This window comes from Salvelinus alpinus, chromosome 14 (genome assembly GCF_045679555.1).
Source record: "Salvelinus alpinus chromosome 14, SLU_Salpinus.1, whole genome shotgun sequence".
In the NCBI taxonomy this organism is placed as follows: Eukaryota; Metazoa; Chordata; class Actinopteri; order Salmoniformes; family Salmonidae; genus Salvelinus; species Salvelinus alpinus.
Genome location: NC_092099.1, coordinates 32,060,058 through 32,132,146, shown reverse-complemented (window position 1 = coordinate 32,132,146; position 72,089 = coordinate 32,060,058). Strand labels below are relative to the sequence as shown.

At 42.7% G+C, this 72,089-nt stretch overlaps 2 protein-coding genes and 1 long non-coding RNA gene across 6 annotated transcripts; 2 read left to right on the top strand and 1 right to left on the bottom strand.

Annotated features, from left to right (window-relative positions):
- Nucleotides 1-7,918: 7,918 nt before the first annotated feature.
- Nucleotides 7,919-9,617, bottom strand: LOC139538799 (complement C1q-like protein 2). Its single transcript, XM_071341238.1, has 2 exons — nucleotides 8,881-9,617; nucleotides 7,919-8,378 (listed from the first exon to the last, which is right to left on the bottom strand). The coding sequence occupies exons 1-2, from the start codon at nucleotides 9,487-9,489 to the stop codon at nucleotides 8,199-8,201; spliced, it is 789 nt and encodes a 262-aa protein (XP_071197339.1). The 5' UTR covers nucleotides 9,490-9,617; the 3' UTR covers nucleotides 7,919-8,198.
- Nucleotides 9,618-31,462: 21,845 nt separating this feature from the next.
- Nucleotides 31,463-35,243, top strand: LOC139538798 (putative nuclease HARBI1). Of its 4 annotated transcripts, none has more exons than XM_071341235.1 (7): nucleotides 31,463-32,259; nucleotides 32,347-32,523; nucleotides 32,614-32,844; nucleotides 32,932-33,983; nucleotides 34,053-34,168; nucleotides 34,265-34,376; nucleotides 34,471-35,243. In XM_071341235.1, the coding sequence occupies exons 4-7, from the start codon at nucleotides 33,512-33,514 to the stop codon at nucleotides 34,839-34,841; spliced, it is 1,071 nt and encodes a 356-aa protein (XP_071197336.1). In that variant the 5' UTR covers nucleotides 31,463-32,259; nucleotides 32,347-32,523; nucleotides 32,614-32,844; nucleotides 32,932-33,511; the 3' UTR covers nucleotides 34,842-35,243. The 4 variants fall into 4 exon arrangements, with proteins under 4 accessions (XP_071197336.1, XP_071197337.1, XP_071197335.1 ...); XM_071341236.1 differs by having other exon boundaries at nucleotides 31,463-32,523; nucleotides 32,932-33,330; nucleotides 33,429-33,983; XM_071341234.1 differs by having other exon boundaries at nucleotides 31,463-32,523.
- Nucleotides 35,244-37,241: 1,998 nt separating this feature from the next.
- Nucleotides 37,242-51,149, top strand: LOC139538797 (uncharacterized). The gene is made up of 2 exons (XR_011667812.1): nucleotides 37,242-39,405; nucleotides 46,620-51,149. It is a non-coding gene; the product is annotated as an uncharacterized lncRNA (long non-coding RNA).
- Nucleotides 51,150-72,089: the final 20,940 nt, after the last annotated feature.

The following is a 72,089-nucleotide window of genomic DNA, read 5'->3' as shown; positions in this document are numbered from 1 at the left end:
TTACAACATAATAAACAAATGCACATCTTACTGTAGCCTACTCATGATATTGCCATTGTCCCTCTCCCTTATATCTCTCTCTCTCTCTTTCTAGAATATTAAGTGGCTGGAGGGATCATCTGTGTGACGCCACTAAAGTGGTGAATATCAAGGAGCAATGCTGACGTTAGCCCACTCCAGAGAGAATGATGGGAAACTACTGATAGCAGCAGCGCTTCCCATCGTCCACTCTGATGCCCTGGGGGTGGCCATGTTGGGTGATGGATTCTCTGCCCTGTGTAGCTTCTGCATTAATCATACGATCCATGAATAGAGATGTGACACATCTAAGAAACATGCCTGTTTCACAGGATCCTGAGTTTAAAGATATCGGAGCTGAGAGGAGAGAAGAGACATAACTCAGCCACTATGGCTCTGTCTCAGTGATGGACACTGCCAGGACACAGTGCATACATCGGTGGATACATCTTACACGCAAAGCAAACCTTTTTGTGTGAGATTAAAAGAGCGTAATCGTCTTTTTGTAGAGTTTGGAATATGGGCTCTGTGGCTACTGTATCAATCCCAGCTGAAGGTTTTTAAGGAGATATTTCAGTAAGGTTGGAGATTATAGGACAGTGTGATTTTCATCTCCTTTGCTCACTCCACAGTCCCACATAAATGTCAGAAACTCCTACTCGTGTTCTTTTTCCTCTAGGGATTTTACACCCAGGCTTTTCAATGCTGGGTCTGTGTATAGTATCACTCACCACTGAGCTAAATAGAGGACATTTTACAGTGAGGTTGGAGAATATAGGACATGCTGACTCCTATCTCCTATCTCTTCTGCTCCTCTACAGACCCACATTTTAATTTCAAAGTCCAGGGACTTGAGCCTGTCTCTAGCCGTCACAGCTGATCGTTCCCACAGCGCTTCATTGAGACGACACTGAATCAAAACTGTACAAACTCAAAATAGAGTCTCACAGGAGTGGACAAGCTGCCTCAGCACTCCTAGTTTCAAAACCAAACATGCACTGAGGCAGAATGCCCTGTGATGAACTATTACAGGTTGTCCAAATATTTGCTGTGAAAGCATGTAAAGGTGGAAATATTGCATTTTTGGAACTGGGAAGGCATTTCAGCCACTGTTTTGATGCTGTAGGTTTCAAACATTCAGTACGGCCTTATGTCTTTACATTTAGGTAGAATTTGTCAAATTCATTAGAAGACTAAAAAACAAATTCTAATTGCCTGTATAAGCTGGTGTCTTTGGGGATTGGTCCTTTGAAAGGGGCTTAAAGCAGGGACATCAAAGTCCAGTGAGCCACAAAGAACCTGACAGTCACAGGACGAGGACAGTTACTGATTCAGACGATGTCTACTCTGGAATCGAGAGCAATGACTGCTGGCTTTGTTGTACCATTAGAGACTACTCCCAACCTCCCTCCCAGAAAGAGAGGTGAAAGGTAGATAGAGAACACTCAGGAGGCCAGAGCAACAATAGTTGATAAAACTTACATGAGCTGAATAGTAATAAATGTCACAGACACAAAAGATACAGTACCCACTACCGTTAGTGGTTAGCCTACTTGTCTTTTTTTGGAGAAGGAAGGATGTGACAGTGGTTGGATCTGAAATTCTGACATTTGTGGTGAGGGGGAAATGAAATAATAAATGTATCTCCCATAAAATCTGTGATCTTCTGCTTTTTGTAGAATGGGACTTTTAGCAGCCTTTGAAATAAACATGGTAAACAGATAAGGGTTAAACGTTTGTTTGCTCGGATCTTATCACTCAAGTCGGTTGAGAATGTCAAGTCAGTCACTATGCACTTAATAAAATGCAAATAGATAAAAGTGTAAGGCATTAAATAGAGATGTCATTGTTTCCAATAGCAACATGCATCATGTTCCAGTTACTCTTTGTAGATCAGAAAACAAATATGACAGTTCATCTCTTTTCGGGATTGTTTCCTGTTATATTGGTGGTAGTAACCCACAAAAACTACAGTACATTTGTTACATCTGCATGATGTAGTGTTAGGTGCTCAGTGTGTCCCTCTCAGTAGGAGGAATGGTCACAGTGACGGTCCGGGGACCTCGCTCAGGACAGCGATGGCACGTTTGTTGCATCAAATGGCCAACAATGTGTACAGAACATCCAGGCCATTGTCAGGGTGATGACACATCCCCACGTTGTTGTCGTGACGACACAGTCACATGATGTATTCACCCATCACTCTGTTTCGAGCACTCTCAGTGAAGGTTGTGGATATTATAGGATGTGAGGTGGTAAATGGTATGGGTTGTTCAACCTTGACGCTTGGAGACATCTGGGCTTTAAGCTTCATACTGTGCTACATATGTACCCGTAGAGCCTGCTCAGAACTTTATTCACTCTGTTTCTTCTCTGTCGGAGATGAGGGGAAGGGATGAGAGAAGATAGAGAGCTGTCATTAGTATGCATGGACAGGAAACCCAGCAGAGCTGACCTTTGACCTCAGAGCCACACAGAGAATGCGGAAATAGGACAGATATGAGGAAAGAAGACCAGGGAGAGGAAGGATACAGGGGAAGAAGAGGAGAAGATATGAGGACAGAAGAAGAGGGAGAGGAAGGATACAGGGGAAGAAGAGGCGAAGATATGAGGACAGAAGAAGAGGGAGAGGAAGGATACAGGGGAAGAAGAGGAGAAGATATGAGGACAGAAGAAGAGGGAGAGGAAGGATACAGGGGAGGAAGAGGAGAAGATAGAATAAAGGACTGTCCAATAGGAGGAAGGGAAAGAGTGAAAAAATCTGTTTTCATTCAGGGGGTTTTGTCTATAAGTACAGAGCAATTAGCTAATTAGTTAGTCTGCTAATCATACACACTTGTGATAATTGGAAAAATACAATAAGCAGTTTAAGGCATTCAAGCAGATAGATGGTCAGTGTGTAAACTCCCCAGGTATGGAGAAAATAATTTATCCCGGATTATAATCAGTTTATTTGGGATAACCTGATATCACCCTCAAGAGACAACATAAAGTGTAAACATGATTAAATAGATAAGCATTGGGAAGGAGAGAAGAGGAGAGAATCTGAATACGTGTTATAGGTGAGGAAACTATTTTGAGGTCAGACAATTCCAGTACACACCTTTCTCTGTTTTTAGCATTTTCTGTAAAATGATTTTCAAGATGTCATGAGTCCCCTTTTCCACTTTCGCCTACTGTTATTCCCAGAACGAGGACATTTCAGAGGGTGTTTGTGAGTGGCTATATCTGCCTTGCCGGCAGATTTTTTAATATAATTGGGTTAAAAAAAAGTTCATTAGAAGCGGCTCGGAGACAGATGAGACCATGATAAAAAGAGAAGGGGCTCACAGAAGGGACAATAGTTGAAGGGAAGGACATCTGTTCATTGGCATAGAAAACTAAAAGAGGCATTCTCTGCACTTTCCCTCAGAAAATTATGCTTTTGCATCACACTGGAATGCACTGTGTGACCAATAAGGTAATCAGGCAAACTCTGAATGATTCTGATGAGTCAGACAGTAAGAGGAAATAACTCACTCACAACCCACTGGGCATAGATGTCAATTCAACGTCTATTCCACGTTGGTTCAACGTAATTTCATTGAGATGATGTGGAAACAACGTTGATTCAACCAGTGTGTGCCCAGTGGGAAATCATTCATTGAGGTTCAGCGCCTAACTTTTACTTTTACTAGAAATGTAACAGTTTTGCATAATCAGATTTATGGCTTCTGAATAATCTGAACACAGTTGAAAAAGCATTTATTGCAGGTAGGCTTCTCAATCATCATGCTGCTAATTCTTGCTCTTGTCTAGCTCTGAGAATCAGTATGGCCACTACTACCTTGAACCACATCAACATGCAGGACTGAGACTGAGATGTAGGTTTTTAATCAGTCAAAGTGACTGGGAAGCATCAGTGGCACGCTTGATGAGAGGGAACACATTCTGTTCTTTTTAGAGGGAAAACGGAGAGCAGTGTCACACCAACTTGTTGTAAAGGGACAGTTTTTTCACTTCAGTTAACATCCCCCTCCTTTTACCTCTCTCTCTCTCTCCCATTCCCTCTGTCCCTCCCATTCCCTCTCTCCCTATATACAGTATCTCTCTCTCTCTTTCTTTGCCTCTCTCTTTCTCTCTCTCGCTCTCTCGCTCTTTCTCTTTGATTCTGTGATAATATCTCCCCACTTCTACCTCGCCCTATAGTCAAACAGCCAACGTTTCATGCTATCTGACGCATCGCCTTGTGGAGAAACATGTTTCCCAAGAACAAATATAAGCCATGCCCATTACATCAGACTAACAATGATTTAACAGCTAATGCATCAACAAGTCAACCATGGACACAGAACGGGGAGCGGTGTAAAGCATATTGTCTGTGTGAAGCAGTCACATACTACAGAATATAACAGAATATATTGTATAGCAGTAATGTTTTGGTATTGTGTCAGTATTGCGTCAGCATTGTGGCATTGTGGCAGTATTGAGCAGTACTAATAGAAACCATGTAGTTCTCTGTAGCTCAGTTAGTAGAGCATGGTGTTTGCAATGCCAGAGTAGTGGGTTCAATTCCTGGGATTGCTCATCTGTATAATGTATGCATGCGTGACTCTAAGTCACTTTGGATAAAAGTGTCTGCTTAATGGCATTTACTGTTATTATATTACTATGGTGTCATTGTGCAGACAACATTGAGTCTTGTTAGTATCTGTGGTTTAGGTGCTGTGTGTTTAAATATAAACACCTCCTCAGGCCTACAGACAATCACTGTGGTCTCAGCTGCAGAGCTTTAGGGGCAGTCATATCACACACACAGCCAAGCAGCAGCAGACTCCATTCTTCTTTCCCTCTCATTAGCACAAAACATCCACTCTAATGGCTGCTTCTAAACACATCAACAAGACACTCAGACACGAGTCAATAGGCATTGGATCTTTACCTTTAGGAGTTGAGTTCTTATTTACAGTCCCAAATTAAAGCTGACATTATTCTACAAAGTATAAATGTGTTGTATTTAAATGTAGCCCTGCATAAGGTAATGTCTAATGAATTCTAAATGAACTCAGAGCTGAGCCCTGAAGAATTAAGTATGATATGGCACTCCCAGAATCCCATAGTGGAGTCCCCTGATAGAGTGTGTGAGTCATGGGTAAAGGCCCGTCTCTGAGTGTTTAGTACCCTCCTGACCCTTCCACAGAGGGGGCTGAGGCCGCCCACAGATATGCCAATCAAACGACTCATTATGCTAATTGTTCACTAGGGAAAACAAGTTTAATGCTTGCACAGATACACAGTGTACTATGAGATATTCTCTCAGACGAAACAAATGAATGCAAACGGATCAATTGAAATGTCCTAATCTACTATACCATGCATGCATTTCACGCACATGCAAAACTATACACACACACACACTCACAAACACAGATAGACATTCACGAACCTACCTTCCACCTCACCCATTTTTGCATTTAAACTGCCTTGTTGAAGCTGCACACCTTGACTACGTCCCCTTGAGCCCATTCTTTCCATTATTTATCAGCTCTCTGACAAGTGGAGGGAGGCTGATTTCGGTTGTGTTTTAAGATGATGCGCATATGAGAAGAGCCTGTTGCCTGACAAGGTCAGACAAGGAAATAGGAAACTTGACTCGCCTAAATGTAAAGAGACCGACTCCCACCGTTTACTGTTCAGCTGTAACTTTTCCTCTGGGATTTGGATCTTGGCTAAGTGCCGCAGGACTTATGAGGTCTATATCCTCTGAGCTGACGTGTCAATATGGATGTCTTCCATTTTCTGTAATGCCCTAAGGGGCCCAGGGATTGAGACACAGAGATTTCTGTTCAATGAAAGCATGATGAGGTCACATTCTAAGAGCAGTAGGTATTTGGATCTCATACAGCATACATTACCATCCTATGGGGGGGGGGGGGGGTCTTACTGTGATCTGCTATCTTTTAGAGGGGACAACCTCATCTCTAGGTTATTATCTAAATTACATCCCAAATTTCCTCCAGCATTTTCCAGATGTTCTCTGTTCCTTGAAAAATGATGTTGATGATTTCAGAACAGTAACCAGCACATTTCAGTATCTCACACAGACCCTGTCCCATCCCATACAACACCTCCAAATGCCAGCCCCTTGCCCCAGCCTGATTGTGTGTCATGGCTCCTCATCGGACTGCTTCACCGCCCAGATGGTGAAGGTTCTCTCTCAGCTCAGAGATCCCCCCAATCTATAACCACAGATTTAGCATATTAGCTGTGTCAAACCAGTTAATGTAATCCTGTATGCTGACATTTACAGTAATTAGTACAATATGTCCTGTGAAAGAACACACTGAATCTGTGACAATTGGACTACTCTGCAATTTAACACTCTCAGTTCCTATATTAACTCCCCTAACTTCTCTTTATCCAACTGTTCTCCAACATCGAAACAAGAAAACCAAAATTGCGTTGTTGTTTTTTGTTTAAGCTTTTCCTGGAATATATTACTCTAGTTTTCTTCTGCAATTATCTCACAGTTCAGAGACAAGGCCACATTGCGCCCCCTAGTGGTAAAGAGGAAAATATATTTGCCTTTGCCTAACCCACGCTGTCCATGGTGCTGAACAGACTGGCGCTGTGGTGGTTGCTGTCCTAAGTGCTGAAGCCCTCTAACGCAGCAACTTGAATAAACAAATGCACCAGCTTGACTTCGGAAATCAGTAGGCCTATAAAATGATTTTTAGCAGCTTATATATTATTTAAACGAAAAAAATGGGCTCCCAAGCGGTCTAAGGCACTGCATCTCAGTGCTAGAGGCGTCACTACAGACACCCTGGTTCGAATCCAGGATGTATCACAACCGGCCGTGATTGGGAATCCCATAGGGCGGCGCACAATTGGCCCAGCGTCGTCTGGATTTGACCGGTGTAGGCCGTCATTGTAAATAAGAATTTGTTCTTAACTGACTTGCCTAGTTTAAAAAAAGGTTTTAAAAAATGTACACAACGTTAACATTAGCCAGTGGATCTTAATCCTTAACAATGTCTAATCAGCCTTCTACTAAGACGCATGAAGAACACACATAAACATATTAAAAAGTGTTTGCGCAAACAACAACGACATTAAATGCCAAGTGTAAGCACAGAATAAAACAAGATGCTTGATTCAATGACAAATGTTTACCCAGTGGGTGTGAGGAGGCATGCTATAAATATCTTAATATAGGCTTAACATGCAGGTGGCGTCCCTTGAGCATCAGGTCTTTTGTGATATCTGTTTAGCATGGACGGGTATCATAATGGAGTTTAATTTCTAAGCTGTTGACTTATTTAATGGGACATCTTCGTAGAACATGAGGTGCTTACACCAACGTCCAGCCAATATTGCCGGGGCGTGGATAGATCAATGTCGAGGTAATGCAGGCCGCTGCAGGCCGCAATGGGACATCCATCTCCAACCGTCCCCGCCACAAACACCGGCAGTGACACCGGCAGTGACACCCCTAAATGGAGAATGAAGGAGGAGTGAGACAAGAATACAGATTCCACTGGCTGGAACAGCCTATTAGTTCTAATGTGAGGTGGAGCACAGTAACAAACAAAGAACAGCGCTCTGCACCACACAGTCAGACAAATGCAGCACAATGGCATTCTGAGGTCCTTTAAAAACATGTAGGCCTATTAGGCCATCAATTCTAGGATAAATCTATTTGAAGGGTTAATGTATGGTTAAAATTATATATCTAATCCACAATCTATTTGAAGAATGAATGTGATCTTAAACATGCCAAAAAATGTCACAAATAAACGGACATAATAGAAAACATAATTTATTGAAATACTTACTGTAATGGAATAAGCTACTAAGACAAAACATGTTGTAACATTCGGTCCTTGGTGGACCAATAAATATGACATCTTACTCCTTATTTAGATTTTTGTTGCTTATTTTTTTATACATAAATATCTTAGAAGGCTATATCTTGAGTGGAAACACAGACAGACGTTCAAGCAAAAAATATCACATCACACGGAAATGTCGTCTGTATATGGGCGGTTGGCATGTCTTGGCGCCCCAAACCCCCCAAATACAAACAGATGACACACAGCCGCTTACAGTGGCGCCCGGACAATGGGCAACTTGCTCTAGGTATGATAGAGTCTAATAATGATAGTAGAGTTCACATCCCTGCATGTCTGGGAAGCGGTTTAGTCCGGATACAAAATGAAACCGGAAAAAGTGCTGTACTTGTTGTTGTTTCCCCCATGCGCCTTTCCTCCGTCCAGCTTGATGTAGATCTCGTCCCCGGAGTCTAGGTGAAGCACTACACTGTTGCTGGCATAGTCATAGTTCTGGTCTGCGTCCTGGGCTATCGCACTGGCGCGGACCTGCGGATAGGACAAATGATTAAAGTAGTGAAGGACTTTGCATCATTACTTAATAGGCTATCGAACAACTCGTCCCCACCCTGACCCAATGCTAAAACATTATAGATTCACCACTTTGAACCTACCAAACGAATAAAGGATGTCTTGTTTGTTTATGTTGGCAATGTGTAGACACTGACACAGCTCTAACCGCTCCAGGTAGTTGACCAGTTTAGGGCTGACCGCTACAGTAAACAACAAAGCCCTTCTTAAACCCACCTAACGATTAGTTTGTCTTTGCTGACAAATAAAGTGGCCCAAGCATATTAATTAATTCACTGAGCTCACAGTGTGAGATTAAGCGCATAGAGCAGATGCCGTTTAGGAGAGATAAGCGCTTAATACATCCAATACTGATCTGTGGCAATGCACACTGAATGTGGCCGCTCTCCCTCAACTTCAGAAGTGTACAGTAGCATAATAACTTTTAAAATATCATTGCGTAATATAAGGTATAGCCTACCTGTCCGTTCCTGCACAAATCTGCCCACATGCTTGTCCCGTCGCCTCCGCGCATTAATACATGGTATGTAAAGTAGTATATCCCGGACACTTGGCACGTGAACTTGCCGGTAGACGGGTCGTAATGGTTCCCTAGATTTGTTACCACGTCGTCGAACCTTAGCACCTCGTATCCCTCGTGGGGATTTTTAAGACCCACGTAAAAAGCGATTTTTGTGCCGCCAATTGCGGACTCTAGGCCCTCGGCATTTTCGGTCCTGCCACTGCTCACAGTCCCCTCCGCCGTCTCTCCAGTGGTATGCCCGGGATAGCCCGGTTTCCCCGAGTCCCCCCTATCCCCCGGCGGTCCTCTTGGACCTGGTGGACCCGGTTCGCCGGGCGGACCTCTCGGTCCGGGTTTCCCCGGCCGACCCGGCTCGCCTTTAGTCCCATGCGAGAACGCCGGGGGTGGTATGACGCTCAGGTCCTGCATGACTTCCAGAGCATTGGCGCTGGGTTTGGGGTTGTATGGATCACATATCATCCGACAGGTGCCCATCATCTCGTAGTGCGCGTCTGTCTTGGACGCTTGGACCAGCAGCGGTATCGCTATGATAAGAGCTAACACCATGACGATGCCAACCACAGGAGCAACGACACGCTTCCTCTGGAGAGTCCGAGAAACAAGCGCTAAAAAGTCAGTTTTCCTTTGGGAAGCAATGGTGAAAGGTTGCTAGTGCGCTAAAATTCTCTGCAGAAAAAGTGAGTGCACCAAAAAGGAATCACTTTATTCCAGGGTTAGAATTTTTTTAAAACAACAAATGTGTTGTAACCTTAAGCGTAGTTCACCTTGGGGCGGTGTGCCAGTATCACTAAGATTCACAAAATTGACAGGGGAAGTATTCGTTTTGGCATGGCTGGACACGCGCTGGATCTCCGAGCTGAACAGAGAAAGCTTCGAGCGATTTCTGTCCGTCTGCAACAACCAAGGGGACTAGAGCGTCGCTGACGTAACAAGTGAGGGCAAAGCCTGTTGCAATTTGGATTAATACTGCGACAATAATCATGCCATCTTTATGTATGAATTATAAATCCCCTGCACCTACGAGGAGAATATTGGATCAGAGAGCATCACTAACACTTAAACCCCATTATGGAAATGTTGACAGCGAGTTGTCTCACCTATATTTCGGCTTATTTGAGAGAACAAATCTAAGTGCACGTTTTTGTTATAAATGTGTCCTGTGAAATTACATTATTCTGTTAAAAATTCCCGAAATGGTCCCCTACATTCAACGTGAGGAAGATACACATTCCAAAGAACAATCAAAGATCATTGGAGAAAATAATCCACATCAAGAGCCATATAGGATGTCTGGAATCCACAATGGCATCTTCACCAGCAATGTAGCCTAATCTTTACCATGAAGCCAAGGCTGAAACAATTCAGTGCCCTGTGCTGATTTTTGCATGTAATGTTGAGTCTTAGTTTATCCACAACAGGGGTTTTGGTGAAAAAAAGCTGAGTTAGGTCTGAGATAGGAGTACTCTCTGGGCAGACTGGTCAAAAGTCAAAGACATCAACTTTGGGGTTACTTTGAGACTAATATTCTGGGTCCGAACCCTGGTCTCTTGCAGGTGTTATTACACTGTCATTGTGATAACCCGCTGAGCTAAAGCCCAAAAATTAGCTTGGGGGGCTAACTGAAGTCTTTAGGTGTCGGTCTATGTTACAGTACTCATCACAAGAGCATTGCAACAGTGTAAAAGAACCACCTCCATTACACTTGCAGACACAAAGTATACCACTAAATACAAGTGGGCCTGCATGCCATCTGTAGCCTGAAGCTCATACCTGAGGGCTGCAAAGTGGCACCCCCCTGCTGCTGGCTGGCACTCTCCACTGTAATCTGGTGCAGAGCTCCGGCTTCCCTTCTGTTGTTGGGCTCAGCTAATCCTTATCTCCTAGATCTGGGGTTTAACTTCTCACACCCCTGTCTCAGCAGGCTAAGCTAGCGGCTAACAAGGCGCCAGTGTTTATTCCCCCTCATCCTCGCTGATGAGTTTCTCACAAACACAGGAAGGAACAGGAAGCGGCAGGGAACCTGCCGTGTCACACCCTCCCCCCAAGTGACGCTCCCTGGGGGAGGTAATGAAGTCATTACACTTTGTGATTAGCATCCTTCATCCTTCTCCTGGATTTTGAGAAAGTTTCTCTGCACAAACTCTGAGCTCTTCACTAGTTTTATCAGTGTGATGTAATACACAGTCATTAGAGTATTGTCAGGGTGTGCTTGTCGGTTACTTGGCACATTCTAACATTACCAGGCCTATCAGGCTTTTCATCAGTAGTGCCTTTGATGGCCTGGTTTGAATCTACATGCATTTTCAAAAGGTCCCAGTTTATATCATAGACAGTTTGGTACAACCTGCTTTTCTCTCTATTGGGGTTATAAGGCAAGGCTAATGGGACGTGGAAGCAGCAGCACCAGTGTCTTTTAACCTCACCTCTACTGTAGAAGAGAGGAGAGACTCCTAAGACAGGGAACATAAATCATCAGATACTGTAGAAGTCATTGTGCATGAACAGGAGGATGAAGGGGGACTGTTCAAAGGAAGTATGGAGGTCCAATTACTGCATGAAGGCTTTCATTACTGCATGTGTTATTTGTGGATCTCTCTCTCTCTCTCTCTCTCTCTCTCTCTCTCTCTCTCTCTCTCTCTCTCTCTCTCTCTCTCTCTCTCTCTCTCTCTCTCTCTCTCTCTCTCTCTCTCTCTCTCTCTCTCTCTCTCTCTCTCTCTCTCTCTCTCTCTCTCTCTCTCTCTCTCTCTCTCTCTCTCTCTCTCTCTCTCTCTCTCTCTCTCTCTCTCTCTGTGTATGTGTGTGTCTGTCATTGCTCATGTGGATGTGTGTTACTCACCGCCAGTGAGGTCCTAAATATAGTTCACTATGCCTGCAGTCTGAGAGGCAGCTACACTTGGGCTCTATAACGAGACTGTTTACCAAGTGGTTCATATTGAATTGGTATCTAGCTACATACAGTACTACTGTATACACTGACTGAGGCCTACAGTTATTGGCCAACACCAACATGCATCCTGACATTAGATACCGTGATATACTTGTCAAATCCTATTTAATATCTTGTAATATCTCTCCAGGTCTCACGTGCTATGGATACATGAGCTTTATTTGCAGTGGTCGCTGTCCATTGTCCTGTGGTGCTGAACGATAGAGTTCTGATTATGTCGCTATCTGCTCCAATGGTGATTGTCGCTATTAGGTTGTTTTAACTCTACCAACATTTGACCTTTTACTCCTATGAATATGTCACCACTGTGTACTACATATGTGATACAAAGAGAGCACTGAAACTTTTTAAGCTGTCTGATAGTGGGAGTAGATCTTTCTCTCTCTTTCTTCTTGTCATGTCTACAATCTTTCACAACAGACTAAATTAACCCCCTACACAACAGACTTCCTGTTAGATTGGGAGACACTCAAACTGTTTTGTTCCAATGAGCTCGTAGCGCTGGGGAAAGATAACCACGCAACACAGCACTGAACCGGGCCGTCTTCATGCCACAAGAGTGTTAGCCCAGAGCCTTGGCATTCACTTAGGGGCGCTAATACAAGTCACATTAACATAGACACACACAGTGTAAACAGAAATCACCATTGCTCTCTCTAGACTTTGCAATGATTCACGTCTGTATCATGACTCATTTTCTGCAGTAAAAATATGAGTGGCCAATTCCTACATGTAAACAGTCTCTTACGCCACTCTAGTGTCAGTCTGCCATTTATAGCACACAACGTGTCACAGTGCAGCACAGGTCTCCAGGCAGGGGCTGCCCTACACCACTACACTAAGCCACTTGGCAACCTCCTTGAATTCAACAGACCTCCAGGTCACGAGAGAACAAGTTGCCAGCTCTGTGTCACACTAACACCACGCCACTGCCTGTGACATCTCCACACACTGCTGTGGGCATAGCCCAGTCAAACTGTCTCCACCTATCACACTGCTCTCTTGAAGCTGCTCTGAGGGGTGATTGGTCGAAGCAGACGTGGACTGTGTGCTTGATGTACTGGTCAAATCTTCAGTTGTAGCATTTGCTAATAAAGTTCATAAGGTTGTTAGAGGCACTAGAGCTGGGCAATATGAACAGAAATCCATATCACGCGAAATTGACTGAATTTTACGATAATGATAAATAGAACGATAAGATTATAACTGTTATTTTTTTATATTGCCCTTCAAACTACTACTACTACTTTGAATGTTGTAGCATTCCATGACAAGTAGACGGTTTGGATATTTTTAGGTTTATCATCCCAGTTCTAAAAGGCACAACCCATTTCATAATAATATATAAAAAGGAAGAAACTCCCAGCACACTGGTGATCTGTGTAATTAATGGATCTTAAGAACAACGTTTCTATTTTAATTAAATCGTTTGTGGAGCATCTAAGATTCTCATTAATAAATACAGGGCAGGCTTGCATACAGCCAGGACCATGGGGCTCTGCTGTTCTCAATCTGTGTGCTCAGCTGTAACCCTGGCCAGAGAGCCACAACCACAGGTTCTCCCCAAACATCTCCCTGATGATGCACAGCACAATCAGCCACTAACACAGGGCCCATTACAGTTCACTCAAAGGCACTCCATAGTGTTTTTCCATAGACAATTCTTATGTAATTAAATATACTTTACATGAACGTCTCAAAGCATGACCAGTGTGAGACTGATGAAGCTTCGTTTCAATTAACCTTTTTCTGAACAAATATTTTGTATACCCAGTGTCCTGCTAAATACACTGGATGTGCTTGTATGTAATCCTTTCTAACACATCAACCTGGCATGTTACACTGTGTATCATCACCAGAGGCAGACATGTTTGGCATGTCACTCTGAACTGCCACTACCCAGGGTCAACATGGAACCTGCTACCAGCCAACATCTCTGTTCCATATTATTCAGCCTACAAGTGAACGGTGTTTGTCCCCTTTAGCTGAAGAGAAATTCATGTATTTCCATGTTCCAGTTTCATGTTCAAGCAACTGACTTTAAAACACACCAATAACACCAATTCAATACACCAATATATTGCCATTATAAATGTGTGCAGGGTCACAAGAGGAGAAAGTGAGTGAATAAGCTCAGTTAATGTTGAGTATTGAGACTATAAGACATGGGGACATGGCGAAAAACACAGACCAGTCTGTGAGCTGCCGCATAAAACAAGACAAAGGAAAATACATTTAAAAACAAGCCTCCTCAAACAATCTTCTCTGTTCGGCTCTCGATAGCTTTACAACCTTCCCAGAGAAAAGGGGATTTGCAATTGTACCCTTTAACCCGGTTCCTCCCCCTCCCATTGGAGGATAAGATCAAGAGAAATCCCTCTGCCATGTAAATATGAAATGGAAACAACGATCATAAATTCATGAGCTTGGCGGTTGAGAAGCTCAGTTACGTCAAACATGAAGCCTATTTTTATTCCATCATGATAGAAGAGTTTTCAAGGTCAATGTGAGATGAGGGGTTATTTATATTGGATACAATACAATTATAAATGTATTTATGCACTGGATGTTCTTCTCTACCTTGAAAAATAAACGAAAGCTGTAGTTCATCCCAGTCTAATCTGGTTTCAGATCATTCTTATTTCACCCTAAACCATGTTCAGGTATCAGGTATATCGTTTGTAAAGTTTGAAGAAAAATGTTGTCTTTCCATTGCTTTGAGCTGATGTTTTTCCTGGTACATATTTGTTTTGTTCTGGGTCAGTATATGCCGTCTCTTCATGCCTGTATGTTTTTTGTTCCTGTAATTGTTCTACTGCATCAGCATTTCATTGTTTGGAGTTCTCTTTGTGTCAGCTCTTGTCAGAGTTGTACTCCAATCCTCTTCAGGCAAGGTTTTGCATTATTCTATTCTGCTCCAGTCTCCCAGCATGGATTTGTCTGTAGTAGTTAACATTGGAGATAACTGAGGAAGATCGATTGACAGAAATGTAAATAAAATCCACCTGAATCACATCTGCCTCTCCTCAAGTCAGCACTACATCATACTGGAAACATCTAGGCGGGACAGACAAAAAAAGACAGACATGGAAAAGGAGAGTTTTAAAAGAGAGAGTGAGAGAGAAAAAAGAGAGAGAGAAAGAAAGATATAGAAATACGAGAGAGCATTGGACATGCACATGCCTCTAGTTCAGGGATGGGCAACTTTAATAGGGGTGGGGGCCACAAAAAACAGAACAGAACTCATCCTGAGGAGCCACAGTTGCTTCCCCCCTCGCAGCAGTAAGTTGAGGCCCGAACTGAGTTCCAAAACTTTTGCAGGGAAATTGATCCAAGGGCCTTGGGCCGCCAGTTGCCCATCCCTGCTCTAGCTTAAAGACCAGTTTAATCTCTCTGGTTTGAGACCCAGGGTTGGTTGTCTGCTGTGGTAATATAATACGTCTCTGTTGTTCTGTCTGGCTATAACAGAGTCATGGCCAAATTACAGACGCTATTGGTCTGATATTGGTCTGTTTCCTGATTCGTCATTGTAGAGTTCTTATTAAAGACAGTCAGTGTTGTATGACTGTTGTTTTGTCCAGTTTGACCCACAGAGTGTATGACTCTGACTATAGGTGTGTCACATTATCGCTTGGTCCATTGTCAGCCCTGGAGCCTGTATTGTGATTCTGACCCAGTTCCAGGGTTCTGTTGTGGCTCTCCACAGTAGTGGAGAGGGTAGTAAGTTTTAAGTTCCTCGGCATACACATCACAGACAAACTGAAATGGTCCACCCACACAGACAGCGTTGTGAAGTAGGCGCAGCAGCGCCTCTTCAACCTCAGGAGGCTGAAGAAATTCGGCTTGTCACCAAAAGCACTCACAAACTTTTACAGATGCACAATCGAGAGCATCCTGTCGGGCTGTATCACCGCCTGGTACGGCAACTGCTCCGCCCACAACCGTAAGGCTCTCCAGAGGGTAGTGAGGTCTGCACAACGTATCACCGGGGGCAAACTACCTGCCCTCCAGGACACCTACACCACCCGATGTCACAGGAAGGGCATAAAGATCATCAAGGACAACAACCACCCGAGCCACTGCCTGTTCACCCCGCTATCATCCAGAAGGCGAGTTCAGTACAGGTGCATCAAAGCAGGGACCGAGAGACTGAAAAACAGCTTCTATCTCAAGGCCATCAGACTGTTTAACAGCCACCACTAACATTGAGTGGCTGCTGCCAACATACTAACTCAACTCCAGCCACTTTAATAATGGAAATTTATGTAAAAAATGTATCACTAGCCACTTTAAACAATGCAACTTAATATAATATTTACATACCCTACATTACTCATCTCATATGTATATACTGTACTCTATACCATCTACTGCATCTTGCCATCTTTATGTAATACATGTATCACTAGCCACTTTAAACTATGCCACTTTTATGTTTACATACCCTACATTACTCATCTCATATGTATATACTGTACTCGATACCATCTACTGCATCTTGCCTATGCCGTTCTGTACCATTACTCATTCATATATCTTTATGTACATATTCTTTATCCCTTTACACTTGTGTGTATAAGGTAGTTGTTGTGGAATTGTTAGGTTAGATTACTCGTTGGTTATTACTGTATTGTCGGAACTAGAAGCACAAGCATTTCGCAACACTCGCATTAACATCTACTAACCATGTGTATTTGACAAATACAATTTGTTTTGATTTGATTTGATTTGATTTGAGAGGCTGACTCAGAGACATGTGGGATAATGTTGCATGCTCAGGTCTCACAATAGATACCCAGTCCAAGTCATGAGGACCTAGTCACAGGGGTAACACACAGAAAGAGAAAATACACTTGTTTCAAAGCAAGTCCTTAGATGTAGGTTAGTGTAGGTTTGAACTGTGGGGTCATCACTTGAGTAAGTACATACTATTCTATTCTGTTTTATTTTATTGAACCTTAATTTGAATATGCATTGCTAGGAATGGTTCCCTGTTAGTCCACTGGAAAATGTAACTTTCTATTGAACTATGAGGCAACAACTTTGATATGTTCAGGCTTGGTTGTGTCATTCACAGAGATGTCACTCAACAGGTGCTCCCCCCTATCATCGTCCACCACCCTGGCACATCCCCCCTCTCAGTACTGCCTTTAGGGGTAGCAGCAGAGTTCATGTTCAACACACACACACCAAGCCGTGGACATTCTGCTGTGACATTCATGGCCCCATCGCTCAGGGTCCTACAGACACCAGCTGTATGTAAGAAAGAGACTGCTGCCTGTGAGGTCTTTTAAAGAAGTCTGTGACATTTAGAAAGGAGAGGGAGCCTGCTAGTCAAGGTACTACTCCGGAGAGAATAATATCTGATCAAGCCCAACAAGTGGTGGAAAAAGAACCCAATTGTTATACTTGAGTAAAAGTAAAAATACCTTAATAGAAAATGTGAAAGTGAAAGTCACCCATTAAAATACTACTTGAGTAAAAGTCTAAAAGTATTTGGTTTTAAATATACTTTAGTATCAAAAGTAAAAGTATAAGTCTAGGAAAATGGATTATTTTAAATATGCTATTTGACCAAAAACAGATCTGGCTAATTAATCTATATGGGCCAAATAATGATGATGTACACTTTTTCGAAAATATATATAATAATCTATTGAGCTCACAAGCAACAAAATAATCTATTGTTATTGTGGAAGATTATAATACGGTTTTAAGTACCTCAAAGGATCGTAAAGGAAATCATTCTACAATCTATCACCCTCAAGCACTTAAGGAGCTTACAAAGATCATGGATACATTAGAACTAGTGGATATATGGAGGTTAAAAACCCCTGACCTAGAGAGGTATACATGGAGGAGGCTTTATCAAGCTATCCGTCTTGATTACTCCCTGGTCTCATTCTTGCTGGCATCAAAGGTAAAAAAAAGTATTAATAGCAGACCGAATGCGATCGGACCACCATCTAACTGGCCTCCATGTTACTCTTACAGAATTTCCACGTGGACGGGGATATTGGAAATTGAATCAAAGCCTATTGGATGACAAATTATTCTTAACTAAGATAAAATAATTCATAATTGACTTTTTTTTGTACAACATAGGTACAGCAGATCCCCTTATTGCATGGGACACTTTCAAGTGTACTTTTAGAGGCCATACAATATAATACTCATCATTAAAACTAAAGCAGTTTAGGTCAAAAGAGATGAGACTAATAAAGGAAATAGATGAAGTAACAGCGCAGGTAGATGGTAATGGAAACTGTACTATAGAGACACAAAATTGGTTAGAGGAAAAACAAAATAAATGTAATAAGATGGAAAATGGGGACTCATCTATTCAACACAGAAATTCTACCAAAAATAATTTACAGAAACTTGTACCAAATGATGGAGTTATCCATGATTCAACAAATTATATGTTGAAAAGGGAAACAAAATATTTTAACTATATGTTGTCACGTTGGTATAAAGGGTCGGGAGACAGGTGCAGGAATGCGTAATAGGGGGTTTTATTTCCCAAATTACAGCATGGCGTGTAAATGCACAGGGACGAAGACCAACATATACAAAACACAAGGTTGAAACCCAAACAAAAGATAATAAATAACACAAGCGCACAATGATACCACACGGGACGAGACACGTAATCTTCTGCGCAATACACGTGGCATGAAAGCCAAATGAACACAGCACAGGTACTCACACGACCAACGTACAGGACAATGGTAAACAAAGGGCACACTTATACAATTACTAATCAACGGGAATAGGGACCAGGTGTGCGTAATGACAGTTCCAGAGGGATCCATGATACAGTATATGGTTTCTTTTCAGTCTCCTCTATTTCCACTGAAATATGTTTTTATTTTTTATTTTAACTATTTATTTTAACTTATTTACAATGACAGCCTAGGAACAGTGGGTTAACTGCATTGTTCAGGGGCAGAAAGACTGAATTTTACCTTGTCAGCTCAAGGATTCGATCTTGCAACCTTTCAGTTACTGGCCCAATGCTCTAACCACTAGGCTACCTGCCGCCCTATGTTAACTGTAAGGATTTCTTTCCTAATAATAATAATAATGTAAAATTAACAAATTTACAGAAAGACCGGTGTGAAGGCCAACTTATTTGTGGCAATAAAATCTTTTCAGTCTGGAAAAACACCAGGGCTTGATGGTATACCAGTAAAGGTATATCAGACCCATTTTGATGTACTCAAAGATCCATTATTAGCATGTTTTAATTACTCGTATACAAATGGTAGAATTTCAGGTACTCAACAAGAAGGTCTGATTTCATTAATACTAAAACAGGACCCAGGTGGTAAGTATAAAGATCCAGTCCATTTAAAAAAACTGGAGGCCTCTAAAACGTCAATGATGTGATGCAAAAATCCTGGCGAAATGCATAGCACATAGAATAAAAAAGGTTATACCAGATATTGTTCATCCTGATCAGACAGGGTTTTTACATGGACAATATATTGGAGATAATATACGACAATTACTTGAAACAATTGAACATTATGAAACATTGAAGATACCAGGTCTGGTCTTCATAGCAGATTTTGAAAAGGCGTTTGATAAAGTACGATTATAATTTATATATAAATGCCTGGAATACTTTAATTTTAGTGAATCTCTCGCCAACAGCCAATGAAATTGCAGGGCGCCAAATTCAATCAACAGAAATCTCAAAATTAATTTTCTCAAACATACATGTATTAGGCACCATTTTAAAGATACAATTCTCGTTAATCCAACCACAGTGTCCGATTTCAAAAAAGCTTTTAGGCGAAGCAGAACATATCATTATGTTAGGTCAGCAACTAGTCACAGAAAGCATACAGTGATTTCCCAACCAAAGAGAGGAGTCACAAAAAGCAGAAATATTGATCAAATTAATCACTAACCTTTGATATTCTTCATCAGATGACACTCCCGGAACAACATGTTACACAATACATGTATATTTTGTTCGATCAAGTTCATATTTATATCCAAAAACCTCAGTTTACATTTGGCTTTGCCTCCAAAACATCCCGTGGATTTGCACAGAGCCACATCAAATCACAGAAATACTCATAATAAACATTATTAAAAGATACAAGTGTTGTTCACAGATTTAAAAATATACTTCTCCTTAATGCAACCGCTGTGTCAGATTTCAAAAAAACTTTACGGAAAAAGCAAAGCATGCAATAATCTGAGTACGGCGCCCAGAGACATTCACAACCCAAGAAGATATCCGTCATGTTGGAGTCAACATAAGTCAGAAATAGCATTATAAATATTCACTTACCTTTGATGATCTTCGTCAGAATGCACTCCCAGGAATCCCAGTTCCACAATAAATGTTTGATTTGTTCCATAAAGTCCATCATTTATGTCCAAATTCCTCCTTTTGTTAGGGCGTTTAGTAAAAAAATCGAAACTCACGAGGCGCGGGCAAGTCCATTGGAAATGTCGGACGAAAATTCTAAAAAGTTATATTACTGGTCGTAGAAACATATCAAACGATGTATATAATCAATCTTTAGGATGTTTTTATCATAAATGTTCAATAATGTCCCAACTGGAGAATTCCTTTGTCTGTAGAAAAGCCATGGAATGAGAGCTATTTCTCACATGAACGAGCGTCAGAGTTTGTGGCACTCTGCCAGACCACTGACTCAAAGAGCCCTTATGAGCCCCTCCTTTACAGTAGAAGCCTCAAACAAGTTTCTAAAGACGGTTGACATCTAGTGGAAGCCTTAGGAAGTGCAAAATGACCCCATAGACACTGTTTATTCGATAGGCCAAGCTTTGAAAAACTACAAACCTCAGATTTCCCACTTCCTGGTTGGATATTTCTCAGGTTTTCGCCTGCCATATGAGTTCTGTTATACTCACAGACATCATTCAAACAGTTTTGGAAACTTCAGACTGTGTTCTATCCAAATACTAATACTATGCATATATTAGCAACTGGGACTGAGTAGCAAGCCGTTTACTCTGGGCACGCTTTTCATCCATACGTGAAAATGCTGCCCCCTATACATAAGAAGATTTATACAATGGGTGTCACGATCGTTACAAGGAATGGACCAGGGCGCAGCGTGCGTAGAGTTCCACATATTTTAATAAATCGGAACTCACCAAACAAAACAAACAAGCACAAACGAAACGTGACGTTCTGGGCTGCTCACAGGCAGCTACACAAACACAAGATCCCACAAAGGGGAATGGCTGCCTAAATATGATCCCCAATCAGAGACAACGATAAACAGCTGCGTCTGATTGGGAACCATAACATGCAAACGTTGGAGAAAAAAAACGCCTAGATGACCCACCCTAAATCACACCCCGACGTAACCAACATAGAGAATAAAAGCTCTCTATGGTCAGGGTGTGACAATGGGTTAAAGTTATGTACAGCAACCCCAGATATAAAATAGTAAACAATGGTTACTTCTCAGAAAGTATTGAGCTTTTAAGAGGAGTAAAACAAGGCTGTTCATTATCTCCATATCTATTTATTATGGCCATTGAAATGCTAGCTATTAAAAATAGATCCCAACAAGACCATCAAGAGGTTAGAAATCCAGCGGATAAAAACAAAAGTGTCAATGTATAGGGATGACTCTAGTTTTTTCTTAATTAAGTCTGCAATCTTATTGAAGATCTTGATCACTTTTCTAGCCTCTCTGGATTAAACCTAATTATGACAAGTGTACCATATTAAGTATTGGATCGTTAAAAAATATAGTGTTTACACTACCTTGTAGTTTACCAATAAAATGGGCAGATAGTGAAGTAGACATACTTGGTATTCACATCTCAAAAAATATAAATGAACTTACCACAATTAATTTTGATAGAAAGTTAGCAAAAATAGATAAGATTTTGTAACCATGGAGAGGTAAATACTTGTCTATTTATGGAAATATTACATTGATTAACTCTTTGGTCCTATCACAGTTTACTTACTTACTAATGCCATTGCCCACTCCAGATGATTGGTTTTTTAAATCATATGAGCAAAAAATATTAAATTTTATTTGGAATGCTAATGCAGACAAAATTAAATGTGCCTATCTATGTAATGAATATGAGTTTGGGTGGCTAAAACTATTAAATATTAAAGCTTTAAACCTCTCACTAAAAGCTTCACTCATACATAAGTTATACTTAAACCCAAAATGGTTCTCCAGTAGATTATTAAGAAAAGCTCATCCTTTGTTCAAAAATTGCTTTTTTGCCTCCATACAGACTACCACTTCTCATTTCCGACTAATTGAAAATGAAATTTTGTTTAAAGTATCGCCCTTTCTTAAACAAGCCAAACAAAGCTGGTTACAATTTCAGTTTTATCCTCCAGAAAAGATAGAACAAATACTACAGCAAATGCTATGGTTAAACTCAAATATATTGAGTATATATATAAAAAATATATTGATTAATAAAAAAAATCTTTATGGATTTAAAAAGAATTGTGTTATATTTATTAATGATATTATGAACAGAAATGGAGGAGCTATGTCACATATGCAGTTATCGAAAATATATGGGAATATCTGCTCAATCCAAATTTACAACCAACTGATTGCAGCACTACCACAAAAAATGGAGGAGGCAAGTGGAAAAGGGAGAAGGTAGGGAACTTGTTTGCCTGCCATATATTAAAGATACAAATTGGCTGAAAGGAACTGACATAATTACAAAAATATACCAGTTTCATCTGAGGATAAAAATGTTGACAGATGCACCATACAGGTTGCAAAATAAATGGGAGGAGATGTTCGATGTACCAATTCCATGGCACATGGTTTATGAACTGGTACAAAAAACTACACTTGACTCAACACTTAGAGTTTTTCAATGTAAATTATATAAAATTCTTGCCACCAACATATGCCCCATATATATGGGGCATACAACAATTTCAGCTCTGTAGATTTTGTTGCGAAGAGACTGAATCAATAGTTCACTTACTCTGGTATTGCCCCTATGGAGCTTGTTTCTCGTCACAGGTTCAGGAATGGTTAAAAATCACAACATGCACTTAAAATTACCCTTACAAATAGCAGAGTTGGGCGATCTGGAAAGCCACAGCCAATCAATAAATAATATAATTCTAGTAGGAACGTTTTTCATCTTTAGCTCACAATCTGTGGATAATATACGATTAGAAAGATTTAAACATTTTGTAAAACATCACAGCACAATTGATAAATATATGGCACATGGAAACCAAACAAGGGCGGTCTATGGTGATAGGTGGGATGGGCTGAGAGTGGCTGAGGGATGGGATTAAAGAGTTTGTTTGGTAATGTATTGTTGTCATATATAAAAGTACCATGTATGTAAAATGTATATGTAAAATGTGTATGTAAAACGTATAGGTAAAATGTATGTATATGTTGCAAAAAAAGCTGTTAAAAAAACGAAGATACGTATTTGTCCTCCGAAGAAGGGGAGGGGGGGTGGAGGGGTTAAAAAATAAATTTAAAAATAAAGTATAAGTCTATCACAACATAGGATATGACCCAGATGCAGACACAGGAGGCGGATAGTACAGTTTTCATAATATTTATTATTTAAGGGGACAGGCCAGGGCAGGTCGAGGGCAGGCATAAATCAGTAATCCAGAGTCAATGAGGTACAGAATGGTAGGCAGGCTCAGGCTCAGGGTCAGGGCAGGCAGAATGGTCAGAACGGGAAAGACTAGAAAACAGCAACTAGACCGACTCAAAACCGTGAAAACACACTGGTAAGACTTGATTGGACAAGACGAACTGATAACAGACAAAACGAAAACACTGGTATAAATACACAGGGGATAATGGGGATAATAGGAGACACCTGGTGGGGGGTGGAGACAAGCACAAGACAGGTGAAACAGATCAGGGAGTGACCAAGTAATTTCAAATGAATATATTAAGCAAACCAGACAGCTCCATTTTAATTTTTTATTAACAGATACATTTACATTACATTTTAGTCATTTAGCAGACGCTCTTATCCAGAGCGACTTACAGTAGAGTGCATACATTTTATTACATTTTTACATACTGAGACAAGGATATCCCTACCGGCCAAACCCTCCCTACCGGCCAAACCCTCCCTAACCCAGACGACGCTATGCCAATTGTGCGTCGCCCCACGGATCTCCCGGTTGCGACAGAGCCTGGGCGCGAACCCAGCCCAGCCTGGGCGTGAACCCAGAGACTCTGGTGGCGCAGCTAGCACTGCGATGCAGTGCCCTAGACCACTGCGCCACCCGGGAGGGTGGAAGGGGCATGCTCCAATGCTCAGACATCATTTTCAGACGAAGCATGTGTTTAGTGAGTCTGCCACTTCAGAGGCAATTGTGATGACCAGGGATTTTCTCTTAATAAGCATGTCAATTAGACCTGAATTTTCCTGTCCTGCTAAGCATTCAAAATGTGTCAGAGAAAATGTATGGAGTAAAAAGTACATAATTTTCATTAGGAATGTATTGAAGTAAAGGTAAAAGTTGTCAAAAATATAAATAATAAAGTAAAGTACGGATACCCCAAGAAACGACTTAAAATTTTATTTGATTTAAAAGTACTACTTTTACACATATTTAGCAGATGTTATTGCGGGTGTACGGAAACGCTTGTGTTCTTAGCTCCAACCGTGCAGTAGTATCTAACAATTCACAACAATACGCACATCTAAAAGTTAATTAATGGAATTTAGAAATATATAAATATTAGGATGAGCAATGTCTGAGTGGCATTGACTAAAATATTTTTGTTGTTGTTGTATTATTACTTATTATTATAATTTTTTTCAAGTATTTTTACTTAAGTACTTTACACCACTGAGCCCAACACATACAAATTAATAAAGGGGGGGGGGGATGATGGCTGGGTGTGGTTGGGGGAAGGGAGATTAGGGATGGAGACCCACTTCTTTTTTTCTTTTCTTTTTCTGTTTATACTGAATGTATTATCACTTAAATGTAAAAATATTATCAAAATAATCAATATTTTGTAGTTAAATACACTACATGACCTGGTCGTCGAATATCTCATTCCAAAATCATGAGCATTAAAATGGAGTTAGTCCCCCTTTGCGGCTTTAACAGCCTCCACTCTTCTGCGAAGGCATTCCACTAGATGTTGGAACATTGTTGCAGGGACTTCCATTCAGCCACAAGAGCATTAGTAAGGTCAGGCACTGATGTTGGGTGATTAGGCCTGGCTCGCAGTCGGTGTTCCAATTCATCCCAAAGGTGTTCGATGGGGTTGAGGTCAGGGCTCTGTGCAGGCCAGTCAAGTTCTTCCACATCGATCTCGATAAACTATTTCTGTATGGTCCTCACTTTGTGCATGGGGGCATTGTCATGCTAAAACAGGAAAGGGCCTTCCCCAAACTGTTGCCACAAAGTTGAAAGCATAGAATCCTCTAGAATGTCATTGTATGTTGTTGCATTAAGATGTCCCTTCATTGGAACTAAGGGGCCTAGCCCGAACCATGAAAAACAGCACCAGACCATTATTCCTCCATTAAAGTTTACAGTTGACACTATGCATTAGGGCAGGTAGCGTTCTCCAGGCATCCGCTAAACCCAGATGAATCTGTTGGACTGCCAGATGGTGAAGTGTGATTCATCACTCCAGAGATTCATTGCTCCAGAGTCCAATGGTGGCGAGCTTCCAGCCAACCCTTGGCACTGCGCATGGTGATCTTGGCTTGTGTGCGGCTTGTGTGCGGCTGCTCGGCCATGGAAACCCATTTCATGAAGCTCCCAATGAACAGTTATTGTGCTGACGTTGCTTCCAGAGGCAGTTTGGAACTCGAGGACAGACATTTATTTTTACGCGTTACGCGGTTCAGTACTCGGCGATCCCATTCTGTGAGCTTGTGTGGCCTATCACATCGAGGCTGAGCCGTTGTTGCTCCTAGACATTTCCACTTCACAATAACAGCCCTTAGAGCCCTTGATCGGGGCAGCTCTAGCAGGACAGAAATTTGACGAACTGACTTGTTAGAAAGATGGCATCCTATGAGGGTTCAACATTGAAAGTCACTGAGCTCTTCAGTTATGCCATTCTACTGACAATGTTTGTCTATAGAGATTGTGTCACACCCTGATCTGTTTCACCTGTCTTTGTGATTGTCTCCACCCCCCTCCAGGTGTTGCCCATCTTCCCCATTATTCCATGTGTATTTATACCTGTGTTCTGTTTGTATGTTGCCAGTTTGTCTTGTTTTTCATGCCAACCAGCATTCGTTCTGTCAGCTCCTGTCTTTTCCCAGCCTCTCTTTTTCTTATCCTCCTGGTTTTTGACCCTTGTCTGTCCTGACCCTGTACCTGACAACTCTGCCTGAGCCTGCCTGCCATCCTGTACCTTTGCTTCTACTCTGGATTATCAACCCCTGCCTGCCTTGACCAGTTGTTTGCCTGCCACTGTTACAATAAACATTGTTACTTCACACAGTCTGCACTTGGGTCTTACCTGAAACGTTATAGATTGCCTGGCTGTGTGCTCGATTTTATACACCTGTCAGCAACAGGTGTGGCTGAACTAGCCGACTCCACTAATTTGAAGGGATGGCCATGTCAGTGGCAACCCGTCATTTAGGGCAGGTGGGGTAGGTCCATACCTGTTTTGAGCTCCACATTTTTAGAAAAAAATAACATAAAAAAATTCCCATGTAAAATTGGTGGCTTGCCTGTTTTGCGTTTTATTTTGGCATTAATACATGTCACAACATTTGCAAATAATGTAAACAAATATATTGAGTTAAAGCCGCTTACAAATCTTTGCTTTGTTTTGAGTAAAGCAGCTCCAAAATGAAGGTGTTTCAGCCTTGCTCAGTGCTTTCTGTGGTGGTGGGGCAAGCCAGCAGAAAATACAGAGGGTTGGAGTTGTGACTGGCCATGCAGTCGTGGGTGAACAGGGAGTTCAGGAGGGGACTGATCACGCACCCCTGGGGGGCTCCAGTGTTGAGGATCAGCGTGGCAGATGTGTTGCTACCTACCCTCACCACCTGGGGGCGGCCCGTCAGGAAGTCCAGGATCCAGTTGCAGAGGGAGGTGTTTAATCCCAGGATCCTTAGCTTAGTGATGAGCTTTGATGGTACTATGGTGTTGAACGCTGAGCTGTAGTCAATGAATAGCATTCTCACATGTGTATTAATCAGTAGGTACAGTAGGTACATTTTCTGACATGTAAATGTATTTTTTATGAACACATTATGGCACCGTTGAGTGTGAAGAAAATAGTTGCTATGCATCTGTAGACTCTTGAGTGCAAACATAGAAAACTACAGACTTTACAGTTAAGAGACGTGAGAGACAAGTGACTTCACACACTGACAAGTGTGAAGTCGGTTCTCATTTCCACCTTCCATGTATTTAGTTATGGATCTAAGTTATGAATACTGTTTGTTGTTTTACATTCTCTCCCTTACTGAAGAACATCCTTAAACTGCAGAGTGATAATGTAGATGCTGCCTTATTCGATCGTTAGGTGTCAGAGCTGAAGTCTGAGTTCTGAGAGGAAGACTTTTCTGCCCTCCTGGGGGCGACTCTGACACCTCTACTCCACATAGCCCACAACACTCAGCAGAGTGACAGGTGGGCAGCCTGACCCCCCCCCCCCCCCCCTCCCCCCAACACACACACACCAGGGTTGGGCTCAATTTTAATTGAAGGCAGTCAATTCAGGAATTGATTTGAATGTAAAATTCGGAAATGTAAAAACTTATGAAATAAATAGCTTGAGCTTTACAGTTTATTGAGAAGTCATTGAAAATAAATCCCCTTTTTTCCATTATTAAATTGTAATTTTAGGTTACTTCCTGAATTGACTGCCTTAAATTCTAATTGAGCCCAACCCTGACACACACACTCACACAGCAGGACAGAAACCAGTGTCAGTCATGCGGGAGTCATCTCCTTCCAGTCCCCAACATATACACTATACTGTGTATACAAAAGTATGTGGATTCGGCTATTTCAGCCACACCCGTTGCTGACAGGTGTATAAAATCGAGCACACAGCCATGCAATCTCTATAGACAAACATTGGCAGTAGAATGGCCTCACTGAAGAGCTCAGTAACTGTCAACATGGCACCGTCATAGGATGCCACCTTTACAACAAGTCAGTTCGTAAAATCTCTGCCCTGCTAGAGCTGCCCCAGTCAACTGTACTGTAAGTGCTGTTATTGTGAAATGGAAACGTCTAGGAGCAACAACAAAGTGGTAGGCCACACAAGCTCACAGAACAGGACCGCCGAGTGCTGAAGCGCGTAGCCCGTAAAAATCGTCTGTCCTCGGTTGCAACACTCACTACCAAGTTTCAAACTGCCTCTGGAAGCAATGTCAGCACAATAACTGTTCGTCGGGAGCTTCATGAAATGGGTTTCCATAATTGAGCAGCCGCACACAAGCCTAAGATCACCAATGCGCAACGCCAAGTGTCGACTGGAGTGGTGTAAAGCTTGATACCATTGGACTCTGGAGCAGTGGAAAGCGTTCTCTTGAGTGATGAATCACGCCTCACCATCTGCCACACCGCCGAATTAATCTCAGTTTGGCGGATGCCAGAACGCTACCTGCCCGAATGCATAGTGGAGGAGGAATAATGGTGGAGGAGGAATAATGGTGGTGGAGGAATAATGGTGGAGGAGAAATAACGGTCTTGGGCTGTTTTTAGTAGTTTGGGCTAGGCCCCTTAGTTACAGTGAAGGGAAATCTTAATCTTCTAAACGATTCTGTGCTTCCAACTTTGTGGCAACAGTTTGAGCAAGGCCCTTTACTGTTTCAGCATGACAATGCCCCCATGCACAAAGCGAGGTGCATACAGAAATGGTTTGTCGAGAACGGTGTGGAACAACTTGACTGGCCTGCACAGAGCCCTGACCTCAACTCCATCAAGCACCTTTGTGATGAATTGGAACGTTGACTGCGAGCCAGGCCTAATCGCACAACATCAGTTGCCGACCTCACTAATGCTCTTGTGGCTGAATGGAAGCAAGTCCCTGCAGCAATGTTCTCTGAAATAAAAATGGATGGCCTTCCCTTCAGTAAAATCATTTTTTACCCAACCCTCTGTGAACGCTTGAAAAAAAACGTGACCCTCCCCTATACCCAAAATGTCAATCATTATTTGAATATGTTGGTAACCCGTTGTATAAAAGTGATAATGCCCTTGAAGCCCGTGTTTGGAGGATATATTGGCACGGTTTAACCAGCCCGAGACGAACTAACACCCGTGCCAATATACAGTGCATTCGGAAAGTTTTCAGACCCCTTGACTTTTTCCACATTTTGTTATGTTATAGCCTTATTCTTAATGTAATTAAATGTTTTTTTCCTCATCAATCTACACACAATACGCCATAATGACAAATGAAAACAGGTTTGTAGAAAAGTTGCACGTTTATTAAAAAATAAAAACGGAAAAATCACATTTACGTAAGTATTCAGACCCTTTACTCAGTACTTTGTTGAAGCACCTTTGGCAGTGATTACAGCCATGAGTCTTCTTGGGTGTGACGCTACAAGCTTGGCACACCTGTATTTGGGGAGTTTCTCCCATTCTTCTCTACAGATCCTCTCAAGCTCTGTCAGGTTGGGGAGCGTCGCTGCACTGCTATTATCAGGTCTCTCCAGAGATGTTCGATCGAGTTCAAGTCCGGGCTTTGGCTGGGTCACTCATGGACATTCAGAGACTTGTCCCGAAGCCACTCCTGCATTGTCTTGGCTATGTGCTTATAGTCGTTGTTCTGTTGGAAGGTGAGCCTTCGTCCCAGTCTGAGGTCCTGAGAGCTCTGGAGCAGGTTTTCATAACGGATTTCTCTGTACTTTGCTCCGTTCATCTTTCCCTTGATCCTGACTAATCTTCCAGTCCCTGCCGCTGAAAAACACCCCCACAGCATGATTCTGCCACCACCATGCTTCACCATAGAGATGGTGCCAGGTTTCCTCCAGATGTGACATTTGGCATTCAGGCCAAAGAGTTCTATCTTGGTTTCATCAGACCAGTGAATCTTGTTTCTCATGGTCTGAGAGTCTGAGAGTCTTCAGGTGCCCTTTGGGAAACTCCAAGCAGGCTGTCATGTGCCTTTTACTGAGGAGTGGCTTCCGTCTGGCCACTTTACCATAAAGCCTGATTGGTGGAGTGCTGCAGAGATGGTTGTCCTTCTGGGACAACCAAGGTTCTCCCATCTCCACAGAGGAACTCTAGAGCTCTGTCAGAGTGGCCATCGGGTTCTTGGTCACCTCCCTGACCAAGGCCCTTCTTCCCTGATTGCTTAGTTTGGCCGGGCGGCCAGCTCTAGGAAGATTTGTGGTGGTTCCAAACTTCTTCAATTTAAGAATGATGGAAGCCACTGTGTTCAATGCTGCAGAAATGTTTTGGTACCCTTCCCCAGATCTGTGCCTTGACACAATCCTGTCTCGGCGCTCTACGGACAATTCCTTCAACCTCATGGCTTGTTTTTTTGCTCTGACATCCACTGTCAACTGTGGGACATTATATAGACAGGTGTGTGCCTTCCAAATTATGTCCAATCAATTGAATTGACCACAGGTTGACTCCAATCAAGTTGTAGAAACATCTCAAGGATGATCAATGGAAACAGGATGCAGCTGAGCTCCATTTCGAGTCTCATAACAATGGGTCTGAATACTTATGTAAATAAGTGAGTTCTGTTTTTTTATTTTAATACATTTGCAAAAATGTCGAAAAACCTGTTTTCACTTTGTCATTATTGGGTACTGTGTATAGATTGATGAGGAAAACAAATAATGTAATACATTTTAGTTTAAGGCTGAAACGTCACAAAATGTGGAAAATGCCAAGGGGTCTGAATACTTTCCGAATGCACTTTATCCTCCAAGCACTTTATCCTTCTCTGGCATTATCTCTTAAATGCACCATCTCAGCAGCGCACAATCTCGGGAAGGAAGTACATTTTCTTAGAAATATAACTTTGCCCTGTGCTTCTGCGAGCGTGCTCTTCATATAGCCTAGGCCTATAACCTATAGTATAGGCAAGCCTTTCTCAAACTTTTTTGTGCCAGGGACACCCCAGAGGTGTCAAGGTGTTTTCAACTGCAATATTTTGATTTTGTTGCACCAAAAGAGGAGAATCTGGTCTCAATGCCATCTCGCAGAGTTGGGGGTATTCTCCACTACTGAACAGCCAGAGACGCATCTAATTAAAACGAGTGCGCAGGCCTTGGTCACAGGACAGGCTGAATCACATCTGGCCGTGATTGGGAGTCCCATCGGGCGGCGCACAATTGGCCCAGTGTCGTCCGGGTTTGGCCCGGGGGGCCGTCATTGGAAATAAGAATTTGTTCTTAACTGACTTGCCTAGTTAAATAATGGTTAAATAAAACATTTAATAAAAAAACTGGTAATAGTTTATTATCAAGAACCGGTGACAAACTATGAGTTTCTTCAGTGCTGGTGAACTAATTAAGCATCCACTGCTTTCCCGGGCGTGGATCAGATTGTGAGGGGAAGTAATCCTCGAAAATTAGCAGTTTTGCTCAGATGTTACCCAATCAATTTATGCATGTGATCAACCTGGGGCCTGTTGCACAAAAGTAGAATTAAGACATCCGGGATAAATGACTCAGCTGAGCTCAATGAAGCCAAAACATGTGCGTCCAGGCTTAATTGGTTGCACAAAGACCAAGCCAGGATGAGCAGACACGGATTCATTAAGCCAGGTGAAACCAATCCTGGATAGGTGCGCGCTCACGGCTCACTCAAATAGACCCCGCCACAGATCACAGATTAACTGATTTACCATGGCAACTAGAGCCGCGTACTTTTCCCCGTCGGAAGCACAAATCCTCATGGAGGCATACGAGGAGGTAAAAGATATAATTAAGAAGAAAGGCAACACCGCCACAGTGATAAAGCAAAGAGAAAAAGCGTGGCAAAGTATTGCAGACCGCCTGAATGCGTAAGTAGTGCACAATTACACACTCACCGCTCCGCTGAAACATCACAATTACAATTCAAATATTTAATTCACATCTCCAAAAATGCAGTTGTACTGTAATTATGAAACGGTTACATTTTTAATTGAAATGCACTGCAGATATGAGTGAAATTGTGTAAAGTAACTCCATCACACTGTATAAAGCTATGATAAATTTTTTGATATTTTTACTGAAAACAAGACAAAAATACCAAGTAATTTTTTGCAGTGTGACTCCATTAAATGTGTGTGTGTGTGTGTGTGTGTGTGTGTGTGTGTGTGTGTGTGTGTGTGTGTGTGTGTGTGTGTGTGTGTGTGTGTGTAGATTAAACATGAACGGGCCAAAACGGACATGGCAGCAGGTCAAAATCAAATACAAGAACATTCTGCAGAATGGTATGGTCCCTGACTAATATTTAACAAAGCACAAGCATATATTGTACCCAGAAGGTGCCTGCTCACACATTGTCTGTACTGTTTTAGCAGTGAAAAAGAATACCCACAGACAAGGCACGGGTGGTGGGTCACCAAAGGCTGACCTTACCCCAGCAGAGGACATGGCCTTGGAGCTAAATAAAGGCAGGCCCGTCTTAGAGGGGATCCCTGGGGGGAAAGAGACGAGCATAGGTTCCTCCCAAGATGCCACCCGCTTCATTCAAGGTATGTCCTTCCATCTCTACATGGGATACAACCACATTCATATTGAATCAATTTGGACTGTCTGACTTTGGTTTACCTATTGCCTTGCAGTGTCTGGCAGCACTGTGTTCCTGTTAGAGCCACCAGCACAAGCACCAGACGATGCTGATCCAGTGAGTACTCCATCAAAGGCATACTGTAGGCCTGGCATGTCTTGTCTACTAGCTTCAATATGAATCCGATTAAATGTGATAGGGTGAAGGCCCCAGTGCAGCAGCAACAGCACATGATGGAGACGATGATGAGGAGGAGACCATCTCTCTGGATTCCAGAAGGCATGAGGTATCATGTTAAGACTGTGAAAGTACTATTTACTCTACAATGGTGAGGAGTCCTCATCAAAATCAAAAAATCTAATTTCTTTTACAGGACCCAGATGCTATACAGTGGGAAAACCAGCCTGGCAACATAGTGCGTATTAATAAAAGGACACCACATCCTGCCAAATTCCAGCTGCGCTAATTGTATTGTGTTCACAGAGCTCACAAGCTATCAGAAAGTTGTATGGCAACCACCTCCGGCGCCAAATAGAACTGGCAGACATAGACATTCAGTACAAGAAGAAAAAGATGGAAAATCTTGCACTGGAGTCCGAAATAAAAAAGAGGACAATTAGGAAACTGGACCTTGAAATAAAAAAACTTGAGAGGGAGGTGAGATATGCCTTCAATGTACACTGTATGCTAACTGTAACACAAATGTATTAATCATTATTTTTCTTTCCTCCCCCAGCTCCAAGAAGATGACACAGCTCAAAATAAAAATTAGGTATATTCTCGTAAAGTCAAGTGAGCCATGACATATGAGCTCTTATTGTGAGCACACAGGACGGTGGCATCTTTCTAAGGTTTTTTTTATTTTCCCAGCAATCAGTACAACCAAGTCATCGTTATAAGGCATCGCCCTCTTTTGCCCACCCCCCCAGCACCAGGTGTGGCCACTAGCCTATATGAAGGCCCAAAATTGTGTGTTCCTTTCTGCTCTGACAATGGCATGCCCATTCGTGCGAGATGTGGTGGATGAAGAAGCACTTGTGCTGAGGAGAGCCTTCAGGCGAGAAAGGGTCTTCAGGGACCGGTTGGACCCACTGGCCTTCCCTGATGACCATCTATATGAAAGATACAGGTTTTCTGCAGATGGCATCAGGTATCTATGCAGACTACTGGGTCCCAGGATTAAGCACCGCACTGCACGGAGCCATGCACTGAGTGTGGAGCAAATGGTTTGTGTGGCCTTGCGCTTTTTTGCTAGTGGAGCCTTCCTGTACTCAGTGGGGGATGCAGAACAGCTGAACAAGGCCACAATTTGCCGCACAATAAGGAGTGTGTGTCTGGCTATCAAAGCATTAGCAGATGTCTTCATCTCCTTCCCTGGCCACAGAAGACTCTGTGACATCAAAGAGGAGTTCTATAGGATTGCAGGTAAGAGGATCTACAAATTACAGGACAACTGTTAACACATAGTAGGATACTCATTACTTTGTGTGACAGGTTTCCCCAATGTCATTGGTGCAGTGGACTGCACACACATAAGGATAAAAGCCCCCTCAGGTGCCCATGAGGCCGATTTTGTGAATAGGAAATCCTTTCACAGCATTAATGTTCAGGTGAACATAACTTTTTGATATTGTCCATTGACGAACACTCTGCATTGCCAGTGATGTGCATTGATTGGTGTAATATTCCTCATCTTATGATTTCAGATGGTCTGCAATGCTGACTGTGTGATCAGCAATGTTGTGGCAAAATGGCCTGGCTCAGTCCATGACTCCAGAATCTTTCGGGCCTCTGAAATCTATCAGTGCCTATCACAAGGTAAGCCACACAACCCCTATTTATAACCATCATGGCTGTGTCAAGAATATCACTGTGTTTATGAGGTAGTAATGATGAGATTTTGTGTTGACAGGTGAATTCTCTGGTGTGTTGCTGGGAGACAGGGGGTATGGCTGCCAGCCTTTTCTCCTGACACCTTTCACAGACCCCCAGGAAGCACAGCAGGCCTACAACCATGCCCATGCCAGGACCAGGGCCAGAGTTGAAATGACCTTTGGCCTCCTGAAGGCACGCTTTCACTGCCTTCACAAATTAAGGGTCAGCCCTGTTAGGGCATGTGATATTACTGTGGCTTGTGCTGTCCTCCACAATGTGGCCTGCCTGAGGAAGGAGAGGGCCCCCAGAGTGCCACCAGCCATGGACTGGGACAATCCGGCAATCTTCCCTGATGACGACAGTGGTCGGCTGCTGAGGGACCAATTTGTGTTGAATTATTTTAGTTAGTATGTGTGCTTTCAATTTTGGTTAAATATGTCCTGCGGTGGCAGAGGAATTTGGGTTTTTTTGGGTTCGTTTTTTGACGAATTTGGCCTCTTATGATGTTTGTGCGGTATACTGTGTGTAATACAAGGCTGCAGGGAGGCTACTGCATCCATTCATTTGTCTGTTCAGTTGATGTGTATGGATTTGTCCTGCATTTATTTTAGTGTGCAGACATGCAGGGTGTGTTATATACAGACCTTTGAATGTGTATGTATCATTTTGTATAATATGCTTGGATTCTGTGCTTTCCATCTTGTAGAGTCACTGTGACTTCAGTTTCGAAAGGAGCTGATGGTTTACCTGCTTTGTTTTGTCCTTATTCAATAAAGGAACATAATGTTACACATTGTGTTTTTATATTCATATGGAATGTGTATTTGTTTATATGACAGAGTACTAGGGCCACACTGAAGAAAAAGGATAAAGTCATAAATTTATGAGGCTGGTTCTTTCTGCAGAAAAGCTACATATTGTTTTGATACTTATGACAATGTGATACTTAATATTCTGGCACATCAGCATGTCTTTGTTTATGAAACCATACTGAAGTACAATTTCACGAAATGCCCCACATCTGTCATTTTAACAACTGTCCTCCTTTAAAACAACTGGTTACAATATTATGACTTGTGTTTTTTTCCCCTCTGTGGCCCTAATATTCTATCATTTTATATATAGCCTTATAGTCTATGGGAAACTGTAAATTATCTAATGATAGCAACATCATCTAAAAATCATTTTTTATCCAAAATCATTGAAATTAATGATCACAAACGTTTAAATAATAACAGTGGGTCTAGTTATATGTGATAACAATGTATAGTGAGCAGTGAAATAACTATTGGTTTCCATTTGTGGTGACTGCTGACTGACATTAGGGATGAGATTAAATAGATCCTGGAATTTAGCCTGGTCTGGAGCAGGCTAGCTCCACAGAATAAATCTCCATGGTAATTTATACCATAACATATCCTCCTGCCCCCTATCCATAGCGTGCAGGCTGCGCAGCAGGGCTAGCTAGCTTGTGTGTGTGTGTGTGTGTGTGTGTGTGTGTTTGTGTCCATGGCAACACAATTTGTTTACTGCGGCATGCATAGTCCAGCGCATGCCAAAGTTGGCTTATGACAAGTATTTATTTTAGGCAAATATGGCGCAGAACACACAAAAAAAACAATCATAATCAAGACAAACAGGCAAGACCAGGGTTTGAGAAAGGCTGGTATAGGCTTTGGATCATTTTATTGAGACCACACTAAGCGCACTTGATATTGCGCGCCCAGCAGAGAACCAGGGAGGAGGGGCATCATCAGGCACACATGAGATTTCTAACTATTGTGTAAATTTCGGCCTCTCCCTAAGTAAATCACATGTAAAAGAACTTGTGGAGGACTCTGTTTGGGTCCATTTTATGGAAATAAATATCCCAGAGTGATGAAGTAACGTGTGAAGGATGGATAAGGATGTTTGGATGAGTGAGTGAGTGGGGACAGGGGTAAGGACAAGAGTTAATAAAACCTTTTATGAACTAATAAAGGGACAGTTCACCGGATGTTTTTTTTTTACATTAAAATCTAATGTTGTGGTGGATCCACATCCCATGTCATTGGCATGTCTGGTTAAACCTCAAATGAATAGAAAAGATAAGCGCAGAATAAAATACAGAATTTGCATGGTGCTTATATTTACCATTAATTTTGAATTGAGGCAAATAGATCTACATAACAAGTGCCCCGAGAGATTGTCTTATCTCATAAGACCACTCCAGTTGTGAGGTTGAAAACATGTAAGAGTGAGCACCTCCAATTTGTATTTGGCAAAGCTCCTCAATCACGTCTCTTTGACTCTCCAAGCACAGTGCAACAGTGACATCTGCCTGTAAAAGTCTGCAATAATGTTCCACAGAAATTATAGAGTTTTTTTGTACTTTTCTGCATTACATTTAAGTCATTTAGCAGACGCTCTTATCCAGAGCGACTTACAAATTGGAAAGTTCATACATATTCATCCTGGTCCCCCCGTGGGGAATGAACCCACAACCCTGGCGTTGCAAGCGCCATGCTCTACCAACTGAGCCACACGAGACCTTAGTAGTATGTACGCATAACTGTTCAAACCTCATATGTAACCGCTTTAAGCCAAACGTTTTTATTTAAACTGCTATATAACACAAAAAAAACGAATGATGCGACTGAAAGTCTTTCAATAACAATGCAGCAACATTTCATATCAGACTCATACACACCAGTCAGTGTGTTTTACAAGTCTCATTTTATTATACTGCATATTATGAAACAGCTGTGTTATTATTATCTGTGTAGTCGGATCGCAAGGACCTGCAAGTGTAGGAGTAGGTGACATATGTGGGTAGATATCACACGGTTGGACAGTAGACAGGAGTATACTGGAAGGTAGTATAAGAGAGCAGATGTGAGTGTATTTGCCATTCTGGTAAATACAGGAAACCAAAGATTAGCAGATGGTGTAGTAGTGTAGTGGTAACATAAGATACATGGATAACATATGAATATAAATGATAGCTGAACATTAAAGTAACGAACCACATGTTAACATGGGTCATGGGACCGTGGTGATGGAGGTCTACTAAGGGACGTTCTGACCCTCTGACCCTTGTAGATTCTCCATTGTGCTGACATACATGTCAGACAGAGTGGCGCCTAAAAGCAATTGGACACTAGACATATGGTCTGACAATTCTATTACAAACATACATGTCAGACAGAGTGGCGCCTAGAGGTAATTGGACACACTGGGATAAAGGGTCCAGCCACTATTATAAACAAATTGAAAGCAGATGGTGGTGAATGACTTCATAGGGGAGGGACAATACTATGTGTGTATAAATAGAGTAGCTGGAGTTCTGAGAAAGGGTGTGTTCCGCGGGGTGTGTTCCGCGGGGACATGCCAGTGGGCTGTACAGTTGTAATAAAGAGCATGTTTGATTTTAAAAGTTCTGGTAAGCGTTGTATTTGAAAATGATTTTCCACGACATATTTGGCGAGCTAGCCAGGAGGGACAGGGACTGAGGAATGGCGTTCAGGGCTGGAGATAGTTTCTTTGGACAATCTGGCAAACAAGGGTGGCCGCCCAACTAGACGGTAAGCAAGTTCTTACAATAGTTGAAATGTTTGTGTAAAGATTGCTTCAGAGATACTGTCTCAGCGAGAGGAGCGCCACGTAAGTCTCTCTTTCAAATTTCCTAAAATGAAACCAGTAAATACAAAAGAACTTTTAAATTCAATGAATTTGCATGTATGTGTAATTTGGGGAATTGTATTAAATATAAATGTATGCGCATGTATAGAGACTGAGTGAATAGGTGCTGTGAACTTTGCTTGTGTTAGATGTAGAGTGAGCATGCATGCGCTCGTTCAGATCAGACCGTTCGAATGTGTAGCTTAAATGATGCGCTTGTTTGCGCCATCTGGCTGAGATGGCTGGCTATAATGTGGGACAGCCCATACGGTAAAAACAGATAATGTAGGTAGAAAATCCTGTAATACCTCTTCAATAAAATTAGTAGAAGGAACGCTTGGACAGGTTACTTATGGATGCGGCTCTAAAAAGAGAGAGCTGCATAAATAAGTATGTAGGAAGCCATGATACCGCTCTTTAAAAAAGGAACATTTTTGAAGAGGTCTGCTTGGGTGGGATATTCACGGCGCGGCAGAAGGGTCTGTTGGTGAATATTTAGTAGTTAAATTAATATTTCATGGTTACCGCTTTGAAAGAAGGACTGAACGGATGAAATATTTAGAAGGCAGGAAGAACGTTAGCCCGATTGTGCAACGTTCAACTGCAAAAGTAGCTTATACAGTCAAAGCATAAAACAGTAGGTTGTAGGAAAACGTTAGCCCGATTGTGCGGCGTTCAACTGCAAAAGTAGCTTATACAGTCAAAGCATAAAACAGTAGGTTGTAGGAAAACGTTAGCCCGATTGTGCGGCGTTCAACTGCAAAAGTAGCTTATACAGTCAAAGCATAAAACAGTAGGTTGTAGGAAAACGTTAGCCCGATTGTGCGGCGTTCAACTGCAAAAGTAGCTTATACAGTCAAAGCATAAAACAGTAGGTTGTAGGAAAACGTTAGCCCGATTGTGCGGCGTTCAACTGCAAAAGTAGCTTATACAGTCAAAGCATAAAACAGTAGGTTGTAGGAAAACGTTAGCCCGATTGTGCGGCGTTCAACTGCAAAAGTAACTTATACGGTCAAAGCATAAATCGGTAGGTTGTAGGAAAACGTTAGCCCGATTGTGCAGCGTTCAACTGCAAAAGTAACTTATACGGTCAAAACATAATTCAGTAGTTAAATAAATATTCATAGTTTCCGCTCTGAAAGGAGGACTGTTTGAGTGAAGTAGTAGGTGCAGGAAAAACGTTGGCCCGATTGTGCGGCGTTCAAATGCAAAAGAAATCCTGCGAATAAAAAACCGCTCTGTCTAGCTACCAGGGTTTGGTAATTCAGTAGGTCACGCCACAATACTACTCAAATAATAGAAGAAAAGATAAGTATTGGGGGTTGAATAGAATATGAAGACAAGCTGATCCGATTAGACAGTAGTCTCGTCATATTGTAGAAGTCTAGGCTTATGTAGGTGGAAGTGAATTAAGTCAATAAGGAAAGACAAGTTGTGTGTGTGTGTAGGCAGAACGTCCAGGAGAGGGAGCGCGCAGCTCTCCTGTGACAGAGTAGAGTTGATGAAGGGTGTCGTTAACTGCTATTAGGCAGAGGGAAAGAAGTTAAGAAACATCGAAGTAAAATAAGTTATAAGCAAGGATAAAAACACTGATGTGATAAAGTAGTAAGCGACCATAGTAAAATTACTAAAAAGGTATCAAAATAAATAATGAATAAAAATAATTAAAGAGGAGTTAACCGAATAGTATAATATGAATAGAACAGTGTGGTAACAAAACAGAAAGTAGAATCGATGATAAAATGAAATTGTACTATAAAGTTAAAAACGAATCTAGGTTAGTTAGGATAAATAGTGATAAATAGTGAAATTCAGGACAGATTAAGGATTCACGAACGGTGTAACAAAGGAAGAGGAAAAAACAGGCCGTCGATCACTCTGTGTCTACAGAAGCTATGGTCTAAAAATAGCCTGCAGGGTAGACAGCGGTGCAAAATCGAGTGGCCAGGATAAAAAGGAGAACAGGGGTGGCTTGACTCACTAGTAAATTGACCATAGGATCAAACAATAAGAATATGGAGAAGAGGTAAGAAAGTAGAGACAAAATAAATAAATATAGGTAATAGTAAGACGTTAGATAGAGATCTTAACAGAGCGGGCAGTGGACCTGTGTGGCTCAGTTGGTAGAGCATGGTGCTTGCAACGCCTGGGTTGAGTGTTCAATTCCCACGGGGGGACCAGGATGAATATGTATGAACTTTCCAATTTGTAAGTCGCTCTGGATAAGAGCATCTGCTAAATGACTTAAATGTAACGTAAATGTAATCTTAAAAATTGATTAGAACTGTAACAACAAACCAAATGAATAAATAATGATATCTGTAAAGGGAAAAAAAAAAAAAAACAGTGATATTTGAAGTACTGTACTAGAATAAGACATTAAGTAATCTGTAGTATTCAGAAATAATGTATGTACTGTATAGAGTAGGCTTCGATAAAATAAATTAAGTGATGTGACAAATGAATTATTAATTGGAAAGGAGATTGGCTCTACCTCAGAAAAATAGTAAATAAAAGGTGTAGAAATACATGGGAGTATTTAGGAAAAATAAATAAATAAATAGTCGCATGGGACCAAAATGTGAAGCTCGATTTGTAGGCGTTCTGATGGTAACATTCTATCTTCAGAAAATACATTACTATAAAAGGCAAATGTGGTTCCACTCGTCCTCGCAGACGTGCGGGTGATTAGTAGAACTATTGACAATATCTAAAAACAAATAAGAAAATAGCTCCCTGTTTTGAATATGGATATAGCGGGTTATGGGGAAAATTAGTGTAAGGTGACACTAGAACTTAGTGTGGTAGCAGGAAATGCCGATATACGAGAGTTTATTTCCTTGTCAAAATAACAAACAACTAATCGGTTTGAGGTTAGTGTGAATGGAATTTTTACTTGGCGGTGTATTGTCTCTGAGCGAACAATGAGTGGTTCATAGAGATTACAGTTTATATGTGGTCAAGACGAAGTATTAGATCACGTTTGACTTGACATATAGTAGAGTACAGATGGAATTTTAATTGTTAGACATTCTATACCGTCATTCTCTGAAAAATGTTAAGATGTTTATGGAATAAAAACTATTTGCAGATTAAAAGCTGACGTTGTGAAATTAACGATATGTATACTTTCTTTTCCAGAAAAAAAGGGTTTAATCTTCTCTGGTCAAAATATCATTGGAGTCTGCATTACTGTGGAAAGCAGTTAATTAAAGTCAGACGCTTTAAAAATAAAAATATCTGGATAAGGCTAATAAATGGAGTTCTGGATAAGTGAGTCCAGTCCCTGTGTGCTATTGGCTATGGTTTACTAGTAAGTGCACCGTGTACTGGGAATGAATATACATTAGTAGATTTATTGGAAGGGCTTTTTCCACTTCAGTTTCAATTTGGGTATGCAGAATGATGGAATTATTTTTTGAAAAATGTATTTAAGTTGTTCCTAAAGAAAGGGGAGTGGAAACATTTTAATGGTGTCAAAAGGCCCTGATTCCTAAGAATTTCCTGTGAAAGACTGATCACCTTTTACTAGAAATTGTTGGAACAGGTGGGATTTAATTTTTAAATGATTGAAAGACACAAGACTCTATTCAAAATGTATAATTATTTTGAAAATCTATTATGTCCCTGGGAAAATTATGAAGAGTTGTACCCTTAAATTGAATAAGTTATTTGGAATAGGTTTATTTTTGTTTTTTTTATATAACATGTGTTCATAGGTAAAATTATCAGTTCCTTGGGGTTATGGTCTTTGGGTAAATACACAAATGTGCTTTGTTCATTCTGCATATAAAAAGTGATGTAGGTTACTCCGGGGGGTTTATTGGAGTGTGGGTTTCTGTGTGGGTTTTGTTGATGGATACATCATCTGTGGTTCATCTGGGAGATCACCAGTAGAATAAGGGAGTTGTCATAAAAGGTGACGTCAGAATGCTTTAAGGCATGGGAGAGAATATCACCACAAGTGGGTGTGGAGCTCATACCCACCCTAATCGACTGAATAGTGAGGGACAACTGTGTCTGATGACCTGTGAACTGTATCAAATAATAGATATGTTGAAATGATATGGGCCAGGGTGAATTATGATTTAAAGGAATTGGGGTATTGAACTTTTATTACCAGGCCACTCATGAGAGAAAAACTGAGACAAAAGGGCTATTGGGAAATTAGATAATACTGGTAATAAAAGTGTTTAGTATAAATGTTAATTATTAAAGGGGTGATGTGTATTGAATTGATAAGGTCAAATTTGAGTTAAAGTAAACACTTGTAACGGCTGTCGCTCTCCTCATCCTCGGATGAGGTGAGGAGAGAAGGATCCTCAGACCAAAACGCAGGCTTTGGGAAATAAGCCATCTTTATTTAACAACGATGATGGCAACACGAAACGAAACAAAACACTTTCAAACTACAAAACAAGAAAACGACGTTGAACGAAACCTGAACATAAACTTACATAACTAAACATAAACTTACGTACAGGAAACGGACGACATCGAAACGAAACGAAACAAACAAACGCTACAGTCCCATGTGGTACGAACATACATACAGACATAGGAGACAATCACCCACAACGAACACTGTGACAACGCCTACCTAAATATGACTCTTAATTAGAGGAACGCCAAACACCTGCCTCTAATTAAGAGCCATACCAGGCAACCCAAAACCAACACAGAAACAGAAAACATAGAATGCCCACCCAACCTCACGTCCTGACCAACTAACACACAAAAACTAACATAAATAGGTCAGGAACGTGACAGTACCCCCCCCACAAGGTGCGAACTCCGGACGCACCAGCACAAAATCTAGGGGAGGGTCTGGGTGGGCATCTAACCACGGTGGTGGTTCAGGCTCGGGGCGCGGTTCCCACCCCACCATAATCCATCCTAACTTCCTCCCTCCAAGAATGTCCACCCTCTTTTGACCCCCACAAAATTCCCTTAACAACATATCTAATAGGGACAACCCCGGGACAGAGAGATAAATCAAGAAAGAGGGATAGATAAGAATATAGAGATAGATGAAGATAGAGAGGGAGATTAGGATAGAGGGGCAACTCCGGACTGAAAGGCAGCTCCGGACAGAGAGACAGCTCTGGACTGATGGGCAGTTCTGGGTATCCAGCCTTTTCAGGCTGAAGGGCAGCTCATGGCTGACTGACGAATCTCGATGCTCATGGCTGGCTGACGGCTCTCGACGCTCATGGCAGGCTGACGGCTCTCGACGCTCATGGCAGGCTGACGGCTCTCGACGCTCATGGCAGGCTGACGGCTCTCGACGCTCATGGCAGGCTGACGGCTCTCGACGCTCATGGCAGGCTGACGGCTCTCGACGCTCATGGCTCTCTGACGGCTCTGGCTGCTCATGGCTCTCTAACGGCTCTAGCTGCTCATGGCTCTCTGACGGCTCTGGCTGCTCATGGCTCTCTGACGGCTCTGGCTGCTCATGGCTCTCTGACGGCTCTGGCTGCTCATGGCTCTCTGACGGCTCTGGCTGCTCATGGCTCTCTGACGGCTCTGGCTGCTCATGGCTCGCTGACGGCTCTGGCAGATCCTGTCTGGCTGGCGGCTCTGGCAGATCCTGTCTGGCTGGCGGCTCTGGCAGATCCTGTCTGATTGGCGGCTCTGGCAGATCCTGTCTGATTGGCGGCTCTGGCAGATCCTGTCTGATTGGCGGCTCTGGCAGATCCTGTCTGGTTGGCGGCTCTGGCAGATCCTGTCTGACGGGCGGCTCTAGCGGCTCCTGTCTGGCGGACGGCTCTAGCGGCTCCTGTCTGGCGGACGGCTCTAGCGGCTCCTGTCTGGCGGACGGCTCTGTAGGCTCATGGCAGACGGGCGGCTTTGCAGGCTCATGGCAGACGGGCGGCTTTGCAGGCTCATTGCAGACGGATGGCTCAGACGGCGCTGGGGAGACGGATGGCTCAGATGGCGCTGGGGAGACGGATGGCTCAGATGGCGCTGGGTAGACGGATGGCTCAGATGGCGCTGGTGAGACGGATGGCTCAGATGGCGCTGGGGAGACGGATGGCTCTGGCCGGATAATGCGCACTGTAGACCTGGTGCGTGGTGCCGGAACTGGAGGCACCGGGCTAAGGACACGCACCTTCATACTAGTGCGGGGAGCAGGGACAGGGCACACTGGACTCTCAAAGCCCACTCTATACCTGGTGCGAGGTACCGGCACTGGTGACACCGGGCTGAGGGCAAGCACATCAGGATTAGTAGGGGGAGAAGAAACAGTGTGTACAGGGCTCTGGAGATGCACAGGAGGCTTAGTGCGTGGGGCCGGAACTGGAGGCACCGGGCTAGATACACGCACTACAGGGAGAGTGCGTGGAGGAGGAACAGGGCTCAGGATACGCACTGGTAGCCTAGTGCGTAGTGTAGACACTGTAGGTACTAGGCTGGGGCGGGGAGGTGGTGCCGGAAATACCGGACCGTGGAGGCGTACTGGCACTCTTGAGCATTGAGCTTGCCCAACCTTACCTGGTTGAATACTCCCGGTTGCCCGACCAGTGCGGGGAGGTGGAATAACCCGCACCGGGCTATGTAGGCGAACCGGGGAAACCATGCGTAAGGCAGGTGCCATGTATGCCGGCCCGAGGAGACGCACTGGAGACCAGACGCGTTGAGCCGGCCTCATGACACCTGGCTCAATACTCAATCTAGCCCTACCAGTGCGGGGAGGTGGAATAACCCGCACTGGGCTATGCACTCGTACAGGAGACACCGTGCGCTCTACTGCGTAACACGGCGCCTGCCCGTACTCCCGCTCTCCACGGTAAGCCTGGGAAGTGGGCGCAGGTCTCCTACCTGCCCTTGGCCCACTATCTCCTAGCCCCCCCCCAAGAAATTTTTGGGAATTACTCACGGGCTTTTTTGGCTTCCGTGCCAGACGCGTTCCCTCATAGCTCCGGTTCCTCTCCCCGGTAGCCTCTGCTCTCCTCCGTGCCTCCAGCTCAGCTTTGGGACGGCGATTTTCTCCTGCCTTAGCCCAGGGACCTTCTCCATTCATTATTTGCTCCCATGTCCAGAAATCCTTTCTCTCCTGTCCCTTACTCTGTTTAGTTTCCCTTTGCCGCTTGGTCTTAGTGTGGTGGGTGATTCTGTAACGGCTGTCGCTCTCCTCATCCTCGGATGAGGTGAGGAGAGAAGGATCCTCAGACCAAAACGCAGGCTTTGGGAAATAAGCCATCTTTATTTAACAACGATGATGGCAACACGAAACGAAACAAAACACTTTCAAACTACAAAACAAGAAAACGACGTTGAACGAAACCTGAACATAAACTTACATAACTAAACATAAACTTACGTACAGGAAACGGACGACATCGAAACGAAACGAAACAAACAAACGCTACAGTCCCATGTGGTACGAACATACATACAGACATAGGAGACAATCACCCACAACGAACACTGTGACAACGCCTACCTAAATATGACTCTTAATTAGAGGAACGCCAAACACCTGCCTCTAATTAAGAGCCATACCAGGCAACCCAAAACCAACACAGAAACAGAAAACATAGAATGCCCACCCAACCTCACGTCCTGACCAACTAACACACAAAAACTAACATAAATAGGTCAGGAACGTGACAACACTGAGGATTGTTATCCTGAATATTGGGTTGGAAAATGTATAAAATAAAAAATATAACTGTTTAGTTATTTGGATATAGAACTGTTTAACGTTAATAGGCTTAGGGAAGCTCTGGAACCTAATCCTGAGACAAGGAGGTTGACAGAACTTACAGAATTTTAGATTAAAGGTTTTTTGTTTCTTTCGTTTTATAATGTCATTGGAATTGGGATGATAAAATGTAATGTTCTATTGAATAAATAGGTAGTCTGTTGTGCGAAGATACCCATGAATGAAGAAGAAAGAGACCAACAATAACATTGGCATAGAATGAAACGGATGGACGTTTTCCATTACATTACAAATAGTGGTAATATTGCAAATGTGCAATTATTATTATTATTTTTATTTTTATTTTTTATTTTTATTTTAATTTCTCTTTTTCTCGTTTGGTCAATTTATTTTTGTTTTGAGGAACATAAGGTTGTGTATATGTTCCTGAGGAGGGACTGATATAAATGATATATAAATTGACTTAAGGATGTTTTAAGTATGTATCAAACAATGGCAGTTATGGGTTAGGGGACTTATAAATGAAGGTAATGGTAGTAAAGGGGTGTTATTTCTAGAAATATGTATAAAAATAGAGATAATTCACAGAAAAGGAAAGACAGCTGGCTGTGTAAAATATAGGGACAATTCTAAAAGTAAATAGAACAATTCACATATCTAAAGATATGGTAAAAAGAATAAGTGGTGGCATTTTGAACATTAGAGCAAAAGTTTAAGAAACTTATGACATAGTTTTGTTAGGATTGGATATTAATCCAACTGGAAAACGCTTGAATGATTACATGTTATTTTACAGCAGTTGCTGTAGGGACAATCATTTGACTATCATTATGAATATTTCTGTGGCAGGAGGCCAGGTATTTGAGGCAGAATGGTTACATAGGGCTGTTATTAAAAATTAAGATTTAGTGATCTTGCTATAAGAAGGAAGTCTGTTGTCAGGGAATAACCCATGTGTTAGTGTGTATGTCCTCAGGAAAAAACAGCCAGAAATGGAAGGGCTTGGGCTGCATTCTGGAGACTGAGTGTACATCAAGATACACCAGGCTGGTGGTATACTTCTTACAGCACTGCAGTGGTAAAGATCTTCATGTCTCTCTTTGGTGGGTGCATAAGTCTCACGAGAAGTGAGGTCCAGCTGAATAATGGGTGAGCTTGAAAACACCATGACAGAGGACGTGGAATCAGAGAGAGAGAGAGAGAGAGATTAGATTCCACTATAGACATACTGGGTTGAGTTTGGGGGCTACTTTAGACATACTGGGTTGAGTTTGGAGGTTACTTGTTTCATTTTTTAATACATCATGTGAAAAAGAATGGATGATAGGATATTATACTCTAAACAAACATGTTAAAGGGATTGATATGAAAGCATATACAGTGTTGAATTAATTCAAGAAGAGAGAATGTTAATTGTAGGTTATGCACATGATTATCAGTTGAAATGGAGTAGATGGGAAACTAAGTAAAAATGACATGATTTGGGAACACCTCTCAGAACCTGTGGCCGAAAGGGGAAGACTGGGTGGAAGCATGAGGAAGCTTTTTAGGGCTTTTATTTTTGTGGAGTCCAGCAGAAAAGTATCCTGGAGGCATAGAGTCAGGTAAAGAGAGAGTGGGAATTGTCATGGTCTCAGATTTCAGTTTGCATGAATATATTTATGCATAACACATAACATTGTCAATGCTGTTATGTTTTGTCTGTTGTTTTCCAAGTCTTATGTTTAGGAAACCAGAAGGACAGGGGTTCGCCAGCTTCAGCTGGAATGTCTGTTTGTTGTGTGATGAGTGATGGAAGTAAGAGGATGTATGGTGCAATCTTAGAACAGAGGCCATAAGTCTCTAAGTATGAATGCTTCACAGAAAGTAGGCAGAAACCTGAACCAGGATGAGAGGTTCTGCGTCTGATGATCCAAGGGGACCAGAAGGACCTCTCTCAGTGGTACCAGGAGATCTAGTCCACGTTGGAGGGATCCGGAGGAAGTGGGATCAACCGAGGAGAGATGGACCCTATGAGGTGGCCAAAGCAACAAGAACGGCCGTCCAAGTGAAAAGAAGCCAGATGTGGCACCACCTGAACCACTGCAGCTGAGTCCCAACAGAGAGAAGGATACAACCACATAGAGATGAGGACACTGAGGATGCTGATTCACCAGGAGGGAGCCTGGAGGGAGCAGGAGCAGCGGAAACGATTGAGATGCCAGGGAGGAGCCAAGAAAACAGTAAATCAAGTGAAAGCCAAAATATGACACGTGCACCGACTAATGCACCCAGAAGAGGAGGAGAGGCCTCACAAGGAACAGAATAAGAACGTTTCTTTCCTAAAATTGAAACCCTTCCAGATGGAAGCTAAGTCCGGCCTGAGGAGGGAGCTTCAGGTGAAGAAAGAGGAGGAAAAGTCCCGCAAGCTGAAGAAAATGGGGATTACCCCACAATTGACTTTTAAACTTTTGAATGGCCTCCTTTACAGACAATTGATGTTAGAACAACAAAAGAATAATGACATTGACATAATAGAAGCAACAGTGAATGCTAGTATAGAAACAACAGACTAATGCACAATCAAGATGTATGGTGGGAGCAGGAAGAGAAGAATGGAATCAGCCGAACAATCCAAAAAGACTGACAAGGTTAGAATCTATGTTCCACCTCAATGTATAACAGAAGCAGGAGAACTGAAGTCTATCTCAATCATAAGGATCAAACCCTTATCGGAGATTGCACTCTGTGGATGGACACATCACCAAACAAAGGGAGAAGTCGTTTGGGACCCGAAAGGATGTGACCTGATATGAATCAAAGAAAAAGACGAGTAGGTGCTCATCATGAACAAGATTGAACCAGTGGAAGGTGAAGACCTACCCCTGCACCTGAACAGGAAGAACCTGTGACAACAACAAGGGTGGCGGCTGCTGTGACGACCACAGTAGCTACCACTAGATGACATCGACTGCCCTTACCAAGCAGACCACCGTGCCAACAAAGCAACCTGAGACATCAGTCAGGAGAGTTTTTACTGATATTTGAAACTTTCTGATAAACTCTAATGATCTACCTCAAGATAAGAACATTGAAAAAGCAACAGAATTAGATATATCAGAATCAGAACCACTCAGGGACACTACATGAGAAGAAGTAGTGAAGAAGGAGTGATACGAATGGGCTAAGTATATGGCAAACAGACACAGAATGGACAATTGTATTTTGTGAAGAAAATCACCTTTGTTTGATCTTTTAATAGTCTCTGAACCAGCATCATGTAAAAACTGTGTAAGTTGTAAAAATGACTATTGTACCAATAGAAAGTATTCTATTCCCTTGTGTGACATAAAATGTAGGATTGTTCTGGGTAAGTACGAGGGGTAAAACTATGTTGAATGAGACCATGCTGGGAGACAATGATTGTGTTGCCTATAATATTAGAACTGAATTAAATGTACCTCAATTAGACAGAGGTACCGTGGTTAAAGGAAAATATGAATGTTTTTACAGCCATGACACCGAAGGAATTGATGTAGGAAACACCACTGTAGAATGTGATACTATTTGGGTTTTAGAGAATGTGGGAGTTCGTAAAAATAATGATAAAGGGTTGTGTGGTCACATAACTCAGGTTGCGTCATCTCTTAATATGTTGAAAAATCAAGACAAAGGTATTGCTGATAGTTTCTGGATGTGTGGAAAAAACTAACTGTTGAATGTATTGCCTGATGGATGGATTGGTCTTTGTGCCTTAGTTAGAGCAATTAAATAGGTTACTATTATTGAATCACTCCATGATGACTATGTTAAAACCTAGAGTTAAAAGGGTTTATGATAAGGATCCTGAGGTATACCTTAATGTAATTGGACTGCTTAGAGGTCTACTTAGGGATTTCAAGGCCAGAGAGGAGGTTAAATCAGGATTTGAATCTATATTTCTGTGGATAACACCAAATATGAACTTAGAATGGATTAATTATATATGATATAATCAACAGGGATTCATTAACTATACTTAATTGGCTCTTAGTGGAGAAGGGTGGAGTTTGTGTCATGTTTGCTAGGATGACCATCATGTTAGGAGGAGGGTTGTTGGCTTTGGGTATTGCATTTTGTTGTGTTATACCCCTGGTAAAGTCAATGGTGGTTCAGACAGCAGTTAAATAGATGTCTGTAAGGAGAGATGACCCTCCTGTGGTGATTGATCCTGTACCGAGTAGCTCAGGCAAGTATACTAATAAGTATGGAAAGCCTTGTAATGCGGTCGGTGGACCTTTGGACTGCCCCTTTGGGAATCCAAACTGTCTATATAGAGTAGTTCCTGGAGGTGGTTATGCTTGCCATGATTTTTGTAAGGATGGTCTACCTGTATATGCTGTATTTCCAAATTCATGTCTGCAAGGAGGATCATGTTGAAATGCTTAAATTTAGAATGATGTTGTGTCAATTTTCTTTTGTAACTGCATGTAGGTCTTTGATTTTCTCATTCAATTTCTTATTATATTCATTGTATTATTTTTATTTTTTATTAATGTTTCTAATTAGATCTTTTACTCTTATGTCAACTGGAGATGTTTGGTCTAGTTCGGTTTTTATTAATGTTTCTAATTGGATTTTGTACTCCTATTTTAGTTTTAATAATTTGAGATGTTTGGTACAAGTGATTTGTAAGCTTTATTTTGATAATGTTTTAGTCAATTGTTGGTATTGATATCTACTCTCTATATGTCATTTTTAGTATGGTTTTTGAGGTTAATACCCTCAAGAGGAGGGATTATGTAGGAGTAGGTGACATATGTGGGTAGATATCACACGGTTGGACAGTAGACAGGAGTATACTGGAAGGTAGTATAAGAGAGCAGATGTGAGTGTATTTGCCATTCTGGTAAATACAGGAAACCAAAGATTAGCAGATGGTGTAGTAGTGTAGTGGTAACATAAGATACATGGATAACATATGAATATAAATGATAGCTGAACATTAAAGTAACGAACCACATGTTAACATGGGTCATGGGACCGTGGTGATGGAGGTCTACTAAGGGACGTTCTGACCCTCTGACCCTTGTAGATTCTCCATTGTGCTGACATACATGTCAGACAGAGTGGCGCCTAAAAGCAATTGGACACTAGACATATGGTCTGACAATTCTATTACAAACATACATGTCAGACAGAGTGGCGCCTAGAGGTAATTGGACACACTGGGATAAAGGGTCCAGCCACTATTATAAACAAATTGAAAGCAGATGGTGGTGAATGACTTCATAGGGGAGGGACAATACTATGTGTGTATAAATAGAGTAGCTGGAGTTCTGAGAAAGGGTGTGTTCCGCGGGGTGTGTTCCGCGGGGACATGCCAGTGGGCTGTACAGTTGTAATAAAGAGCATGTTTGATTTTAAAAGTTCTGGTAAGCGTTGTATTTGAAAATGATTTTCCACGACACAAGTTGCACGGGTGTTCTGCCATGGGTTGGTTCTGCACGACTGTATTTATCTTTGGTGCCCAGATGGACCAAGCTACAGCATGTGGGCTGTGTCTTGTTATAACACAGTTCTGCCAAAGATACTACAGTATTTATAAACTGTGGTTCTGCAAGGCATATTGCAGATTCTGATACATAAACAACACAAGTTAATGTAATATGCTCCTCAAAGAACAAAATATTGTCATACAATTATTATTCTATTCTTCTGTTGTCACTTTGTTTGTTTCATGATTAGCAGAGGAAACTTACATAATGTGATACTTGGACAGGAAAAGGGGCATGTGATATTTTTATGATAGCCTTCATGAAAATGTAAGCCCATTCGAGAATGCAGTGGCAGACATTATTATGGCTACAAGTAGATTTAAGCTACTAATATGACTCTTACTAATATGACGCTTACTAATATGACGCTTACTAATATGGCTCTTACTAATATGACTCCTATTTGTCAATTCTTTCAAGAATGATATTTGGCTATTTCACAATAGAGAGAAGGTTTCATGTTGGTTGGTTCTTGCATTATATGCAACATTAAGTTTTCCCTTTTTTCTTATGTGTTTCCAAATGCCATTGTAACGACTGTGTAATTACAATATGTAGGCCTTATATTAGTATGTAATAACAGCTTCAAGACCTCTTCCAGCTCCACAGGACCAGCATGCCTCTGGGTGACATGAGGACACACCTGCTGTCCGACTGATGCCCCAGAGGAGCCCCTGCCCTGTGATCCGGGAAACCCCACGGTGGGCATAGGCTAACAATGTGGCTAAGGCCTAATTAACAGGCTCTGACCCTTTAAAGAGCTGCTTCCTGGTGACAGGATGCTGCTCACGCACCCAGCTCTCCCATGGAGTGTTGTTCAGAACAGTGGGAGAGGGCTGTGCATGCTCATTAGTTGATCCACAGATCTGTGTTCCACCCACACTCATCTCTCTCATCTTCCATTTTTATGCTTTTATCTGCATCAGGGTATCATATGGTTTTCCAGTAAACGGTGTTTGTGCCCATCCAGGTGAAGACAGATGTAGCGCAATCCTGTGTGGAGCACCAGGCATGAAGGTCGGATCTTTCCTCTGGCATTCTGGGACTTGGTGTTCTGACTCTACTGGCCATCACATCCTTACCCTCGGTGGGCAATGCCCTCAACTGGAGAGAGTTCACCTGTGTAGAGTTCAGAATAAATAAAAAAAACACACAGCAAAGAAATTCACACTGTTGAATGCACCCAAAGTTTATTGTAACATTTTGAGTTTATTGCAACAGCTTGTCTCCATCTCTCCAGTCAGGGCTTCTCCGCTGTTGAAAACTAAATGTTAGTCTAAAAGAAATGTGAGATAATGTCTAGATGCTTTTTATAGTGGAGATCAAGTTTATAACTTCCCTGCCTGGGCTGATGAGACAGTGGATTGCGCAGTCATATGGAACAGAGTAAATAGGCATTTTAACTTCATAGATTTAGCCGGTGGCAATTTGTGGAATAGACACCATCTGGAATGCGGTTTTAACCAATCAGCATTCAGGATTAGATCCACCCATTGTATAAAATGTATTATAAACTCCGTGGTTCAAGCCCTGAATGCTGATTGGCTGACATCCATGGTATATCAGACTGTATACCACAGGCATGACAAAACTGTTATTTTTAAAGCTCTAATTACATTGGTAACCAGTTTATAATAGCAATAAGGCACCGCAGGAGTTTGTGTTGCGTCGTACTTAAGAACAGCACTAAGCTGTGGTATATTGGCCTCATACCACACCCCCTATTGGCCTTATACCACACCCCCTCGTGCCTTATTGCTTAATTAAATTGTCAAAAGTGTAGCCCAATAAGAACTGAATGGTGAATAAATGTTGTGCCATTTTGGAGTCACTTTTATTCCATTTTTTTTAATCATGGCATTATCAGGATTAATTTAGAAGTCTTCAGAAAACATCTTATCTGCTCACCATGCAGTTACTATTGGGCAAAAAATAACCCAAAACAAGCTGTAAATGCATCCAATGAGTTTGTGGAGTCACAAGCTTGATGTAGTCATTGCGTACAAGGAATATGGGACCGAATACTAAACTTTTGACTGCTTTAATACATAGTATTTATCCAAATACTTATGGCTTCATCACATGGCAAAACAGATATGTATGAAAATATCCTAAAATAAAAAGGTGCCATTCTGTACTGTTGCCTCATATGAAACATTTGAGCTCAAATCCAAAATGCTGGAGTATAGAGCTACATTTGTCTATTTTAGCTTCACTGACCAAATACATATGGAAGGGTGGTGGGTGTATATCGCATCTTGTGTGTGCTGAAGACACTTTCCCTTCAGATAATTGTTCATTTCCCAGGTTGACAGCAGTTATGTGTTTTGTGACCATGATGATGTAAGTTTCCTGTCTCCTTACATAATGATGCTGTTGGGACTGGAGCTCCACACAGATTGTCTGTCTGGGAGCGACAGCAGCAACACACAGCTGAACAGAAAATCCACAGACTGTGCTGTCTAGATCTCTAGCGCCATTATAAAGCCGTGCAGCTTCAAAGTAGAGGCAGAATCCAGGCACTTTGGGAGCTCTTGTCAAGTGGTGGTCGACCAAAAAATTGTGACAGTCTTCTCCTTATCCCTTTACCCAAGAGAAGCCTAGGGTTCTTGTCAAAGACTGAAATTACATACTAAGATAATGCTATCATATCGTACATTCTCAGTGATTTTGACACATTTTCTCATCTAGTTTCTCAATGTAGCTTAACAAAGCGCATATACCAAGTATAATTATTAACAGGAGGTAGTTGGATAGTGGGCTCTGAGATTTGTTTAAGCTGTTTTCTAGTGACATTTATTTTGATATTAATGAGCTAATGAGGCGCGATTTCGCCTGGCATAGAAAATGTTCTCACTCTTCAGGACACTGTTGTCCAGAGGAGCTAGCCAACAACACAGCTACAGTAACACAATCACTTCAAACTGAAGCTGGAAAGACTGCAAATTAGCTGCATTTTGTTTTACCTCTTTTCAATAGATTTGTTTTGTATATATCCATAAAATTATGCCAGCTGACTCATGATTTCAACTGGCTGAGAAACGCTGCCTGCCTGTCTGTCTGTCTCGTCGTGACTCCCAACACGTTCATTACTATGGGTCAGCAGGAGACCGAATTTGAATATTGAAACAATGTTGCAAATGTCGGAGAGACAGACAGCAAGGTTTATGCGCAGAGCTACCTTGCCGTTTTGACATGACTAAGTTAGCCGTAGTTGGCTAGCTAGCAAGCAAGGGATAAGAACGTTGCCAGCCAGTATGGCAATGGAACATTTAGAACGAACGACTGGGTCACATCCATAGATACAGAACAAAAAGACTGAACGACTGTCACGACTTCCGCCGAAGTCGGTCCCTCTCCTTGTTCGGGCGGCGTTTGGCGGTCGACATCACCGGCCTTCTAGCCATCGCCGATCCACTTTTCATTTTCCATTTGTTTGTCTTTGTTTTACACACCTGGTTTCAATACCCCAATTACATGTTCATTATTTAACCCTCTGTTTTCACCATGGTTTTTGTGCATGATTGTTTTATGTATGTTCGGTCCGTTATTGTGGGCTCAGTATTACGACATGTTATTGGAATATTTGAGTAAAGTTACTTGTGTTACTCATCTCTGCTGTCCTGCGCCTGACTCCTCTGCACCAGCTACACCCAGACCACTACAACGACTGGGTCGCGTCTCTAGCAACCCTAGATTTGTCAGGACTATATCTTGTGGAAGGATGGAATAGTATGAATACATTAATCAAAATAACATTCTTTATGAAAATATGTCAATCTTTATTTGAATATGTTGGTAACCGTTGTATAAAAGTTATAATGCCCTCGAAGGCGGTGTTTGGAGGATATATTGGCACAGGTGTTGTTAATGCCCGAGATATCGTTTCGGGCCTATCACTTAAATAAGTGAATATGTCCAAACACTTATGATTTCTAAAATACTTACTTTCATTTCTAAAATGTTAAAACAGATATGTATGAAAATACCCTCAAATAAAAGCTGACATTCTGTACTGTCGCTTAATATGAAACATTCTATCTCAAATTTAAAAAATCCTGGATTATAGAGGTAAATTAAAAATGTTAGCGTCAGTGTCCAAATACATATGCAGGGGAGTGTATATCTGTGATACTTTTTATTGTGATTCGTTGTCATGTGAGTAATACAGTACCTTTCTGTGTGAAAACTAGACTAAGAAAAGCCAGTGGTCCCTCCTGTGGTAAGAGTGCCTTTCTTTTTTCTATTGAATATTTAAGCATACAGTACGTGCCATATTTGGACCATCTCAGCAAGGGGGAATACTTCACTCACTGGCGTAGTACACACCACCGCATGAAAATAATTTTTTTAATTACAGGAAATGAGCTTTAAAACTGCTACATTTTCTTACAGCCTTGTGGCAAAATGTGTAGAATAGCAGGAAATTAGCATAGTGATTCTTGAAAGTCGGAATAATCTTTGTCTGGCAGGGAAACTTTTATTTTTATAGTTATTTTGTTGCATTATTTGAACTTCAAATGTATATATAGGGGAAACTTATAAGGGAAAATATTTTGGGGGGTTATTTTCAAAAGACTTTCAATAATGTTAATTTCCATGTCCGCTCTATGCCTGGACATGCCCTTGTCGAGAGCAAAGGATCTACATTTCAAACTCTCCAAAAAAAGCTATGACTATGACTTTAAATAATATTTCTCTCAAAACTTTGATTCCTAAAAGATATGTCCAGAGATTTGATCAACTGTTAGATTTGTCTAAAATCCTAAATTGGATCAGGAATGAGCAGTGTCAGCAATACCTTAAGGACCCCTTATTCATGTCCTCATTACATGTAGTGCAACAAGATCACTTATGCAGTATCGGTGCATGGGTAAAATCCCTGGGGAGGCCAGAAAAAAATTGCCATATTACAACCTGTGTTGTGATAATTATGTTTTTTCCTTTATAACCTGTTAGTTCATACGCCTTGCCACCTTGATATATAGGCCTAAGGCAGAGACAATAAGAAGACACGGTGGCAGAATAAATTCAACCACACCTGTGTTTCATCACAAGTCCACAAAGCATATTGCATGTAACAAACATGACCTACAGCATGGTCAAACAAGTTAATGTTTCCGACTTATTCGGACTACTAAACAACTATTGATTTAGAACCATGCAGTTAGGCTACAAGTTGCAAAGAAAACAGAAGCTGCCTCCATTATTCCAGGACCATTTCAACATAATCAAATAATATACAGTGCCTTCAGAAAGTATTCATACCCCTCAACTCATTCCACATTTTTTGGAGTTACAGCCTGAATTCAAAATATATATATATATTTTTTCATTGACACATTTACACACAATACCCCGTAATGACAAAGTGAAAACATGTTTTTAGAAATGTGTGCAAATGTATTGAAAATTAAATACAGAAATATCTAATTTACATAAGTATTCACATCCCTGAGTTAGAGTCACCTTGGGCAGTAATTACAGCTGAGTCTTTCTGGGTAAGAGCTTTGCACATCTGGATTGTCCTGGGTGCACTTTTTTTTTTGCCCTAGCACTACACAACTGATTCAAATAATCAAAGCTTGGTGATGAGTTGGTTATTTGAATCAGCTGTGTAGTGCTAGGGCAAAAACCAAAACGTGCACCATGGGGCACTAGAGAAGTAGGCAAAACTAGAGACGCAGATGACAGTGTGTTCGCGAGATGCCGGACAAAATGCCATTTTAAAAACGTCCCATGACTCCTGCTGTGTCTACAGACATCCCCCAAAACAAACAAAAACTGACTCTCTGAGAATGAGTGCACAACTGGTAGTCGCTTATTGATGTCAGTCAGATGGCTAGCTGCCGGCAGAGACTTCTATTGCAGTAACGTTGAAGGGCTCTGGCTAGTATTCCTTATCCAAGAAGGATGAAGTAAGAAGCTAACGTTAAAACGGAGCCTACCTCAGCAGGAGCAAAAAATAGGCTACTAAGTTCTAATGATAACTTTGCTATACAGAGAGTAGGCTACTGAGACAGACTGTACCAGATCTGGCGCTCCGTGGTGAGGGGGGAATACCCGTCACTATGCAAAATACACAGGTAGGCTATGATACAGTTTGTTAACACCCTCTGCTCTAAAATTCACTCACCGTACAATAAATCATTCAAAACAACACTTGTAGGCTACTTCGAAACAACACTGTATAACTCAAGATGATTTAAATGCATATCCCCCATGAAACTGATTGAGATCAAATGGTTGGTATGCAGATGCTGCATGGACGTTTCACTGGTAAATCCTGAAGAAGTATCATTCAATATTGACAGTGAGAAATGTGAAGGGAAAGGATGTGAGCATAGCGGTAAAGAAACACATGCGCAGAAGCGAAAGGATCCCCCTTCCATCTTCCATCCATGTGTATCCTCCATGTCAGATCTGAATCACCTCTCCCATGGTGAATGAAGGCCAGTAAACACCCGTCACCACCAGGTGGGTTGGGGGTTGGCTTTAAAGGAGCTCATAATCCTCTTTCCTGAAGAAGGCCAATTCTGTTTCATTTGCCGCAACAACAAAAACAGGCATAAAACAGGGCCATCCGCTTTGACAACATTTCATTACCAGGATGTTGACTGAATGTACAGTTACTTCTCATAAAATAACATAGCACACACTTTGGTCAACAAGGGTACTGTATGTGCACAAAAGAAGATGACTATGCCAGGTCAAGAATGAGCATGTCATCGTCCTCCAAACTCATCACCAACTTGTTCATCTGCAAACAGGAAATCAATCTTTTTGATTGGATTTATAAAATACAATTATCTAGAAGAAAGAAATGGGACAGATTTAACAGGGTTATTGTGTATGTGAATTATGTAAGATGTCAAAAAGAGAGGGATACCTTGGCTCTGTGTGCCTGGTGGATGATCTTCATCATGTCTTCAAATTATATATTATGTAGAATTTAAGACATCAAATCAATGTACTGCATTTATCAAGAACGCATGCCAATGGGTGCAACAGCATTTAGTGAAGGATCATTTGGAAGTGTGCTGGCATCTTTCCCAGACCATAATCGCCTCCTAAACCCTACCATCAATAACAAGTGTCTATGGGCAGGACCATAGGGGCCGTGCCAATGGTAGGGGACTAATTGGAAGTTGGCAGAAGCCACTAAAATGCAGCCATAACATACCATAGACAAACTTCTTGAAGGGGGTGGTAGACCGGCTCAAGTGGTAACATATTTAGAATTTTTCACAAACTGGATAAATTCCAGCCTCACTGGGCATAGCTACAGTATCTAAAGTGTCGTTCCATGTCATTTCAACAAGCCATGACACCCACCATCTCAGATAGTTCTCTAATCTTCTCTGTAGTTAGAAACAGATCAAATTAGTATTCCTGAAACATTATTTTGTTGAAATATAATTTGATTTCAGAAATTCATCTAACTGATTGCACCCAAATTGGCCATTTTAAATAATAGAATTGATATATTATGTTCAATTAATATAGTATATAACATCTGATTTGGAAACAAAAAAAATTCTAACAATGAGTATTCTAAAGAAATGGACAAAAGCCACCCACGGACCCCTCACGCCAATCCCACCACAACAACGACTAAACAGTATCAGTCAGTGGGGAACCATCAGGGCCTTCTTGGCCTTCAGAGAAGGCCTAAGGATTCCCTCAATCCTGACTAGTCTCCCAGTCCCTGCCGCTGAAAAACATCCCCACAGCATGATGCTGCCACCACCATGCTTCACCGTAGGGATGGTGCCAGGTTTCCTCCAGACGTGACACTTGGCATTCAGGCCAAAGAGTTCAATCTGGGTTTCATCAGAGCAGAGAATCTTGTTTGTCATTTATGAACGATGGAGGTGACTGTGTTCTTGGGGACCTTCAATGCTCCAGAATTTTTTTGGTACCCTTCCCCAGATCTGTGCCTCAACACAATCCTGTCTCAGAGCTCTATGGACAATTCCTTCGACCTCGTGGCTTGTTTATTGCTCTGACATCCACTGTCAACTGTGGGACCTTATATAGACAGGTCTGTGCCTTTCCAAATCATGTCCAATCAATTGAATTTACCACAGGTGGACTCCAATCAAGTTGTAGAAACATCTCAAGGACGGTCAATGTAATCAGGATGCACCTGAGCTCAATATCAAATCTAATAGCAAAGGGTCTGAATACTTATGTAAATAAGGTATCCATTTGAAATGTTTAATAAACTTGCAAAAATGTCTAAACCTGTTTTCACTTTGTTGTTATGGGGTATTGTGTGTCGATTGATGAGTAAAAACATTTATTTAATCAATTTTAGAATAAGGCTGTAATGTAACAAAGTATGGATAAAGTCAAGGGGTCTGAATACTTTCTGAATCCAGTGCATTATTATCATAAGGAGACGTATACTTGGATTACGGAGGAGGAATGGAGAGAAAAAGAGAGGCAGAGGAGGTCGAAGAGAGAGAGGGAGGAAGAGGGTGATCTTGAATTGTTAAAAATGTAGGGGAAAATGGAGATGGTTTGTTGAAGAATGGTAGAAACTGTAAGCAGAGTGAGCTGTACACCGAATCGAAGACAGGAGGAGAAATGTAAATATTTATCAAACATTTGCTGATCCTTTATTGATTTAGACAATGCCTTTGGATTACATTTAATTTCCAGCATTTTAACCCTTACTGTTTAGGACAGCCTGCTTTGGAATGAGAGACAGTCAACTTACCCGCCTGGATATGCTTGTATATTTTTGCGTTCTGTTTTCTTATAGCCTAATATTATTTGAGTTGGGAAAACATTTAATAGGCCATGGGGCTATATTTAAGCAATAATGCACGAGGGGGTGTGGTATATGGCCAATATACCACGGCTAAGGGCTGTTAAGCACGACGCAACACGGAGTGCCTGGATACAGCCCATAGCCATGTATATTAGCAATATACCACAAACCCCTGAGGTGCCTTATTGCTATTATAAACTGGTTACCAACGTAATTAGAGCAGTAAAAATAAATGTTTTGTCATACCTGTTAGGGCTGTCGTTCTCCTCTTCCTCGGACGAGGAGAGGAGAGAAGGATCATCAGACCAAAATGCAGCATTTGGGAAATAAGCCATCTTTTATTTCAATACGACGATGGCAACACGAAAAACAAAACACTTTCAAATTTACAAAAACAAGAAAACGACGTCGACGAAACCTGAACATAAACTTACATAACTAAACGTAAACTCACGGACAGGAAACAGACGACATCAAAATAAACGAACAGCCAAACAGTCCCGTATGGTACATACATTCGACGACACAGGAGACAATCACCCACAAACAAACAGTGAGAACACCCTACCTAAATATGACTCTTAATTAGAGGAGAACGCAAAACACCTGCCTCTAATTAAGAGCCATACCAGGCAACCACAACCAACATAGAAACAGATAACATAGACTGCCCACCCAAAACACATGCCCTGACCTAAACACATACAAAAACAACATAAAACAGGTCAGGACCGTTACAGAACCCCCCCCTCAAGGTGCGAACGCCGGGCGCACCAGCACAAAGTCCAGGGGAGGGTCTGGGTGGGCAGTTGACCACGGTGGTGGCTCCGGCTCTGGACGCTGTCCCCACACCACCATAGTCACTCCCCGCTTCTGTCTTCCCCTCCCAATGACCACCCTAAAACTAACATCCCCTAAATGAACGGCCAGCACCGGGAGAAGGGGCAGCACCGGGACAAGGGGCAGCACCGGGACAAGGGGCAGCACCGGGACAAGGGGCAGCACCGGGACAAGGGGCAGCACCGGGACAAGGGGCAGCACCGGGACAAGGGGCAGCACCGGGACAAGGGGCAGCACCGGGACAAGGGGCAGCACCGGGACAAGGGGCAGCACCGGGACAAGGGGCAGCACCGGGACAAGGGGCAGCACCGGGACAAGGGGCAGGTCCCGGCTGAGGGACTCTGGCAGATCCCGGCTGAGGGACTCTGGCAGATCCCGGCTGAGGGACTCTGGCAGATCCCGGCTGAGGGACTCTGGCAGATCCCGGCTGAGGGACTCTGGCAGATCCCGGCTGAGGGACTCTGGCAGATCCCGGCTGAGGGACTCTGGCAGATCCCGGCTGAGGGACTCTGGCAGGTCCCGGCTGAGGGACTCTGGCAGGTCCCGGCTGAGGGACTCTGGCAGGTCCCGGCTGAGGGACTCTGGCAGGTCCCGGCTGAGGGACTCTGGCAGGTCCCGGCTGAGGGACTCTGGCAGGTCCCGGCTGAGGGACTCTGGCAGGTCCCGGCTGAGGGACTCTGGCAGGTCCCGGCTGAGGGACTCTGGCAGGTCCCGGCTGGACGGCTCTGGCAGGTCCCGGCTGGACGGCTCTGGCAGGTCCCGGCTGGACGGCTCTGGCAGGTCCCGGCTGGACGGCTCTGGCAGGTCCCGGCTGGACGGCTCTGGCAGGTCCCGGCTGGACGGCTCTGGCAGGTCCCGGCTGGACGGCTCTGGCAGGTCATAGCAGGACGGCTCTGGCAGGTCATAGCAGGACGGCTCTGGCAGGTCATAGCAGGACGGCTCTGGCAGGTCATAGCAGGACGGCTCTGGCAGGTCATAGCAGGACGGCTCTGGCAGGTCATGGCAGGACGGCTCTGGCAGGTCATGGCAGGACGGCTCTGGCAGGTCATGGCAGGACGGCTCTGGCTGGTCATGGCAGGACGGCTCTGGCTGGTCATGGCAGGACGGCTCTGGCTGGTCATGGCAGGACGGCTCTGGCTGGTCATGGCAGGACGGCTCTGGCTGGTCATGGCAGGACGGCTCTGGCTGGTCATGGCAGGACGGCTCTGGCTGATCATGGCAGGACAGCTCTGGCTGATCATGGCAGGACAGCTCTGGCTGGTCATGGCAGGACGGCTCTGTAGGGAGGAGAAGGAGAGACAGCCTGGTGCGTGGTCTAGGCACTGGCTGCGCTGGAGAGGAGGAAACAGCTGGAGAGAGAACCCGGAGAGACAGCCTGGTACGGGGGGCTGCCACCGGAGGACTGGTACATGGAGGTGGCACCGGGTCTACCGGACCGTGAAGGAGGACACGTGCTCTTGAGCACCGAGCCTGCCCAACCTTACCAGGTTGAATGGTGCCCGTAGCCCTACCAGTGCGGCGAGGTGGAATAGCCCGCACTGGGCTATACTGGCAAACCGGGGACACCACTCGTAAGGCTGGTGCCATGTATGCCGGCCCGAGGAGACGTACTGGAGGCCAGATACGTTGGGCCGGCTTCATGACATCCAGCTCGATGCCCAACTTAGCCCTCCCAGTGCGGCAAGGTGGAATAGCCCGCACTGGGCTAAGCACGCGTACTGGGGACACCGTGCGCTTTACCGCATAACACGGTGTCTTACCAGTACGACGCCTTCTACCTCCACGGTAAGCACGGGGAGTTGGCTCGGGTATCCTACCCGGCTTTGCCACACTCCTCGTGTGCCCCCCCCCAAGAAATTTTTGGGTCTGACTCACGGGCTCCCAACCGCGTCGCCGCGCTGCCTCCTCATACCAGCGCCTCTCTGCCTTCGCTGCTTCCAACTCCGCCTTGGGACGGCGATATTCCCCTGGCTGAGCCCAGGGTCCTCTACCGTCCAGGATCTCCTCCCAAGTCCAGGAGTCCTTGTTGCTCAGTTGAGCTTTCCCTTGCCGCTTGGTCCTAGTTTGGTGGGTGATTCTGTTAGGGCTGTCGTTCTCCTCTTCCTCGGACGAGGAGAGGAGAGAAGGATCATCAGACCAAAATGCAGCATTTGGGAAATAAGCCATCTTTTATTTCAATACGACGATGGCAACACGAAAAACAAAACACTTTCAAATTTACAAAAACAAGAAAACGACGTCGACGAAACCTGAACATAAACTTACATAACTAAACGTAAACTCACGGACAGGAAACAGACGACATCAAAATAAACGAACAGCCAAACAGTCCCGTATGGTACATACATTCGACGACACAGGAGACAATCACCCACAAACAAACAGTGAGAACACCCTACCTAAATATGACTCTTAATTAGAGGAGAACGCAAAACACCTGCCTCTAATTAAGAGCCATACCAGGCAACCACAACCAACATAGAAACAGATAACATAGACTGCCCACCCAAAACACATGCCCTGACCTAAACACATACAAAAACAACATAAAACAGGTCAGGACCGTTACAATACCCGTGGTATAGGATCTGATATACCACGGTTGTCAGCCAATCAGCATTCAGGACTCGAACCACCCAGTTTATAATTCATAGTTTATAACGGAGTGTAGGGAATGTCTAATCCAGGCAGGTTTATGGGCTACACCCCTTTTTTGTTTCTTATTTATTTATTTTTGAATCCAGGCTACTCTTTAAATGATAGGTCGCTGAGGGAGAAGTATCGGAGGTGGTAGGTGTGGTGAAGTTCTCGGGAGTCCGAGGCTTGCACTCAGGATAAAGATGAGCCTGACGGTAGTAGGAGTGACATTTTTGGCAAAAGTGGACCATTGCCTTTTGGCTGATCCTTTTGTGGTTTCAGAGTGGATGAAAATGGAGTTAGGTGCTTTGGAATTTCCCCGACAAAGTGATGTTGGGATATATCAGTTATCCAGTACCAGCTTTTGTACCGAATACATTGTTACAGATGTAAAGCTTATTGCCATGTGGCAGCAGTGTGTAGGAGGGAGGTTCTTAGGTGTGAGAAGTGTGCAGAAGGGCACGAGACAAAGGTACAGTATGTGTAGCATTCGGGAAAGAAGCGGTATGTTTTAATTGTTGGGGTGCCTATGGGGCTGAAGTTGTTGTATGCTGAGGAAGTGAAGAAAGAAAAAGAAGATAGGGCAAGGGGGAGGGATCCTGAGAGGAGTGATGTGAGTAGATCTACACCAGTACAGAGGGATAGGCCAACAAGTGATATAAATATTCAATATATTCAAGTTTTGCGGGTTGAATCCAATGCAGAAAGGAGGCAGAAAATGTCTACATTTGTGGACAAGATGCTGAGGGAGGTCTTAGAAATCGATAATGCTACACCTTTGGTCATGTAAGGGGCCCACAGAACGGCAACTGCAGCCCAGAGCAGACCCGGAGCGAAGGACACACAGAGGCCCAACGCTATCATCGTGCGCCTTCTCAACCTCGAGACGAAACAGGAGATAATGCAGCTGTCGAGAACCAAGGGAGAACTATTCTACAAGGACAAGCGCATATCTATCTTCAATGACTATTCTGCAGAGCTGTTGAGGAAGAGAAAAGATTACGATGGGATCAAGAGAGAATTGGCAGCCAAAAACATCACATACTTGATGCCGAGTCCTTCCATTGGGATTACAGCACTTTCCAGACCCGAGGACAGGGTCCGAAAAAATATGCCGACTATGTGGCAAATTGTTGGGCCCAGAAGGAGTGAGAGACAGAAGGACTCAAGAAGTATCCTAAATCTACTGCAGAATATTCTCCAGTCCACATTGACTACTGTTAAGGGAATTAAATGATTCCTTTATGTACTCATTAATTAAAATCAATCTGTCTATTTATAAGAATTTGTAAGATACTTATTAACATAAAATAGACAGGATACAGTCTTATTAAAATTAGATAATAGTATTTATTCTCGGAGCACGCTCCCATTTGACCATAAACAACAGTTTATATACAAGATATGACGTCATAGGTTACAGAATAAATCTCCTCCTCCTGACCAATATAAAACAGGTTCAAAAGTTCATTCCAACTTCCCAGCGCACACACATGACACACAATATAATCTATTCTCCTGAAGGCTCACTATAATTTATTACCACTTTAGCAGACAACTCAAGATAATGGAAGACCTAAAAAGTTACTCACTGCCTTATCTAAACATCTCAGGGCTAAGTTGGGTCAGTTCAACCATAGTTTAACGACCCTTTTTGCTTACTTTATAACCCACAGCACAAATCTCTTTTCACTAGGCGTGCAGAGTTCAATTAGTTATAGTTTTATCTAAATCTAGAAATTGTTTTAGTTATTATTAACAAAATTCCTAACACTACTGAAGTGACCCCTTCTTCTTAAGGAATTTAAACGTATTAGCCTACAGTTTGCCGGGATGATAAAGTCATTATTTAATCTGGAAAAAACAGAAATGCCTGCTTTCATCATTCCCACTTTCTCTTTTAGTAGGCTATAGAGCAAAGATTATTTATTTTTATAAGTTGTTTTATGGCAATTACATATAAGCCACCCAAATGTAGGTTACTGAAAATATTTATCAAAAATTTGCTGATCCTTTATTGAATTGGACAATGCTTTTGGATTACATTTAATTTCCAACATTTAACCCTTACTGTTTAGGACAGCCTGCTTTGGAATGAGAGACAGTCAATTTACCCGCCTGGATATGCTTGTATTTTTTTTGCGTTCTGTTTTCTTATAGCCTAATATTATTTGAGTTGGCCTATTAAATGTTTTCCCATGGGGCTATATTTAAGCAATAATGCACGAGGGGGTGTGGTATATGGCCAATATACCACGGCTAAGGGCTGTTAACAGCCCTGGTCACGCGCATTCCACCTGATATCGACATGCATTCCATTACTTCTATAGACACAAAGGAATTCTCAAGTTGGAACGTTATTGAATATTTGATAACAACATCCTAAAGATTGATTCTATACTTAGTTTGACAAGTTTATTCGACCTGTAATATAACTTTTTGAAGTTTTCGTCCGACGTTCGCCTGGACCTGTATGAGCGTTTGGATATGTGTACTAAACGCGCTAACAAAAGTAGCTACTTGGACATAAATGATGGACATAACCGAACAAAACAAACATTTCTTGTGGAAGTGGGAGTCCTGGGAGTGCATTCCGACGAAGATCAGCAAAAGGTAAGTGAAGATTTATAATGCTTTTTATGAGTTTTGTTGACTGCACAATTTGGCGGGTAACTGTTTGGCTTACTTTTACTTTTGTGGCTGAACGCTGTTCTCAGATTATTGAATATTGTGCTTTTGCCGTAAAGATTTTTGAAATCTGACACAGCGGTTGCATTAAGAACAAGTGTATCTTTAATTCTATGTAAAACATGTATCTTTCATCAAAGTTTATGATGAGTATTTATGTTATTTGACGTGGCTCTCTGCAATTTCTCCGGATATTTTGGAGGCATTTCTGAACATGGCGCCAATGTAAACTGAGGTTTTTGGATATAAATATGAACTTAATCGAACAAAACATATATGTATTGTGTAACATGAGGTCCTATGAGTGTCATCTGATGAAGATCAAAGGTTAGTGATTAATTCTCTCTCTATTTCTGCTTTTTGTGACTCCTGTCTTTGGCTGGAAAAATAGCTGTGTTTTTCTGTGATTTTGCGGTGACCTATCATAATCGTTTGTGGTGCTTTCGCTGTAAAGTCTATTTGAAAATTGGACATTGGGGGATTAACAACAAGATTACCTTTAAAATGGTATAAGATACATGTATGTTTGAGGAATTTTAATTATGAGATTTCTGTTGTTTGAATTTGGCGCCCTGCACTTTCACTGGCTGTTGTCTCGGGCCGACTCTTTTCTCTGTATATATATATATACAGTGGGGAGAACAAGTATTTGATACACTGACGATTTTGCAGGTTTTCCTACTTACAAAGCATGTAGAGGTCTGTAATTTTTATCATAGGTACACTTCAACTGTGAGAGAAGGAATCTAAAACAAAAATCCAGAAAATCACATTGTATGATTTTTAAGTAATTAATTTGCATTTTATTGCATGACATAAGTATTTGATACATCAGAAAAGCAGAACTGAATATTTGGTACAGAAACCTTAGTTTGCAATTACAGAGATCATACGTTTCCTGTAGTTCTTGACCAGGTTTGCACACACTGCAGCAGGGATTTTGGCCCACTCCTCCATACAGACCTTCTCCAGATCCTTCAGGTTTCGGGGCTGTCGCTGGGCAATACGGACTTTCGGCTCCCTCCAAAGATTTTCTATTGGGTTCAGGTCTGGAGACTGGCTAGGCCACTCCAGGACCTTGAGATGCTTCTTACGGAGCCACTCCTTAGTTGCCCTGGCTGTGTGTTTCGGGTCGTTGTCATGCTGGAAGACCCAGCCACGACCCATCTTCAATGCTCTTACTGAGGGAAGGAGGTTGTTGGTCAAGATCTCGCGATACATGGTCCCATCCATCTTCCCCTCAATACGGTGCAGTCGTCCTGTCCCCTTTGCAGAAAAGCATCCCCAAAGAATGATGTTTCCACCTCCATGCTTCACGGTTGGGATGGTGTTCTTGGGGTTGTACTCATCCTTCTATTCCTCCAAACACGGCGAGTGGAGTTTAGAGCAAAAAGCTCTATTTTTGTCTCATCAGACCACATGACCTTCTCCCATTCCTCCTCTGGATCATCCAGATGGTCATTGGCAAACTTCAGACGGGCCTGGACATGCGCTGGCTTGAGCAGGGGGACCTTGCGTGCGCTGCAGGATTTTAATCCATGACGGCGTAGTGTGTTACTAATGGTTTTCTTTGAGACTGTGGTCCCAGCTCTCTTCAGGTCATTGACCAGGTCCTGCCGTGTAGTTCTGGGCTGATCCCTCACATTCCTCATGATCATTGATGCCCCACGAGGTGAGATCTTGCATGGAGCCCCAGACCGAGGGTGATTGACCGTCATCTTGAACTTCTTCCATTTTCTAATAATTGTGCCAACAGTTGTTGCCTTCTCACCAAGCTGCTTGCCTATTGTCCTGTAGCCCATCCCAGCCTTGTACAGGTCTACAATTTATCCCTGATGTCCTTACACAGCTCTCTGGTCTTGGCCATTGTGGAGAGGTTGGAGTCTGTTTGATTGAGTGTGTGGACAGGTGTCTTTTATACAGGTAACGAGTTCAAACAGGTGCAGTTAATACAGGTAATGAGTGGAGAACAGGAGGGCTTCTTAAAGAAAAACTAACAGGTCTGTGAGAGCCGGAATTCTTACTGGTTGGTAGGTGATCAAATACTTATGTCATGCAATAAAATGCAAATTAATTACTTAAAAATCATACAATGTGATTTTCTGGATTTTTGTTTTAGATTCCGTCTCTCACAGTTGAAGTGTACCTATGATAAAAATTACAGACCTCTACATGCTTTGTAAGTAGGAAAACCTGCAAAATCGGCAGTGTATCAAATACTTGTTCTCCCCACTGTATATATATATATATATATATATCAATGATGTCGCTCTTGCTGCGGGTGATTCCTTGATCCACCTCTACGCAGACAACACCATTCCGTTAACGGGATTGCAGCCATAAAAAGTTTTAACGAGTCCGACGCGAAGGATATACTGCTTTCTCAGGAACGGGCCCAAATCCCCATCATATGCGTGAAGAGAAGACAGAGAAAAAGGGTGCGGAGGTCAGGCTGCCTTCTGAGAATTAGTAGGCGAGTGAGTAAACCCCCTCTACCATCAGTCCTATTAGCCAACGTCCAATCATTGGATAACAAAATGGATGACCTCCGAATCCTACCAACAGGACATTAAAAACTGTAATATCTTATGTTTCACCGAGTCATGGCTGTACGACGACATGGATAACATACAGCTGGTGGGATTTTTGGTCCATCGGCAAGATAGAACAGCTGCCTCCGGTAAGACAAAGTAAAAGTAAGACAGCGTTTATGAATGGGGTAGGGTAGCGGTAAAGGTGGATCAACTGAAGTGGATCCTAAGAGGCTCCCGGTGAGTATTAGACCTTTGCCAGTTTTTTATATTTTTTATTTCACCTTTATTTAACCAGGTATTCCAGTTGAGAACAATGGTGAGAGTTGGAGGTTATTTTGTAAATGACATCGCTGAAGTCAAGGATCGGTAGGATAGTCAGTTTTACGAGGGTATGTTTGGCAGCTTGAGTGAAGGAGGCTTTGTTGCAAAATAGGAAGGAGATTCTAGATTTAATTTTGGATTGGAGATGCCAGTACAAAGTGATAGGACTACGAATTAAATGTGCGTTCATTGCCATGGTTATCAACTGTACCGCAGGAATGGAACATAAATCACATAAAAAAATTGGTGTTGTGGTGGCAGCTGCAGAGAAGGACTTAGCTAGCCATCAGATGCTAACCAGCTAATTAGCTACTAGCTATTTAGTCATTGTTAGCCACTGCTAGCGGCCTTTAGCTTTAGCTCAGACACCAGCCGCTTTTAGCCTGGATAATACCCGCCAGTCTGCACAGCGCGATATCAACCCTGAGCATATCGGACTGCTTTCCTCCACTACATCACCAGATTCCTGCCATAAGCTCTGGACCATTACTCCAGATAATCGCAGGTAGCTAGCTGCTACTGAGTGGCCCAGCCCCGAAGCTAGCCTTGAGCCAGGCCCATTCCCCAGCCTGCTCAGTGGACCCTATGATCAATCGGCTACACAGCTGATGCCTCCCGGACTCTTCACTAACATGACTAGAAGCCACTACATCACCAGATTCCTGCTGTAAGCTCTGGACCTTCGCAGCTATCAAGCTGCTACCGAGTGGCTATAGTGGCTAACGCCCTTGTCCCAAAGCTAGCACCAGTTAGCCTCGAGCCAGGCACATCTCCCGGCTAGCAAACAAAATGACTCCAGCTACAATATCTCTTTTGCCAATTGGCCTGGAGCCTTTGTTGACACGAAGCCCCGCCGATCCATCACGACTGGTCTGCCGACGTAATTACGTTCGATGTGCCCTCAACCGGCCTTTGGACGTTGGTGAAGACGCTTCTGCTAGCCCCGGCCTGCTAACTTTATGAACGCAGTGTCTCCTGCTTGCTAGCGTAGTTATGACTACCTAACGGCTTCCCTGTTTCATCTATTGCTGTTCACTGGACCCTATGATCACCTGGCTACACATAGTGGATGCCTGCTGGACTGTTCATTAATCACGCTACTCCATTTTTGTTTATCTGTCGGCCCCAGCCTCGAACTCAGGCCCTGTGTGTAGTTAACTGACCCTCTCTGCCCATTCATCGCCATTTCACCTGTTGTTGTTGTCTTAGCTGATTAGCTGTTGTTGTCTTACCCATTGTTGTCAATCAACACCAATCAACACCCAATCAACACCTGTGATTGCTTTATGCCTCGCTCAAATGTCAATATGCCTTGTGTTACGGATACAAGTGTTCTGTGTGTATCCTGTGTGTATTTATTTTCTCTCCTTCTCCCCTACTCACAGGTGACAATAATCATTCCCCAATCAGTCATCAATCAGTCGCTAATCAGAAGACACCTGCTCCTTTTCCCTTACCCAATCACGGTCCCTTTCCCTTGGTTTAAAACCCCTGTCAGTTGTTTTCTCCCCAGCTCAATCTCTTTTGTAAATGCCTTCTGTCTGTAGATCGCTTGTGTGTTTTGCATCTGCATGCCACTTTGTCCCCACCTGTGAGTATTGTTTTGGTTATGGTGTTTGAGTGTTTGTTTGATGGTGGGAAAAGGGGGTAACCAGACAAGTCGCCCTTGGGCATACATTACCCGTAGGTAAACTTTGTTATATAAACACTAGTTAGAACTGGGCGGACCACCCCCTGTATTTTTGGTTAGTTAGCTGTTTGTGAAGTAGGCTAGTCTAGCTTAGGGGTGTTTTTGAATTATTATTCTTTCATTCCTTGGGTCCAGCTCAGCCCCTTTTCCTGCTCCCCCCATTACCGTGTGTTTTTAAATAAACCTTGAGTGTTTGACGGTAGTAATTTAGTTGTCTGGTTATTTTTGTTCTCACTGTTACGTTGTCACTATAATAATTTGCATGAGTTGTGTTACGGGTCCCATTACCATCCCCCCCTAGATTGTCGGGCCAGAGGGATTCGTAACATAAGTGGGGGCTCATCTGGGATACGTCTTTATTGACACCCATACCGCTTATGCAAATTGTTGTAGTGGTATAGTTCAGTGTTGAGCGCTGTAGTTGAAGTAGCATTAGTGTTTGCTATTTTGTTGGCTCTTGTGTGGTAGTTCATGATGGCTACATTTGATTTGAGGTCCTTTTTGGATAACCCTTCGTGGGAGGTTTTTGATAGGTGTCGTAGAGTTGATTTAATGACCTTGGCTGACCATTATTCGGTATTGATTCCACAGAATGTAGTTAAAGCGGAGGTTAAACAACTAGTGTTGAATGTTTTGTTGGAAGAACAGGTGCTTGTATTACCGCTGCCTGAGCCTACTACCCCTGTAGGGGATGTTGCTGCTCCTCTAAGCCCGGTGGTGTCTGAGGGCGAGGCTAAAGCTCCAGCCACATTGCCCCGTTTTGATCCACTCTCCCCACAGTCAACCGGTGATACCAGGAGGGATGGCCGGTCAATACAGTTCCAACTGGAGGCGGAAGAGAGAGCCCAAATTAGGCGAGAGACTCTCCAGTTGGAGATGTGTAAAATTGAGGCAGAACGAGAACAGCGGCAGATGGAGTTAAAAATGCGCCAGATGGAACTGGAGGCAGAGACAGCAAGGCTAGCCTTCGTTCCTGCAGTGACTGTTAGTGAGCCGTCCTCACCAACTAGAGCTCCCAACACTTTTGACATTAGTAGGCAGATTGCCTTGGTACCTTTGTTCAGAGAGTCAGAGGTTGACTCCTATTTTTGTGTATTTGAACGTATAGCCGTAGCCTTGAAATGGCCTAAAGAGGTATGGTGCCTATTACTTCAGTGTAAATTAACTGGTAAAGCCCAAGAGGTTTTGTCAGCGCTACCTCTTGAAGACAGTTTAAATTATGAAGTGGTCAAAGCTACTGTTCTTCGCGCCTATGAGCTTGTGCCTGAGGCATACCGACAGAGATTTAGGTCTCATAAGAAGTCTTCTAGTAAGACTTATGT

Coding starts and splice junctions, on each gene's coding strand:
- LOC139538799 (XM_071341238.1), bottom strand. CDS start 9,489: ATGGTGTTAGCTCTTATCATAGCGATACCGCTGCTGGTCCAAGCGTCC. Junction 8,379..8,880: donor ATTTGTGCAGGAACGGACAG/GTAGGCTATACC, acceptor TCCTATCCGCAG/GTCCGCGCCAGTGCGATAGC.
- LOC139538798 (XM_071341235.1), top strand. CDS start 33,512: ATGAAGGCCCAAAATTGTGTGTTCCTTTCTGCTCTGACAATGGCATGC. Junction 33,984..34,052: donor GGAGTTCTATAGGATTGCAG/GTAAGAGGATCT, acceptor TTTGTGTGACAG/GTTTCCCCAATGTCATTGGT. Junction 34,377..34,470: donor CTATCAGTGCCTATCACAAG/GTAAGCCACACA, acceptor TTGTGTTGACAG/GTGAATTCTCTGGTGTGTTG.